This window comes from Calidris pugnax, unplaced genomic scaffold (assembly GCF_001431845.1).
Source record: "Calidris pugnax isolate Ruff unplaced genomic scaffold, ASM143184v1 scaffold127, whole genome shotgun sequence".
Taxonomy (NCBI): domain Eukaryota; kingdom Metazoa; phylum Chordata; class Aves; order Charadriiformes; family Scolopacidae; genus Calidris; species Calidris pugnax.
In genome coordinates this window covers 2,704,632-2,776,011 of record NW_015090883.1, presented here as the reverse complement: position 1 = coordinate 2,776,011, position 71,380 = coordinate 2,704,632, and the positions used below count along the sequence as shown (strand labels likewise).

At 39.7% G+C, this 71,380-nt stretch overlaps 1 protein-coding gene across 2 annotated transcripts; it reads left to right on the top strand.

The window, feature by feature from the left end:
* The first annotated feature begins 18,045 nt into the window (after nucleotides 1-18,045).
* On the top strand, nucleotides 18,046-50,328 carry TTC8 (tetratricopeptide repeat domain 8). 2 transcript variants are annotated; one of them, XM_014947061.1, is made up of 14 exons: nucleotides 18,046-18,075; nucleotides 22,290-22,410; nucleotides 24,458-24,521; nucleotides 24,677-24,836; nucleotides 25,698-25,787; nucleotides 29,483-29,527; nucleotides 35,165-35,250; nucleotides 37,227-37,314; nucleotides 39,994-40,104; nucleotides 42,064-42,203; nucleotides 43,435-43,609; nucleotides 44,928-45,050; nucleotides 47,660-47,743; nucleotides 49,288-50,328. In XM_014947061.1, the coding sequence occupies exons 2-14, from the start codon at nucleotides 22,326-22,328 to the stop codon at nucleotides 49,402-49,404; spliced, it is 1,368 nt and encodes a 455-aa protein (XP_014802547.1). In that variant the 5' UTR covers nucleotides 18,046-18,075; nucleotides 22,290-22,325; the 3' UTR covers nucleotides 49,405-50,328. The 2 variants fall into 2 exon arrangements, with proteins under 2 accessions (XP_014802547.1, XP_014802548.1); XM_014947062.1 differs by lacking the exons at nucleotides 18,046-18,075; nucleotides 22,290-22,410; nucleotides 24,458-24,521; nucleotides 24,677-24,836 and having other exon boundaries at nucleotides 35,125-35,250.
* Nucleotides 50,329-71,380: the final 21,052 nt, after the last annotated feature.

The window sequence follows — 71,380 nt, the reverse complement described above, 5'->3', positions numbered from 1 at the left end:
CCAACGCCAGCCCCGCCGCTTTCCCTGCCCGCGCCGCGCCCCGGGTTGCGCCTGCGCGGAGGGCAGCGCCGTCAGGCGGCCGGGCGGGCCTCGCGCGGCGGGAAGGGCGCGCGCAGCGGTGAGGAGATGGCGGCGCGAGGAAGGGGCGGGAGGGAGCGGGCTTCGCCGTCGCGCCTTCTCGGGGTTCTTTTTTTGAGGGAGAGGGCTTTTTTCTGTGTCTTCTCCCCCCCATCCCACCCAGCGTAATTTTATATTTTTACTGCCCCTTCGGGGAATACGCCGGTTCCTCGCCTTTCCGTCGACTCCCGGACACCGCCGGGGCTGGGGGAGTCCCCTCCTCAGCCCTGTGTGGAAAGCCCTGTCATCCCACAAGAAGGTGTCAACGGCGGTTCTCAACGGCTCGGGTTTAACGCTTTAACCCCACCGCTTGCCTCAGGGGCGGCACGAGAGTCACTTCCCCATCCGTGCCTTAATTTCCCCACCACACAACCTTTCATCCTTGGGTCTCAAGGCGTTTCACACGGGAAAGTTACTGTTTTCCAGCCTCACAGGTCCCAGCTGGCTAAATCAACGGACATTACGTGATCACGCAAACAGCTTTGCCCTATAAACTTGAATGCTTGCTCTGAAAGCTCCTGGTTTGACAACTGAAAATCAACCCAATCATTTTCCTGTTACTCTCAGTACAGGTTTGGCTTCCCAAGGGGATGTATTTTGTCAGGTTTTGTTTATAAATCTCCATTTATTTAACTTCTCTTTCTCTTCTAATTTTTCATTATCATATTAACATTTTCTTCCACAAAACATCTGCTGCTGACTCGTTACTTCATGTTGGAGACATTTTTCTGTGCTATTTTATTTACATTTTAATTAGTGGGAGTTTTTCCTCTTAAATCTTTCTTGAGTAAACGTAAGATCGCGTTATTCCTTTCACTGTTTTCGAAGAAGAATTCTTTTGTGAAAACATGCATTTAAGCATTCAAGTCAATTAGCTTGATATTAATGTATTTTCACGGTCTAGATCACCAAGAGACTATATTTTTCTCGAGCTCTGGCTGTAAGTGTTTTCCTGAGACAAGGACAAGATGCAGGACTCAACTCTACACCTTTACTGGCAACAAGGCAAGGCACGTGAGAGAAGGCTGCAAAGAGATTCACGCAGCCTGAAACTTGACTCAAATACACAGCCACGGAAACTTCCCCTTTCTGTGGAAAATTCAAATTTTCTGAAAGAAAGAAGAGGGCTTTTATCCCTAATCAGGACAAAAAGTAGTAAAAAAATCACCAACAGGTAAAACAAGTGTTACTCCCACAAAAATCATAAGCAGGCTTTTTTTGTTCTGTTTGCTTCCTAAACAGCCAGAGCACCTTGTGGAACTTGGGGAAGCCACAGTTTCCCAGAGTCCCCAAGATGGAGACAAGGCAGGGAAGCAGATCGGAAAATACATTTAATCGAACTGCTCATAAGATTTTGTGCATTTCCATCAACTTACAAATATATTGAGGCTAAAAAGGAGATTACAGCTACCAGGACTGTTCCCTTCAGAAGCCAAAGCTTATGAGAAAGGAGGTTTGAAAAATATTGAATGTACACGATGACTGAAATAACTTGTTTCAAGCTTTTAAATGTTAATTGGATTGATTATCAGCAGACATAGGCATTTGATACGTACTTGACTTCTACTGTTGTAAAAGCTCGTTTGAAAGTGGGAGTAGTTTTGTGGCATAAGTAAGAATACACTAATTTTCTCTCTACGGCACATTTATTGCGTATTTAAACACAAATGTACAAAAGTACATAATTGTGGTGTCTCTACTTTCTTCTACGCTATATAAATATATACTTTTGTCACGTTCCCACTCAGCTCTGACACATATAGTTCCTTTGGCCTCTACCAGCCCCAACGCCTCCACCCAGAATGGCTGGTACCGGGCCGGCATCACCTCAGGAACCCCCAGGACCTGTGACATCCCTTCCCTCGGTGTTACATTCTTGTGTTCATGTACACTAGGACCCTGACACCGGTCTCCTCTCCGTTCTTTTTGTTGGCAGATGCACAGACAGGAGGTCTCCTGCCCTTCCCCAGCTCGTCTCGGAGCCGTGACCCCCCCCCACCCCGGGCGGGGCGCGGGCTGGCGCTGTCCGCGGTGCTGACCCCGGCCGGCGGGATGCGTGAGGCCGGGCCCTATTCCCCGGGCGAGGAAAGGTATGTTTTATTAGTCATAGTGGGAAACAAACGAGCTTTTAGCCAAATAGGCCATTTTATGCGCTTCCAGTAAAGTATTTTACAAGTGAAACGTGGTGTTTACCGATTTTGGCCCAGCTGGGTTTCCTGTCTTTCCTGTGATGTCAGATTCATCACTGCAAATTATGTTTCATTAGTGTACAGTGACACAAGTACATTGCTTTTCTAAATAAAATCAAATAAGTGGCGTTTTAATGTCTCACAACACGTACTTATAAGAAGACATACTGTCTAGCATGTTGTAAATATATTTACAATGTATCTCATGTTCTGCTAAATGGAACAAGGCTTAAAGAAGTGATTTCTTAAACAAATGCTCTTGGAACAGCTAATTCCAGAGCACACAAGATGAGGGATTATTCTCTGTTAAGTCCTAAGTAATACAGAGTAGCTGGTTCAAGTAGTAATTATGTAATATGAAACAGATGAGCAACAGTGACAACATTCATTTCAACATCCTTGGGGATAAAAAGGTCTCAGTGTATTATGGGAACACAATGTCTGAAAACATTTTGCAAAACGAAGAAACCTATTCAAGAGAGAAAGTGATGACAATTACCTGCTACCATTTAATAGCACTGAGGCAAACACTAAGGATTACAAAGGCCTGTTTACTACTGAATAAAAATAAGAAGTCAAGGGAAAAAAACAGCATAGCAAACTCAAATATTATTTTACCTAATCCTCCTTCAGAAAATGGAAAATTTAACAAGAGGTTTTATACTATATGAGCCAACATATAAGATGCAAGTTATTAAGAAATTTGAAAGGACTAAGACATATTATGAAATTAACAGTAGAGAGATAATTATTTTTTAAAGTAACATTAGAAGTAGGAAGCCTTGAAAATTATCAGTAGGTTCACTGCTTCATCAAGAAGCAAAGAAACCAAGGTTAAGAAAACAACACTGAAAAATAGTTACTGATTTCTTCACATCTCAACACAGAAGAGTCTGGGAAACCCAAGATAGGAGCAAGTACAGAGCATGGTCACAGAAGGAGATATCTTTATAACAAGGTGCTAGAAAAAGATGAGATAAGGGGCAACAAGCCCCAAGTACATTATACTGTACCTCCAAAAATTCCAACAATTTCAAAATGTTGTAGCTGACATGCTCTGAAGAGAAAAATGCAATTGCTCTTTAAAATCATGTCCTATGTTGAAGCATCATCCAATACTGTAACCATTTTAAAAGCAAGTTCTATTATAAACTTGGTAACTACAAATTCATATATTTTCTTTTGGTACTGACTGATAAACTACATGCAATGGTTGAAATGAAAATAAAACAATTATATGTGTATGAAATTAAATATTACAGATATTAATTTGTCTTGCTTCTGCAAGATAAATTACACCTTAAAAATCATAGGAATTGTATTCAATTTGGTAAACACTCATTCTCAGAACTCGAAGAAATAGGCATCCTATTGAAAAGAAAATAAACATGTAATTTTCACAATGCAGACAGCAACTAGGGCTGCAATACATTAATTTACGGAAATTTGATTTAGAAATGTCCTCACATAATGGTTTCCTAACAGAGGGCTGTTAAAGGGATGGACAAGATAAAAATGTTATTGAAATTAAATTCATCCATCATTAGTACAAAAAGCAACAACTTCTTCTGGACATTCTAGAGCAGAAATAAATCTGTTTAGGACAAGAAGTGATGCAAGTACCTCAGTAAACAATACCAGCTGAAACCGGTGAGGGAACACAATTACTGAAAATCATATACTGGCTTCCTTAGCCATGACATTTTTACCAGAAGGATTTTGGTTTAAGTCTCTCCTGTAATCCAAAGTTCAAATCCTCTCTCTTTTGAAACTGAGAGAAGGATTTTGGCCATGATTTCAATGGCAAAAATCTCAGTCTAAGAATTTCTGCCACAGCACATTTTTTCCAAATAAATGCAAAAGAACTCCTACATTTAGTTCCAGATTTGAAGTTGCTGCAGTAAAATGATGTTTCGTATTAGTCTCAGAAGTTAAGCGCTAACATTTGTATTCTTTCTTAAAATGTCTATCACAAACTTTAAAAATTGGCCCTAAAATCTGTGTCAGCACATGAGAACAATTCACTAAAAAAAATTCTTTTTAGTCTATGAAAAATGCAAAAACTACTGTGTTTCAGACTGCCAACAGTTTGACACTGGAATGAGTTTTGAAGCCACTCCATGGAGTGCTCTGTTTCTTTCAGCAGTGACATTGCGTGTACACAACATGGCTCCAGTCCTCACACGCACACACTTGGATCTAAACAGCTTTTTTTTTCAGCTTGCATTTTATGCACAATCATATGTGTACTGAAGTCATTTATCTAGGTGATTTGAAGAACTTGTATCAAGTACCAGCACTTGATACAACATACGACAACCTAAACGGGCTTAAATGAGGTGCATAAAGAGATGCTGATTAAATCGCAACGCATTTTCTATCAATAGACTTATGATAAAAATCGGACTCTGAACTCTCAAAATCAATTGATTTCAATTGTTGACTAAACTAAATATAGAACACAATTTATTTGAAATTCTGTTTATGTTACAGCTGTCTCTGGCCCCACCTTATGATAAGATCAAAACCAACGTTAAGCAACACCTTGTTTGATTCCAGTGGTAATTTTTCTACCTGTTTTCGATTTTTTCTTTACAACTAGGATAGCATAGGATGATCAACACCAAAACATGTCATTAATATTTTTTGGGGGGACAAATTAATATTTCTGTGGGCTGATGCTAATTAAGAGATTAAAAATTGTCAAGTCAAGATGACCTCTTTTTACACAGTAGTTGACAAGGTTTTCAAAATATGCACAGTACTGACTTTGCAAAAGCTCTCAAAAAGCTTAGCTGTCAAAAGGAATCATGAAAGAGCTTAATAATGCAGGTTTATCAAATTTGACATCATTTTCCAGTGATAATATAAATATTCAGAAAACCTGAAAGAAATAAAATATTTAAACTTTTTTAAAAGTAACAGTATTAACTCTCACAATGCTGATAAAATTAAAAAATAGCATAGCACTATTAATCCAGCAGCGGAATGCAAACCTAGAATTAATTAATTTCATTGTATGGCTCCATACTATCAGATTTGACTAAGCACTGCAACAGATTGGTCAGGGACTGGAACAGGTGGCCCAAAGAGGTTGTGGATTCCCCGTCCTCAGAGATTCTCTAATCTCAGCTGGACAAGGCCCTGAGCAAACCTCATCCAACTTTGAATTTAACCCTGTCTTGAGCAGCAGGTTGCATTAGACAGCTTCCAGAGATCCCTTCCAATTTAAATCATTCTCTGATTTAGATACTCTGTTCTGCAAGCTCATTGCCTACAGTCATACTGCAGTTAAGACAGTCTGTAGACTGAAGTACAGTAAGCCTACTTTAAGGACAGCAAATAGTTCATTTTAAGTGACTCTAATTTTAAAAGCAAATATGGGCAAGAGACTGCTACATGATATAACTTTTTAGTGTCACTTACTGTGCACAAGCGTCTATAAAATAACCACTCTTCACAGCAGGAAAACAGATTCTTTTCCCACATTTTTGCTCAAAAAATGTTAAATTAATAACAAAACAGACTAACACTCCTAAAAGCAAGAAAGTAGATTTGTAGGGCACCTACATAATTTTTTTCTGGGAACTAACAGGTATATAACAAATGATGCTGCTGGAATGGCTTTGTAATTAATACGGTAGACTGAGTACGCGAAGATCTATATTCTCTCTCCACTGCTTTCATATATAGAATGTGTGTGTGTGTATATATATATACAAACCTATCAAGCTTTTCAGATATGACTGATAATGCCCAGGGTATTATTACCCTGGTATTATTACCAGGGTTCCTGCTTCAATATGGAGGATCCATTGCAAATAAGTGTGCTGGTCCAGCTGATGTAAACTTGAATAGAAAGAGTCAAGCCCAGTTTTTTTAAGCTGAGCATCCAGTCATCAGTGGATTCTTTGCAATTTTTTGCAACCTATCTTTAAATGGAAATAATATACTTGCCTTTTTCATAGTCCACTGTTGGTTTTTTTATAGCCTCATTGATTCCTGCTAGTGTGATGAACACCAATCTATATTCAGCGCAGCACACAGAGCATCTGCATCAAATAAGAAATAGTACCTCATATGAAACACCAGAAGATAAAAGAAGGAAGGTAATAATCTCACTTGAAAAACATCCCGTTCATCCTGTACACTGAAGGAGGTGTGGATCTGACCACAAAGATTGTATTCAATCCATGCGTAAATAGAACAGGGCAAACCTAAATTGATTTGAAGGTTAATGGCTTGGGACCTGAACAGTATGGCCACCTAAATTCTGTTATCAACTGCTGGATGATCCCTTTTCAGCTCCACCATGGTAACCATGGTTAAGATATCACGTATGATCAGCAAGAAGCAGCAGCATATTCTTATTTACGATAGCAATAGTTCCTGTTGATGCGTATTGTTGTCTTGGCTGGTCACAGAATGAAACCTGCAGCTGTTATACAAATTACTTTCCCCAATGCTGAATCTAAGCCTCAGCACAAAACTCTGCTCTTAATGCAATTTCATTTGCATGACCTCTCCTAATTTTCTACAGTCAGTAAGAAATGGGTTCTACAAGCAAATATTATGTGGACTCAACATCAGATGGCAGGGTCCCTTGCTGAAAACAATATATGAAGAGGGATCTTCCTCTTTGTGCTCTTCTGTCACAACTGTGTGCCTTCCAAAAAAACAGGCACTTGGAATGGCCTAATCTGTAGTCCTGTTTGGGTTCATTCAAAGCACACAAAACAAAACTCGCTCTATGCTCTGCTGCTCTCAATTCTCCCAACATCAAATGTATCTGAATCATTACAATGAGCCCTTTTTGCATGTCATCTTTCATAATGCCAACTGTTGTTCAAAGGCAAGCCAGACGTCTCTAGCTGAGGCAATCTGCAGGTAGATGTGTGGTAACATCAACGTTCATTTGAAAATTCCTCTATAGTCTCTTCCCATTACTCATGTCAATATTAGTCTGGGAAGACTGAAACTCAGAGTCCAGGAAAGGACAGCCAGAGCTATAGCAGCTCTGTTTGTCAGCTCCTGTTTTACTTCCTCTATCAATCCAATTCCCCCTCTTTTTCCCATATGTCACAGGATAATTAAGCAGTGCTATCAACCAGTCCTATGGTTAGTCCAGGGATCTGTGATCAGGATTTGTTTATATCCCAAGTCAGCCAGGGAGTTTACATATGCTTTCAAGGATTTCTGTATTCCTGCAAGTACAGTTCTCCTATGTAGTGTTATTTGACATATTCCTTAATGTACAAGTTGCCATGTACTGGATTCCAAAATCCCATTGCCACTTTCCCAGAAAGTGGGTAGCGAGTATTAGAAATACTTACTGAACTACCCACCTGGCCTCTGTGCTGTCTTTGAGAATTACACACGTGTGCAAGGGTGCCTCTACACACACCAGAAATAAGTATTCAGATCCAGATTTATTTGGAAATAAATATCATAGGCAGAGGGATAGGATGAGTTGCTCAGTTGAACAGGTATGAAACTTCTCCCAATTTTGTAGTCACCTAAATTCAGCTGCAATGGATTATGCTTTTTCTTTCCCTGAAGGCAGTCTGCTCCTGAATCTAATTCCTGGCTGTTTAGCTTTCATGCTGGAGGGGGTCTGCCATGCAGGGCTCTATAAAGCACACAAAGAAAGACACAAGGACTTTTTGTATCTTATTCCAGGATTTTAATAAGTTAGAGAAGTGGAATGTGGCCACCCACAGAGGTTATTATTTGGTGGAAGTACTAGACTGGCTAAAAGGTTCAAATTTGTAGATTTCATTAAGCAGGATAAATAAAAGTCCCCATATTAGAAAGCTCAGAACACTCCCCTACAGGAAGGGAAAGCCAGCATCACCAGTGGAAAAGACTTCAAAAATGCTACGCGTCGGATGATCTCTGTGCCAATACCAGAGACAGGCCAGGATATAAACTTGCCAAAAAAGCACACCAGCAGCACACTTGGGGATTTGGCCTCACCTAGTAGCAGCAGCAGGCTGTGAGAGATAGAATGCATTTTTATACCTACTACTGAGGTAGGACTGGACTCCAGGGATGCAAATAGCATCTGTACCAGGGGACTGCCTTTACCTGAAAGGTGGGACATGTAATTTTATGTCTAAGTGCTCTGGTCATACAGAAATCTGTCAATATTGGATTAAGTGTTCTTTGCAATGTAGCTCCGGGATCAGGACATACTTTTAGACAGCTGTTTCCAACACTAAAACAGTGCCACAGTTCAGAAACGTAGCTTCTGGAACACAGACAAAACCATGATGTGATCTGGAAGCAGAAGAAGACTGACAGTGTATTTCTATTCTACATGCTGGCAGGTAGACCATGAAAGTAAATGGCCTGATAAAAGCTAAATTTCCAGAATCACAGTTGCTTTACATTTGGAGCTATATAAAAGAAATAATCAAAGGCTCTCCCTCATATAAGTATTGCTGACAAATTATTAGATTCATCTTTCTTTGAACTTTGATCTAAGGTACAGGGTTTTGCTTTTTGGTTTTAGTTTTAAGTGTTCACATTGTCATGGGTGGATGAATTAGGCTGACCAGGACAACGCTTTCAGCCTTCATACATTTGAATTAGATGCATACCATCATGTAGAAACTGAAAAATACTCCTTCTCATATCCGCAGCCAAACAGACAGCAAAATTTCCTTGCACATTACAGCTTGAAAAGAAGGAAAAAGAATTTCCCATTATTCTTAACACTGTAAAATCTCCTCATTGTAAAAAAGCTGAAGATCCATCTTCATCTAATTGCTGCCATAGGACAACATTACTTCAGCCTGATCACTAAGTGCAATAAACACCTTTCCCAACAGCGTAACAACTAAAAATTGCTCCGGGACCATCTTCCCCTTTCTTTTGCTGAGAAGCTGTACGGCAGTATCTCACAGGCTAACTCTGGGAGACTGGGACCTTTCTTGTTGTAGACAGAACCTTGGTGCAATAAAACTATGGCTGAAGTCCAGTAATATGTGTATTACTGATTAAATATACAGCAATTCTTTTGTATGAAAAGCATTCGTTTTCCACCTCTCCTCCCAAGAGAGCTATTTGAAGTGGTTACTGTTTTTCCTGCTTTCATGACCAGGGAGCAAATACTGGCAGCTCACATGGCTCACGTTTTATTCCCATTGGTTTCTACTCACACAGCCTCATCTTATTTTTTTTCTTCTGAAAAGTCATCAGCTTTCATCAGAGGAACTCCAAGTTTGGCATTTTAACCTAACAACTTTGGAACAAACGTACTCGCCTGACAATGTATCTCTACAAACTGGCAGTGCCATTCACATTACCTTCTATAAAAAAGCAGCAGCCCAGATGTGCTGAATTACCTAACACGGTAACAGCAAGCATTTCAATAATTTAAAACCAGTTCATCTTATAAACGAAAGTGGAGGAACACAGGCTGTATCAGACACGGGGGTAGCTTCTAGCAGCTTCTCACAGAAGCCAGCCCTGTAGCCCCTGGATCTTGGACAAACTGATAGTTGAGACAGAAGCAGGAAAACCAGAATGATGTTAAAATGCCAGTGGTGTGATTTAAGCTGTCTTGTTAGTGCTCACCCAACAGAGATTTTCACATCACAAACTTCACTTATTTCTCCAAGCATCCCTAGAGATTTTTTCTCACTTGGGCTATTGGTTGCAATCAGCATCTTGCAATATGTACAATGTAAGAGTAGTTGTATTCCAGCTTTTTTTTTATTTCTAAGTATGTTGGTCTTGCTGTTTCTCTGCAAGAACTAATGAGCTCAAGGAACTAATGTAAGTCTGCAAGACTGAAAACAGTGCCGTTCACAGCAACCTGTACTTTGGTCAACCAGGACTCCCATGGCTCTAAAGGACATTTTACCCAAATAAAGCTTAAAGGACTGTACTCCTCATGGTCAGGCGTATATTCCAATCCGGAATGGCTCTTGAGAATAGGACAGCAAGCGACAGGACGTGGTTAAAAACCGTGGGGTTAATTGAAATATTACAGACCACACTCCGCTTTCAGTCAGCGAGGCACCAGCCCACGGGAGGCTCCTGCAGGGCGGGCTGACCCAGCAGCGGGACCGCCGATGGCAGGGACCGGCCTCAGGACGCCCCAGAGCCGCCGCCCGCCTCCCCGGGGCCCTCCCGGCGCCCAACCACTTCTGTGGCTGCCGCAGCAGCTCGGCCGACCCCCCACTCGTCCCCTTGCCCGACGCCTCCTGGGGCTTGGAGGGGGTGAAGGGGGTGGCCGGGCCAGGGAGCTTGTCCGGCGCGGGGTGAACACCGGCCTCGGTGGTGGCGGCGGTGGTGGTGGTGGTGGTGGTGGTGGTGGTGGTGGTGGTGTCGGGTCGGTAGCGGCCCGTGTCTCCGCTCCCTCAGCGGCCCGGCCGCCCGAGCGGGGCTCCCTCGCTACCTGTTGCAGCCGCTGGAGAGGCCCGGTGTGACCCCCCGTTAGCCGGCCGGGATGGGCCGCGCCGTGCGAAGGAGGAGGAGAAGGGCCCGGCAGCTCCTTCTCACCGAAAGTGCAGGCGGGGAGTGTGGGGCTGCCGGCTCCTCCTGGGGGTCGCCCTGGTGGTTCCCCTGGCGGCCCAGCCCCGGCCCGGAGGAGGGAGGGGAGTGCACCGGGCAGGGGGTGCTGCTGGGGGGGAACCCTGACTCGGGTGGGGTCCCAGGGCTCCCCACAGCAAGATTGTTAACTCAAGACTTTGCGGAGTTGAAGGAAGAAAAGCCAAGATTAAAAATCAATTGTGCTTAAGGATGTTGATTTTACACAGATGTTCAGGAATCTGCTCTATGGACTAAATCTCATAAGGCTAAGAGATACCCGTTTTAGCTCACTTCATGTAGGAGCGTTACCATGGGACAGACCACGTTTCTGTTCCTCTCTCTTTGCTCTTTCTCCAGCTGCAAAGTCTCTGTGTGTGTTGGGCGTGTGGTGTTCAATACCTCGGTATTTCCCCACCCTTTTGTAAGAAGGAAGGATTTGAAAATATTATTTCTGGATTAATAGTTGTATGCAAGTAAACGTTTTTACTGCCATATTTGGAAAACAGTAACTGAACAGGCTTTATCTTCATCACAAATACAGTAAATAAGGTTCTCAAAGTATTCTATAGCTGTGTATTTTAAGAATCTTGAAGGCAGTTCTTTTCATCACAAAGGAAAAGTCTTTAAAGAAAGCTGCACAGTCATACAATCGTGTAAACGTAAAGCGCAGTAATTGTTTAAACTGGTTTAGGATAGGTATTTAAAATATGCTTTTATTTATGTTACATACTGTAAGGCACTAACAAGGAACCATCAGAAGAAAAATTTTTATTGGAGAAGGTATTCCAAGAAAATTGGTCTGGAGCACTAAATGGGTTTGAGTATTCTGTGCAAGTCCTGCAGCATTTACTGGTATTTACATTACTGGGTCTTGATACATGTAGTCTTTGCATATAGAAGTTTGATTTCTGAGAGAAGCTGTTGAGCCAGTGCAGATAATAACAGTAAAAGTCATAAAGATCATAGTGCTTCTGTTGCTAGTAACTTATATTTTTTTTAATTAGTAAAATGTTTTCCAATCTATGATCCCAACGTGGAAGTATAAAGACAATTGCATTTCTACTGCGTGCTGAAGCTCAAGTGTCAAATTGTTTTGTTACACCTGGCAACTCCAAACTTGTTCTGGGCAGTTTCCAGTAGCACTGGGGAACTTGTTGAAGACATCTGCAACTGACACAAGCTTTACAAGGCTGGGAAAATGTTTAGGTGGAAAATAACAAAACAGTGATGAGAGGATGCAGATCCCATTTAGTTTTCCTTCTTTCTTCTAAATATTGATCACATATGCTGCAAACATTTAAGCAGATGAATTAAATCATTTTCTTAGATAAAGTTGCACATTCCTAGAGAACCAGGATCTTGCACACCAGCAATATGAGAGGTTTTCCAAATGCTAGATAAAGTTGATGGCTTAGTTTAATCTATGAGATGTTCACACCACCCTATAAGGTTCATCTTCTACAGGAATGAAAGAATGAGAATGTTGAAGATAATTATGCTTTGAGAAACAGTGGAGGATGGGAATATGAATGGTGTCTATACTACATCAAATCATAAGCTCTTAGAAGAGGTCCTATATGAAGTCTCTGAGTTTTAAGATTAAGTTTCATCAGTGTTTTGACTTCCAGGTCATGGTTGCCTTCAAAGGACTGGACTTTATAACTTCAGTCAGTTCGTTTCAGAACTATATTCCTGTTCACAGTTTTATGTGAAAAAGGTACTCTTCAGCAGCAGCACATTTCAAACCTACCTGAAAGTTTAGATGGAAGAGAAACATCTTGGCTTTCTGTAGAGGCAAACTTGAAATATAAAGTTTGGCTCTTGCTCCGTATAACCTTTTTGAGGAATCCTTATTAAGAGCTCTTTTTAAGCAGTAATTAATGACTTCTAAAAATATTTTAAAATATATCTACTTTAGCTGGGAAAATATCAGTCTTCCTCTTTAACATTTTAAAAGTGCATGGAATGATGTTTCAGTCTTTCGTAGAGATAGAAGATATTTCGTAGAGCAGTGTTTGAGTAAAGCACATCACAAGTTTGCAAACACCAGCAAGTGAATTTTACTCTATGTAAGTACTTTATGTGAGTTTAGTAACAGTTTGGAGACTTTTTAAAAGAGAAAATAACTGGAGAAGTGGTTATTAAGTGACAATTCAGCATGTTTCTTCAGAATCATGGAGTATGCTGTACTACATCATGTATAATATAATGGCTGCAGAGCTTTCTTCCATCATTCCTCTTGATTACTCCAGACAGAGAGCACAGTTCCTGATGGGAGAAGGTGCAGCTTTATTTGTATCACCGGTTTATTTCGGTACAGCAGGGTGAAGAAACCAGGTTAAATAACTTGAACCAAACTCAGAGCAATTCAACATACAAAATCTTACATTACTTTCTAACACTTGCTGCTTTCAGGTACCAATCTATGACATTTGTCCTGCTGGATGTCAAGGTATAGAGTAAAGGGAACAGTAATGTGCCTCAAGAATGTGTTTTGTATGTAGTTGAAACCTTACAAACTATTTTGAACCTACTTAATACAACAGAATGAAAAAACAAATCATGTTTATGTGTTGCAGTATGTATACTTTGCATTTAAAAGAACATTTATTTTTATAAAACCTTTGACAGATACTAAACTCCAAGGCTGAGGTAATTAGAACTCAAATAAGTGATGTGTATGATTTCATTCTCCTGACTTGCCTAGTCTAATGCTGCTTTACATTATTCTGTATTTATTCCACTGGGAGCGTATCATTGAAGTTGCTGTAGTTCTAAATACTAGAAAAGTGATCTAAGATAACTTTTATTTTTTAAGTTAATTAAGGATCCAAGACCCTTCTCACACAGATTGGCTGTTAATTTCTGAAATCTGTGTTACTTTTGAAGGTGGCGTGTTACTGAAATCAGTAGTTCCTAAATATTTTGGTCCAACTTTATTTCTATTTTCTTCATCCACGTACCAGGAAATGGTGCTGTCTTCCATCTGTGTGAATTGCATTAGTTGTATTTTAGTATAACCTGGAGAAATATCTAAAATTAAGTATGTACCATTTTTGGTACTTAACCCAATATGTGGGGTTTATTACGCTTAAAAACCACGTAGCAATCCTAAAACATTTAATGGTCAAACCCTTAATGGGAGCACTTCTGCAGATCAGGCCCGAGATGTGTCATGCTGGGCACCAGGAAAGCAAAGGGACAGATGACAACACTCGTGGAAAGTTTGCATTAAGTGAGCTGCTGTGCAGCACGAGGGACTACTCAGCTGCTGTAATCACCGTGCCATCTGTTCTCATCCTCTTGTCCCACATCCTGCTCAGCATGTGCCTCACAACCTCTGCAGCCGGGGAAAGAAGGATCTTGTAAGAACAGCAGCCTTGGTCACCGGTCAGGGATTCACTTCTGCGTTAGGAGATGATATAAACTGAGCCACAGGAGATAGTGTCCTTTAAAGAGATGCTCAGGAATGGTTGAGTTAAACCGTGACTGTTACAGGTCAGAACCTTTTCATGCTCAGGCAACTTGCCTTCTCCCTTCTAAGACATGTAACCTAACAATAAATAAGTAAAGGAGGAGACTAACAGTGCATAATAGAATGTTTTCATGCCTGAAAGAGACAACCTTGCTTGTCTGAAGGCCTGGCCATTTTTTCCCAGCTGTGAGCTGGTCTGCTAAATGCTAGCACCACTCCTGCTCCATTGCATCCACAGCGCCGTCGCAAAACTGTGGGCAGCTGAAATCAGCTTTCTACAATAGCCTTGGAAGTAGGCATTTTTGCCAGTCATGCTTATAAATGTAGTAAGAAATTTTGCTGCCTAGTGCTCTTGATGTATCTCTTAATTTGCCATTCCCCGTACATATAGTTTAGTATTTAGAATGTTTTCATTACAAGTATAATGATTTTTAAGAATTTCTTCTTCAAGAACATGGTGAAAGATTATTTGAAGGTCTCAAAAGTAAAGTTATTGATGATCTCATTAATAGTTACATTAGTAACTATTATTATTAGTAACTAATAATACACACATTTAGTACATTTAGAAGCTATCTTATTTGGTGTAGAACTCTCTTTGAACCCTGTCACTGCATGTGGAAAGCCCTAAGAGGTTTATAAGGTGTGGTGTTGACCTTTTAGGCTACTGTGCATGCATCAGGATTTTTCTTATGTACCAGTATCAATTTCTATGTCATTATTAAAACTCAAATTCTGAAAGAACACATCAATGAAATCAAAACATTTTAAAATCAATTATGTTTTCCTGAAGAGTTCTTAGTGAATAAAACATGCTGAACTCTTTGATAGAAGAATAATTAGCTACTATTGTGTTAGATTTTGTGGAAGACTGAAATATTTGCTTCTATAAAATGTTCTGTGCATTTCTTCAATTAGGAATTAGATATATAAATTCTATTGATGGAGTTTACTTCTGTGCTGACAATCTTATCTCAGGATAGATAAAAGCTATGTTGCCTATGACTAGCATTTGGGCATACAAACACATAAAGCACTGATGTTCAGTTTAGTTATTTCCTATTGTAAGCAAACAGGCGTTGTCTTCTGTGTTTATAGTAATAGCATGACCTAGAGGGAATACAATCCAGGGCTGTCTCTGTTGATCATCCTGATTAGTTACCTAATCTGATTACTCTTCTTTGTGTTCCATATGTCAGATTCAAGGCAATAACCGGCACCGAGGTATGAGGCCTGCTGTAGTTTTACAATACCAAAAAAAAAATAAAAATACCGCCTAATGTAATTAATAGACAAACAGTGGATGTCCTGCCTTTAACTTGATTAATGGTCTGCTATGAGGATTTGCTTTTGTTATTCGTCCTTTTTTTCTCCTACAGTGGACTTTCAGCTACTGTTACTTGCGTCCTGGTTTTTGTGAGGTCATAATAAAGTTACCACAGATATGTTCATGTACATGGAACTTGATTTGAAAAAGTGTCTTCAACTGAAATCAGTTATTGGTTCAATAGATTGTAATTAATAAGTTTATGCGTAAAAATTAGTGATACGTACAGTGAAGCCATAGTTCCTGGGCAATGTTTTTTCTGTGTTTCTGCTCTTAATCATTGGAAGAGCATTTTCAGAATATACTAATTTTAATATTCTACATGTATTAAATCATATTCGCCTGGAATTCAATGTAGAATGAAGCTTTATTAAAATACAAGGTATGTAATCTTGGTTCATTCCCTCTTCAAGGCAGTAAGCATCAGAAGACTTAATTTTTCTAAATATTTTTGTTCTTCAAATAAACTGACTTTACACATTAACTTTAATTTTAAAATGCCCTCAGTGGATTTAGAGATCTGGGTTAAGTCCTTCCTTCACTGCTTTTACAATCTTATTAATTTCAAAGGAGCTTTATATGTGTAAATGAAGAATAAATTTGACCTTTTGTTTTGAGATACAAGCTTATGGGGCAACACTACTTGTTAATCCTCTCAAAGAAATCTTTATTCGGAATCTAGTTCCAGTGGATTACTTGCATGAATAGCAACTGCTGGATCCACTTGTGTTAAAAAGTATTATATTTTAAGGTTAATTTTTGCTGTTCCAGACTTGTATTTACAGAGGGGGTTCTGTCACCTGCTTGAGGGTTATTTAAAATCTTAAGTTACTGCTTGTCAAAAGCTGAAACAATATATGAGGGTGTATGAACAACGCGTACTGTCACCTACCATTATGAGAGAGCGATGTTTTTAGTAACTATTACTGCTCAACTCTACTTTTTTCCAAAGGGATGAGGGATGCCATTTCTAATTTTTTTTAGTAATAATAATGCTCCTACTTAAAGAAATTTGTTTTATTTTTAAATTCTTTTTTTAAACTAATGAACAGTGCCTAAAGAAAGATACATATCTGTAACATCAAGGCATTTTGGAGTTCAGTGTTGATGTAATGTTCCTAACCTTGTCCTCATTAGCTCCTGTAGCACATATGGTATGAAGGATCACCTACTGCTCTTAAACCATTTTCTAGTACGCCATACGTGCTGTAACACTCGGACACAATGGGGTGAATAAAAAACAAGCTGGAATATCTCAATGTCCTTTTCTTTATTACTTAGAAAGCTAGAACTGTTTATTTTTTGGAAGATGAATACTACAAATTAAATGAAATGCAGTTCCTTTTAATATGTTCTTTTATCATACATCTAAAATATAAAGGCAGTTTTAGTGCCTTAGTCAAGTCCAGGTACATCAGAGACAGCTGAGATTAATCCCTCAATTAACGTTTAGTTCCATAGAATACTCAATTTATAAGCTGTGTTATGCATTCTAACACTGGGGAACAAGTTTGTGTTTCCAAATGTGATGCTTAAAAGGCCCCAGAAATTCTATTACACTATGGGAGGAAGATGTGAGGGCATCACCAGTCTTCCAAGTCCCTACTGTCATGGAATGTACTGAGTAAAAATGCTCAAATTGAAACAAGTAGACCATGTCTCATGTCAAGGCCCAACTGGGCAAAGCTCTGAGCAACCTCAGCTGACCTTGCTTTGAGCAGGCTGTTAGACTAGAGGCATCCTGAAGTTCCTTTCTAGTCAGAATTACTCTAAGGTTCTATATTCAATCTAATAGAGCTGGCTGAACAGTGATAGATTTACACAGGGCGAAATATGTTAAGAAATTTTCCACTGCCTGTAGAAGCAGAAGTGATCTGACTCTAAAGAAGACTACCAGTGATTTAGAGAAAGTAACATCCATCTCCCATCTTCCTTGTCTGTCCCCCTAAAGCTAAGTTATACGCTGGAGAGAAAAAAAGGTGGAGAGAAATGTTGGTGTTCTAAAGCCAATGACCTCATAATCTGGTTATTTTTTGAGAGATTTTCTTACATCTTCCAAGTTTTTCTTTTATTTTTTTCTTTAAATACGCCATTTTTCAGTTTAATGCTTCTGTAATGTTATTCTAAGATTTGACCAATGTGATCTGGCAGAAGCAAGAAAGCAAAAGGTATCTGAAAAGGTACCTACTGCAAATCTGCTTTCATTGTGTAAAACACTGATTCGCTCCATCATGTGTGTCAGTTGAGGTAATGTAATAAAATGGAAATTTGTATACATGTGTCAGAGAGAAAATGTTTGTGCAAAATGAGTGCTTATAGGGTATAATTCCATTTTTTGTTGTTCTTTTTATTGTTTGGCATTTTCATTACTCAGTTTCTGTTTCCTCTCTTTTCAGGAGCCTGATTCTGAATACAGCGTGTTTCAGGTAAAATTGTTTTCATAAATACAATTACTAGATAAAATCATGAGGAAGAATTTCTGATGCACTGAATAATAGTTGTTTTGTATCCTTAATGGCATAAAAATGTTTTTCATCATTGGTGAGGCAGTACATTTGATGAGGGGTATTTTAAATAGGTAGCTTTTATATTTGATAAAGTTCATTTCTCTCGTATATTTCTTATAAGTTTATTCCTATAGGTTTATTCAGCAGTTCAGTAGCTTAGTACCTTCTAAAAGTTAAACTGCATTTTATCTGGAAGTGAATGACCTTCAGATGCTGATGAGATTAGGGAAAGGCCAGTGTGTATTTCACAGACAGGACAGTTTATGCTCTTAGGGATCCCTTTCATGTTTCATTTACTGTAAAGGTGGGCTGTTTCCCGTGCCCTTCCTGCTCCTACAGCTCATTCCCAACACCTACCTTGTGTAGAGTCTGCTAGTCTTGATGATGCTTTGCATAAGTGGTGGAAGACTGAGAGTAAGGAAGAATAGCAATGTGCAGGTGATGGCATCTTTTGGCTGTAGCCCACAGTCAGAAGAGATTAAATGCAACGTGAAATTGCGTCTTTGAATACAGCTCACTAACGTATTTTACAAGTCTCCGATTACATTCCAATGAAGTCACGCACGTTGTTTGCCTGCAAACTGGATTCAGTGAAATACTGCCAGGTATCTGCTTGATTTTGAAGATTGCGCTTCATAAGGTAGTTGTTGCCTTCTGGGGTTTTCACTGTGTATGGAACAAAATTTATGATAATGGAAAAGATTGTTGGAGAATGAAACTCCAACATTTCTTAGGAATGTGGGTTACCAGATTCAGAAAATACGTATAGATTTAGATTTTGAGGTTTTTATTATTATTATTATTATTATTATTATTTGGTTTTTGGACTTAGACACAAGAGGAAGATACTCAATTCAGTGACAAACTAGTTCTCAGGAACTAAGTGAAAAACACTTTGTCACTTTTCTTTCTGGAGTTTAGTCTTCTTAAAAAAATACTATGTCACATGTCTGTATTTATAGTATCTAAGATATTCTTTCCCTCTTTAATTACTGTTAGTTATTATAAAATGCTGGTCTGGTTTTGAGTTAAGCAAGCTAAACCTGTTATTATCTTGTGAATATGTGGCTTGTCTGAAATGAGCTGTCCCTTTCTTGTTCATACTTTTTAAGTGCCCTTTATATAAAAATGCAAGTCATCTTCATAAACGCCAGACATGTTGTTTGTCACAAAATAAAATTATTGATCCTGCAAATTGAGAGCAGATAATATAAATGGGATCTGAGGCAACAATTTAAGTGGACAAAGTTGTGCTAAGTCGAAGTGTAAGTAATATTGTCATGTGGTTGCTCAGAAATGTGTGCATTTATTTTTATGGCTTTTTGTTATTATAAATGAGCCTTCCTCTCGCTATCGTCAGTGCGGTTCTTCCAGTTTTTATTCCAGTGGCTTTTATTCATTTTAATTGACGTTTTTCAGCTGAAGTTCTTGTGCATTAGTTTCAGATTAAACCCTTACAAGTTTTCACTGAGTGAACAGGGTACTTTCTTATGAACAGGATTGTTAAAATTTGTCTGGATAACTAAAGCTGCAACACAGAAACTAGGCTTCGTATGAGGATAAAGTAGCTCTAGAAAATACCAGGACTACTGGTCCAAATTCTTTATAGGAAGTTGAAATTACGGAGCTGTTAAGGAAGTCTTTGAACCTTGCATGAGTGTTAAGCCAGTCCGATTGTGATAAAAGCCACATTTACTTTATGAAAAAAATCAAAATTTGTTGGGAAGGGTCTGTTTTAACACAGAACTGTAAATCTCTCAAGTTTTCTTTTGAAAAGTAAGACAATAGCCATGTGCTGTAGTTCTAATAAAGTCTTACATGATTTATTTATGAATAAGTAGAAATATTTTAATGAACAAAAAGGTGTCAGAAATTTCATTTAATTCTTTTGGAAAAAAAGGTCTTTTTCCTACATCTCTCTTTGTATTTGTATGTCAGTATTCATTTCTAATTCCTTTTCCCACACCTTGATTTTTCACATATTCAGCATAACGGTGTGCATGCATAGAAATGGTACTTTTGTTTCATATGGAGCTCGTAACTAGTAGTTAGGAATTTTGAATTGTCTTCTTGTCTCCCAAGGTAAAGGTCATCTTTCTGTAGTTCAAGTCACAAATTTGACATTTTTCTCAATCTTGCTGTTTTGATTAGAAGCACTGTAACAAGCTTTGCTGCAGGCAGTACTCTAATCTACGGACTGATGTTTAATTAAGGAATAATATGAGATTTTTATTTTTTTTTTTTGGCTTTGAAGCCTCAGATTAGAAACTTAAGACTGGAAGAGCAGCCTAAGGAATCTATTTTTCATGACGGATATTTGTACAATAATGACAGAGAGACATGTTGCTTTTAAAACACATTATCTCATGTATGTTACTGGAAAAATCGAAAAATCACGATGATACATTTATGTCTATGTTAAGAACTGGCCCCAGTTTGGGCAATTGGCATAGAGAATTTGCTGCTTTCAATTTGCAGGCAAATATCATTACTATGGGCAGCTTTTCTTATCTCTATAGGAAATTAGCCTGTGTTTGGTTATACTAAGAGCTCTAATTTCAGCATATTCCCAATATAGACATGGTTATGTCGACTTCAGACATAGATGTCTTTGAAAAAAGCACTGTACAATCAAGGTATTAAAAATTCATCAAACTACATGCTTCTGTAGAATAATGAAAAAGTTACGGGTGTTGAACATCTAACTGCAAATCTCAATGCTAATTAAAGGTTGTCACCCTACTACATAAGAAGAAACTAAAAGATAATAAAGCAGATCTGGATTATGTCTGTCTGGCCTAGATTTAGATCATCCTGCCCTGTTCCTTTCTTTTCATACTTGAGCAAAGGTTTCTAATCATGGTTGAACTGGCTGCCTGAATTCCTCCTTTACTTCTGCTGGGAAGAAAGCTCTTTGAAAAAGGAGAGCTAAATATTTCAACATTTTTAGATATACTTGCTTTTTGAGAGACAGTTATAAAGTTGGATAGAAATATGAAGGAAGTGTAGAGGAAGGGATGGTCTGAGACAATATGAACGAGAAGTGTCCCATTAAATGATTACTTAAATTTTTAAATAAGCCTTAGATCCAGATCTTCTGCTACCTCTTATTTAAAGAACAAATGTTTCCATGTGTTTGACCTTTAGTTCTATTATGGTAGCATCAGTCTGTTTCTAATTTGAAATGTCTCCTCAGGAAATATTAAACATGCTTTTCCACCAGACTGCTATACCCCCTGTCAGAAAAGAAACAAATCTAATTGTTTTGGCAGTGATTTTTACTGTGGAAAATTTATGGTGATCTGTTCAATATCTGAAGGAAGATCAGGAATTGATCTTGTGGCTCCCTTTATCGTGGCAGCTCTACGAGTACATTACAGGCATATTAAGTTATCAAAGTGGTTGGACCTGCACATATTTAGTTGATACTTCTGTGTGGCTGCCATAATTTTTAATTTTCCCCATTGGTTTGCTGTCTCTACAGTCTACACAAAGCTTCTCACATAGGCTAGAGTTATGCTTGCCTTTCCACATTGCTGATATAGTCCTCCGAGACATTTAATGTAGTTATTTGTCTGTTCTGTTCACTAACAAGTACCCCAATAATCTTATAATCTGAGATGCTTAATCTATACATTTATGCATTTTTACAGCTGATGCTTTGAACAAAGGAGTTTTAGACTATCTGTATCTGTACTGTATCTTTAGCTGCTGGTTAAAAGATTTTCCTTCTTTCTCTGCAGATTGCTTCGCATTACAGTGGTTTATTTACCTTCCTCTCCCATCCCAATTTAAATAAGGCGTCGGTCAGTAGTGGGTTTTGAACAGCACTGGTGGCTGGGGATTTTTTCAAAAGCACAAGATCTCAGAGAGTAGCCTGAGACCTAAATTAATCATGACTTTTTATGAGATGTGAAGTTCTGTACTCCAAATTCAATAACTATAGCTGTTCCTCTCTGAAAGAGTTGTCTAAAATGTTGGTCCTCTTTCCACCTCCATTAGGAAATGGATGAATATAGCAAGCTGTTTAACTCAGTACCTTACTCAAGCGTATTAAAACTGTGAAGTGGAAAAATTGCTGATTAGATTATTTACTTGGTGTCTTGAAGATTTTTTACTTTATCCTCATTCAGGCTGCCTGGAGCCTGAAAACACGAGCTTTGACAGAAATGGTGTATGTGGATGAAATCGATCTGGATGAAGAAGGAATCGCAGAGATGATCCTCGATGAAAATGCCATTGCTCAAGTTGCACGTAAGAACGACTTTCACTTAAATACATTGAAGCATCAAGAGTTCTTTTAGTTGGGATTGTCATTTAGCATAAAACAGTAGATACTGATGTTACCTGATGTGGCTTTTAGTTATTGCTACAAGAAGAGTTTTAGATTGTTTTATGGTTGCATGGTGATGTTGAGATACATCACATGATCCTGATGTAGTGCTTAGGCCTGTCAGATGGGCATTCAGACAAATAGTGTTTTGGCAGCTTTTCCTTTAGATCTCTGCACTCGCTCCTTTCCATCACTGCATTGATTTATTTTACTCCCTTCTGGCTTTTTTAGGCACTGTGGGAAACTAGAGAATAATATACGCCCTTGATGTACTGTGAGTCTCATCCACATGTCTGTACTGTAGGCAACAGTCCAGCCAAATCTGACATCACCTTTTTGTATCATTTCCTGCAAACATTTTCTGAAGTAATTTTCTCTCTTCTGCTTTTCTCTTTTTCCTGTCTTCCTTCACAGGGAAGTTCTTTAGCCCTGTCATTGTTTCTTGTTTGCAGCTCTATTCTTGTTTGCTCTCTTTGTCGATTCCCTTCTAAGAGGGCAGTATTAGTAGTCTTCCACTACTTTTTGGCATTATTTCTATTTTTCTCTGTTTCTTTAGTACAATCCACATGGGAATTTTTATGGAAGTTATTAGATGTGGCTCTCAACCACCCACCATGTCAAGGAGTTCAAGGGAAGAACTGGACGTAGGCCAGAACTAGTATTTGAAGCATTAAAAGCTTTTCTCATCTGGATAGAAATAGGCAATTGCATATCTATCTGATTACATTTGTAAAATTTGTCATTACATGCTTGGTCACATACAAACAGTCAAGCAGTACTCAAGTTGTGTTTATACATTGCGATAATCTAATTACCTTATCTGTCTTAAAACAGCATAATAATATAATTTGGGTTTTTATTTGGTTTTACACCCCCTGCAGTAGAGACCATCTGCTAAGAAAAACCATCTGATGAATGCTATTGAGAAATAAGGCATTCTGGAAAAGTACGTTCACACTATATTTAAACTGAAAAATGGTGACTTTCTGGGTAGCGTGTCACAGATTTCAAAGCCAAAGAAAACCATCATGATAGTGTAGCCTGCACTCCTGAATCGTTGAGATAAGACTTAGCTATTCGTGCTTCAAATCCACTAGATGTGCCTGAGCTAGTATGTATTTTTTCAGAAAGCATAAGAACTTTCCAGAGAGAAAGAACCCCCTGGGGTCTTTAGTAAATTATTAAATTTGCTAGCTTTTATCAGTGTATGCCATATCTTCAGTGGGAATTATCAACTATAGCTCCAGCTGTTCCTTCTTTGTGTACATTTTTTGCCTGATATAAAGTCTTTATTTTCAAAGGTGTATTTCCAAAGTAAATAGTTAAAACCCTCATTAAGTCATCCAGTGATCTTTTCTTTGATAACCTAAGCAGTCTTCTCAATAACCTAAGCAGTCTTCTCATTCTGAGGTATATCTTTTATTTTTTGAGTTGAGTCTTGAAACTCTTCTTAACCCTTTCCAATTAATCTGCATGCTTTTTCAGCTGTAGTCACCAAACCAGACAGCAGTCCACCGACACATAGAAAATACATTTTTCTTCTACAGCTTGGTTTTACTTTCTTTATACACACAAAGTGTTTTTCTGTTACACAAAAGATAAGCACGGATGTTGCTGGGAAGGGTGCAAAGAGGATGGAGCCAGTCTTTGCAGTGGTGCCCAGTGACAGGACCAGAGGCAGTGGGCACAAACTGAAGACACTGGAGGCTCTGTCTGAACATCAGGAAACACTTTTTTTTTTACTGTGAGGGTGATGGAGCGCTGGCACAGGTTACCCAGGGGGGTTGTGGTGTCTCCCACCTTAAAGATATTCAGAAACCATCTAGACAGGGTCCTGGGAAACTGCGTTTAGGTGACTCTGCTTGAGCCTGGTTGGACCAAATGACCTCCAGAGGTCCCTTCCAACCTCTCAACCTGGACAAGGGTGTAATATCTCAATGTGAAGTGAGAAATGCTGTTATTTTACAGGACCAGGAACATCTTTGAAACTCCCTGGAACGAGCCAAGGTGGAGGCCCCAGCCCAGCTGTTAGGTATGTGATTTTTTTTATTTTTTAAAAATGTGACTAGTTACAAATGAGCAAACCCTAAATTATCTTCTGAAAATGAAATGCTTCAGATATAAGTGTTTAAATTCTCTATCAATAAATACCACTCAACATAAGGATAATGTGCTTAACATCTTCAGGCCAGTAACTCAATCAGGAAGACCCATTACAGGATTTGTGAGACCCAGCACGCAAAGCGGACGGCCAAGTACTATGGAACAGGCTATAAAAACACCTCGAACGGGTCTCACGGCTCGCCCAATCACTAGTGCTTCTGGGAGATACGGCCGGCTGGGAACGGTACGTTGGTTGTTCGCAGAACGATGGCTCTCATGGTCACAGTTTCTGGTACAGTGGCATTGTAGTTGACTTAAAAGCTGCATATAAACTCAAGTTTGAAGGATGTGAGCATTTTTAATTTTTTTACTTCTCAAAGTAGAGTTTGTAAATGTTAGTTGTTAGTTTGCTAGTCTGTTTATATAAAAAATGTATATAAATTCACAAGTTCTGTGAGACTCATTTTTATTCACTGCAGGCCATGAAAAGACTATGACACGATTTCACCATAAGTATGTTGAAACCTTCTCCGGGCTTTCCAGTTTACTACAAAACAATTGCTAATCTCTCAGCTTCTGTCACTTCATAAGATAAGGAAAATAAACTATAGTAGGTTTATCCTGTTCTAGTGGCAAAATTAATAAATTGCAACTGGCACGAATATGTGATACAAATTAACATGCCATTAATGGCATAACGTGATATCTTTTCACTATCCTCACTATTGCACATATGAACTGATCTTTGTAATTCTTTCTTGAATATTTTTTTGTTATGTATCCCAAGTGCCTTCAGTCCATCTAAGAGTTAGTCCAAGCTACACACTTAGGCACATTGCAGAAATAGTGGGGAGAGGGAAGAAAAAGGCAGTTCCAGAAGGTAATTCATGCAACCCCTTTCAGAAACTGTGTGGGAGTGGGGCAAATTCCTGGCTTCCAGAAGAGATGAAATTCAGTAAGAGGAATCTGTACTGCACAGTAGAGCATTGCATCTACAAATGCTTTGTTTGGTTGTGGGTTTTTTATGTATACTACTAATATTTTGAAATTTTTGAGGAAAATTGTAGAGGATCTTCCCACTTAAAAACTTCATTCTCCCCTTCAGGCTTCAATGATAACTAATCCAGATGGCCCTTTCATAAATCTGTCTCGACTGAATTTAGCAAGATATGCTCAAAAACCCAAACTGGCAAAGGTATGTAACTATTTTGATTAATGTTGTGATATCTTTTTCTTATCTTCTGGCATCATTCTAATGTAACTGAACATGGGATTTGGGATACAAACAATGATGAACTGCTTTGTAGATGTTAATTTCAGAAAAATGCTGTGTTACTTATCTGTTGACAGCTGTTACCAGACTTGAAATTGAACGTATGTCTGAACAGGTTATGCTAAAAGTATAACCTACAAAAACCATTTGTATAGAGTAAAATATTCCATTGGTAAATAATTTTGAACCGTGCCTATCGGAGTGGTGAAGGGCAACTGAAAAAAGAAAAAGCCAGGTGGAAAAAAACCAGCAGAAGCCTGCTTAGTGTCTAGAAATGCAGTTCCGTGTACAAATAGATGGGACTCCTTGCCTAAAAATGTTCAGATTTTTCCTTTTGATGTTATGGCATGAGTTAACACTTTTTATATAAAAAGATTTCATCTTTTTGATCAGAATTCTTCATTTTAAGTTAAGGTCTTTTGATTGACAGCCATTGAAATGGAGACTATCTGCCAATGGAATAGCTTTTTCCAGGTTACCTGTACAACTTCTGGGTTTCAGCTCTGAGTGGAAGGCACCTTAAAGTTGTGTCATGATTTATGACTCCATGGCCTTTCAGTTGAATCTTTCCACAACACAACCAGTTGGTTGTATAGAAGAAGATGTTTTCTCTGCATACTTTGTTGACAAAAAAAACTTGAACTGTTGGGCTGAGACCAACAACTCATTTTGCACAAGGTATCAAATGACTATCAGACACACTCTCAGAAGCTGTATATAGGTGTAGAAAACTCGAGTTGAAAGAACCCATGTGCATTCAGTCTATTTTGAGAAATGTGGTGGTGAACACTGTTAGAAGAGTTGCAGTACCTAATAATCTGCCAGTGGAAATTGACTCCTCCAGTCCAAAATTTTAGTTGTTAATTTTTCTTAAATGATTAGCAAATTCCTTTGCTTTTTAAAACCTGATCTCGACTGATGTAGGGCATTGCTCTTCAATGTGGTTTTCAAAGGAAATAGATTTTGGGTGATTGCACTGTGTTCTTCACCCTCTCCTTACATCTCTGTCCTCTGGTCTCTTAACCAAACTAAGGCAGAGGAACAGATATCAAATATAGTAAATTTATCTGGAGAGATAATGAAAGACTTTCTGACTCATCACTGAGGGCAGTTACAAGTCAGTTCTTTATCAGTTCTGAAAAAACTGCAGGCCTTTCGTCCAATTATGTCCTTGCCAGCTCTCAGCCAGTACAGACATTACTGTAAATCCATCAGTGTCTGTAAAGTAGGGAGAATATAAGAATCCTGGGAATGATTAAGAAACACAAGCCATATCCATAAGAAACTAGGCTTAGTTGTTCTCCTTGAAGACAGCTAGCTTTTAATTGTGTTTGGTTAGTTTTCAGATGAGATACTTATTTTCAGCTACAGCTCTCTGGAAAGAGAAACATATATATTTTTAACAATTTTTTTTTTTTTTTAACTAGCATTTTCTGGGACAGTGGGATAGCTCTGTCTTCCTTCAGTTTTGTATGAAAAGAGGCTTAAGCCAAAAAATGTAAAGCAACAGTCACAGAAACATCCATAGGCAGCAAGTGTACTTGTCAGCATTATGAAGCTAATACATTATGACATTAACATTTCACACAGAATGTAAGATCTAAGTTTAAATTTGGAGCTATGTGGATTTATAACTTTTTTTTTTTAAACAGACAGCATTAAGGCTAAAGCCAAACAAAGCAGGAGGTGAGACTGCAGACTGCACTCTGTGTTAAGAGTCACTGATTAATGTTTTAAAACTCTTTGAGCTGTCACCTCTTCCAGGTGCAAAAAGATGATAAATCTTGCAACTACTAAATTCACATAATTAGCCTATGTTGGAATGTACTCCTTCTGGGTACTTCTTCCTTCTGTGTTTGCGAAGTATGCTTATCATATCTTTTTTTTATGTTAGATTATCTCTCTTTTCGTGGAATGACTAGGTCTTTTAATGTTTGGAAGTGTAGAGGAATGTGGTTTCTCTTTGACTGGCACTGGCCACGTTGTGCACTATTGCAGGAAACCACATAGTAGACATATGAGGTATCACCTGTCGCCAGAGAGAGCCTCTGGTAAATCTCAGTTAGCAACTGGTTTAGGGCATGAAAGAAGAAGTTTTATCTTTTTTAGCTTTTGGATTTTTAATAGAGTTATTAAGATAACTCTAGAGGTTTTTATCCAAGTGAATGTTCAGTCGTTTAAATCCTTATGAAGGTCAGGGCCTATAGAAATTCCTCGTGCCAGCCATGCAAGAAAACATCTTTTTCATCGCTTTAGATGTACTCACTTTTACTTAATGCTTCCCTGTTATTGAACTAGAGGAGGAAATGTTCCACTACTACTTTATTTTCTATTATTTTGTCATTCGCCAGTTCTAACCTCCCTGTCAATGTGTTTTTATTTGTAATTATTTAATGTCTTTTAATCATCTGTTCTGAGCGTTTTCTGACCAAAAGTAGGAGAAGAGTGGGTTGTGGTTTAGTTTCCTCACCAGATATGACAATTCATTGGTAATTCTCTAGTTTCCTTAAGGTAGATCCTTTCAGAATTTTGTCTAAGAAAAACTGGCAGAAGAGTCATGGGAGCCCTTAGAAGACTGCTGGCTCATTCTTTATTTCTTTCTTCATGGGACAATATTTTCTTTTATTTTTTTTGTAATGAATAGTAAGAAATTAGAAAAAACATTCTGTTCTTTTTAAGCAATTAAGACTTGGAATGTGGATGCAGAAAAAGATCAAGGTTCAACATAATTGAACTTTGTGTTATAGCACCCATACTACAGTTCTGGGAATAGAGGCTTCTACTCTCCATTTACTTATCTAGTATCTTTCAACCAAATTTTATTCTCTTAAAAAATTCCACCCCCATATTACATACACTGTTCTATATTCTAGTGCAGAACAGCTACAGGGTAGTATGACTTGCTTAGCTTTATGCAGGAGTAAATAAACATGCATTTATATTGCCGTGCAATTGTGGGCTTATGAGCAGTTCCCACAGCAGAGCTGATGCATGTAACTTCTTTAAGCTTTGGAATTACGATGGTGTCTTAGAGTTTCAGAAGCACAATATTGTTAGCATTTCCAAATAAAAAATAAGTTTTTCTTGTACAGATCCCAGAATTCTGTAGGGTTTCGAATTCTTTTTTTCCCTAAGGCAAAATTTGTTCAACTTACATTCTTAATAAACCTATGTTTAATTTAAGTAGATTTTGCACTACATAAACACCTAACTATACATTCAAAAAGTCTGTTAGGTCACTTGTTGATTTTACAGTTGAAAAGTCATGATAGTGGTATCAGGTTTTCAAATCTATATTTACTTTCAAATTAGAGCTGCCTTTTTTTTTTTATTTAAAGTGACTTTGAGAATCAAAGGTAAGAGAGAAAATCCACTAATCTTTTGCAGCAAATTAAGAATTAAAATGCTTTCCTGTAATGACAATGTAGCACATCTATAGGTTTTGTCTATTCAAGTCTTAATTAACTGTAAATGTCAGCAATTTTGATATATGAATGTGATTGCTTTCACAAAGAATTAATTTTTGCCTAACACAATCAAGATTCCATATTCCTCTAAAATAATATTATCAATTTTCATCTTCAAATATGACAATGGTTTAAATATTCTTCTGACAGGCATTGTTCGAATATATTTTTCACCATGAAAATGACGTAAAAAATGTAAGTAATTAACATGTTCCATTTTCAGTTTTTATTGCATATCATTTGGTTATTTCTGTCAGTATTTCTGCTAAACTAAGGATCCAGGCAGTATTTCACATCCGAGTATGGATTAGTGAAGCACTAAAAGTTGCTGAAGAGAGAGAAATCCTTCCTTAAAGGTGTGGTAATCAGGGATGATAATTTGCAAATACCAAGGTAGGGATTGCTTTCTTTTTTGAGAAGCAAAACATTCTAATGCTTAAAACTAGGTCCCTCATCTATCAAAATGATAAGATCCCTGGATCTCATGATTTTATGTTAACAGGATGTACTGGAGCCTGAGCAGTAGCTGAAACTGTATGTCAGGTAGTTGAGCTGCCTGGAGAGGTCCGAGTTCCTGAGGCCTGAGTGTAAGCAATAAGTTAGGGAAGACTGTCTGTTAACAGAAGGGGGTAAAGATACCTGACAAAATAGTTAGCGACTGAATTGAACATCACTTGGCATTTTTAACTACTCAAAAGATTGTTTATTCATTTGGATGAATAGGAAGGAAAGGTATTTGGTGAAACTGCAAAAAAAAGAATCAGTAGGACTTTGGACACTTTTTCTAGAAATTTAATTGTGGAGTGTTGAGGTGGTTTGTGGCCTCAAGAGAAAGATTATATTATCCGTATGATTAAGTATAAATGATTTTCTATTGCATTTATTCTCCAAAAGTTTTCCTAATTATACTGTTTCCCTTTTACCCCATTAAAAATTGTTCTTCTGTGGTTCTTCATACATTACTGCACTGAATGGGTAAGATCAAGTTTGGGTACATACTGTTTAATATTTCAGAAATAATAAAGGTTGCAGAACTTTTTCAGTAGTTCACCCAGAGAAATAATTAGTTAATTCAATGAATAAAGTGTTAAAATATTTCACAACTGTGTTAGGTATATGCACTCAGTTGAAATGGAGTCAAAATTTCTGCTTGAAGTTTGCATAAAGAACTTTTTGTATCCATAATGCAGAGCTGTCTAAACAGTTACTGAATTTCCTGCAATACTATTAACTGCTGTGTGATTAGATCTGAAGTTAAACTCTCCAGTTAATCAATTGTGTTAATCAATTAACTCAATCCAGTTAAACAACAAAAATATTTTGTTGTTGTTGACATAGATCAGAAGCATTTCCAAATGTACTGCTATGTGAAGCTTTTTAATCTAGTATCAAATGATTATAGTTGTACCCTGTCAATTTATTGCATAGCATTCTTTTAAGAGGATTGAATTGCAGTGCACTATTAATCCAAAATACGGTTGAAACAGTAAATGCAAGTGTCAGAAATGTCAGAGAGAAATAGAAATAAACATTTACGTTTTTTGATACTGAATGTGAAGAAAATACCTCGGTTTTATGCCTCTAATAATTAAAATTTATGTTATTTGTTACTGAGAACTCTGATGACTAAGAGTAAAAGGGTAACTTGGTAAGATGCCACACGTGCCTGTGACCTACGCTTTAAGGACATGCAGGATCTGTAGGCTAGACAGATCATTTCATATGATGCAAGGAATTTTCCAAGCACTCCAGAAAAAAATCGTAAGGTGTTTTTGCACTGTGCTGCGTGTAGTTTGAAATCCTTGCTAAGAATCCTGAATCACTGTCTTGCAGGAAGAGTTTTGCCTATGGATTTTTATGTACCCTAGCTATTTGAATAAATATCCATAAGCAAAGAAGTGTCAGCTTAGTCACCACTGTTCATTGTGTAATGAGAGGGGAGATCAACATGTTTGGTTAATGATGGCATCTTCTAAGGGAAAAATAAATAAATGTTTCACACGTTCACAGTATGGGGTGCCTTTATAATGTAATGTGTGTCTCTGAAGAGATATTTTTTTTTTTCTGACCTTTTAGTTTGCTTTCTCTTGTTTGTTTTCTTTCCTCTTTTCTTCTGCGCTTCCTACACCATTTTTGATATAATTCCATTCTCCATTCTCCTTTCCTGTTGAACCTCATCTGCATGATTTTTTCTTAAACAAACAAAAAAAAGAAATACTGTAACTTTTGTTTAAACTTGACTGCATCATTGTTTATTCACTAATTGCTTCGTCCTGGAAAGAATTAGGTCGCTTAGGATTCAGCAGAGAAACAACACGTATGTGAACTGTTTAAAAGTTGATGTGGATCTTTCTTGATCACCCATTAGAACATTAACTGACATCTTTGTATTACCTGCTACTGCATGATGTTCACATTCTTAAAAAAGACCACAAAACTAATCACTTTTCTGCATGAGATGAAATGAAAGAGCTTGGAAGCCTGGGAAATTGGCTGAAGTTTATTACTGTATAGACTGAAAAGCCTCTTCTGGTGGACTTTGTGCACAGGTAGAATTGGAAGACTGCAGTTCCTGCAGTTTTGCAAATAAAACACCAAAGTAGTAGTGACAATGTCCTTCCTTTGTCACTGTGCTGATCTGGAACACTCTGTCCTATTCTCAACTGCATTATTATTTAAGAAGCAAAGGCAGTTTTATTATTTGTCTTCTGTTTAGTATTCAGCCAGTAGATAGAAAGAAAGAGAAAAAAAAAAGGCTCAGCAATTTCAGTTGAGAAAAATCATTAATCAGTGTGCATTCAACTGGACAAATAATGCCAGGAACTTGGTTCAAATTAAAAGTAAATACATCTGTAATCTATCAATTATCAGAAACGTGGGGATGCAAAGAGAGAAGCGCTGAGCTTTTTCAGCAGTTGAAAATGTATTCAGAAGTCTTTCATCTTATTTAATGAAACATTAGACACTTTTCTGAAAAAATTACTGTTACCCTACACGTTATTGTTCTTAACTTATTTTTAACACATATACTTAATTACTAACCTTAGGTACCCCTTGAGCTATTTCTAAAAGCCATTTTATGGGCTAAATGCTCTAAAAAGACTTGTCCAGAAGGAGTTCAGTTGCTGCTTTTTTTCAGCAACAGACCGTGACTTCATATTCTGCCATTATTCACAGGTGGGTAATGATGACAAGACACTTTGTACCAAGAAAGAAAAATGAATGTGCAATGTATACTTGAGGCCAGAAGTTATGACCTCTGATATTTCCTTAGTTCTTTCTAGTGCTCTGACATTTATACTCTCTGATAGAAATCTATTTATAATGGAATTATGTTAGATTTACAAACTATAGAAATCCAGAAGGCACTCACCAAAAGCAATTGTGCTAAATTCACTATGGCTAATGTCATTTACTCAGCTATCTTCTAGACTATCCTGTGTTGATTTGGCTACAAATATGACTTTAGTCAATAACTTTTGCTGGGAGAATTACTGCCATTCAACAGCACATGAAAGCAGCAGCAGACACTTGCTGTTGTTTCCACCTGTCACGTTTCTTGGTGCATATAATACTGTGTATGAAATTACTAAGGTTCAAACAAATATACATTTACCAGTGTAATTTTGCAATGCAATAGTAAATTACCACAACCTAACAAGCTGTTTTGGACTGAGTTACAGCTGATAGACAATTTGGAAGTCTTAGTTATAATACAGTTTAGCTAAGGAAAGTAATGGTAAAAAATGAATCTCAGAATCATGCTAAATAGAGTTAAGTTAAAGAATCTACATTCTTTTTCATTTAAAAAGAGCTCTAATGCATTTTTTACAAACAACTTTTTTTATTTTCCTTAAACAGGAAACTGAGTAAGTATTAGGGAGTCTTATTCTTTTTATTTACACAAATATAAGAACTGAAAGTAAAATAAATTTGTTCTGAAAGGCTTCCCAGGGCTAATACTGTAATTGAAATGGACTCCTGCATATGTGAGTAACTATGCTGAGTGCTCCATGGAGTAGCAATTTCAGCTGACCAGCATTTCCAGATGATGAATTATATCCTGAAGTTTATTAAACTTTTAATCAGTGGGGGTTATTTTTCTGATACATACATTAGAAGCAAAAATCCTTAAAAGGACATCCCAGTATCTGCCAGTCCACAATCCATGCTGGTTTTCCCTTCTAGTTATTAATATAGAGTGTACTAGCACTCAGCAATGCACAGGAGTGCAAGACATAACACTTCACTACTGCTATTATAGATTGGTTTTAAATTAACATGCTGGGCAGACTGAATATTGATTTGCACCTAAACGATGCAATAAAAAAAAAAAAATTTCAAGCAAACTGGAATTGAAATATGCCAGCAGTTGGTATAAACATGGCAAGGTGAAGGCTTGGACATCAATGAATTTGCTAACATTTCAAAGGCCACGTTGTCAAAAGATTTGGTTGTCGTACCAGCAGAAGGTTGACATTGATATGCACAAAGCCTTTTCAGGCAAACACTTTCTAGAAAATGTCGGTAACGTTTGTAGTATTTTTGGATTAAAGTTTTTTGTGATCACTTGTAAAGTGTCAGAAACAGGATTATCTGATTCTTTTCTTACTTCCTTAATTGGGAAGTATAAAAACATGACTTAATTTCAGAAACTAACTTCAAAATGGAGTCGTGCTTTGTTTCTTGATGTTGGTGATAAGATCCCAGTAAGAGTTGAGGATCTGCACTGAGAGATAAACTGCTGATGTTAGTGTCAACTAAGCCTGAAGCAGTCTTAGTTCCTTCTTTCCAATAGCAGCCAGAAGTGTTGGCCTTGCATAAAATAGTTATCAGAATTAATTAGGGTACTGCAAAGAAAGATGAATGTGTAGCTACAGAAGGGATCGTTTCTTGAAATTCACTCCTTCTTCTTGAATACTTGTCATCACTCCAGGGAAAGCTCTCTGAAGCAGGTTATTTGCGGTATGAACCTTACTCACTTTAAGTGGCTGCTCATGCTGCGTTGAAAGCTTTGATAGGTTCTGGGCCAAAATGGAATTTTAAAAAAAAGGAACGCTAACAATTGCTTCTTTGGTAGGTTTCGGTAAAGAACACACATCTATTTGTTTTAACAGAAATGTTGAAATTAGAGCTAAAACATGAAAAGCCATAGATTCTGTCTGTGGTGGCACGTTGATTAGGATACTGACTTTTTCAATATACCAGATAAAAGAGATTTTAGACCTTCATCCTCTTCAATAGCTATCTATTTCTTAGAATATTTATCTATTTTTCCTGTCTATCTCTCATAAAATAATGATTTACCTCACAGACTTTTTAAAGGAAGAAGCATTTCTTACTGTACATGTTTAGGAGTTTCCAGAAGTGGAGGCAGCCTGATACTGGCAATGAGATGACCATTTCTACAATATTTCAAACTGGCTGAACTGATTTCTTTATTTTAGTATGTATTTACCTGTTTTTTAAAAGCTTATATTGCATAAGGATGAGAAGCTTGGAAAAAGTATGTCAGCTTACACAAACACTCTGTATGTTCTGAAGCCGCACTTCAGGAGTCTCATCAAATTAATTTTATACTTTCTCCTTTGAATTACTAGAAGCTGTTTGGATGACATGTTCATATAGAGATAGATTATCCTTTCGGCTACTTAGTGCACAAAGATATAAAAATAGTTAAACATAAAGCAGTGTCCCCACCTGAAGTTTACCAGGACTTTTTGTTCCAAAATTTTCTCTTTACAAAAATCTTTATGTTGTTCACTTCATGTTCTTTTTCTTTGTATAAACAGTGAAGGTATTAATGTTAAGATGATGGGTTTGTTTTGGAAGGCTCTGGATTTGGCAGCCCTTGCCACCGAACATGCACAATTCAAGGACTGGTGGTGGAAAGTCCAGATTGGGAAGTGCTACTATAGGTAAGCTGCTGTTGATTTTTTGTGTGATCAGTGAGTCCGGGTGCTGGACCTGAACTGCTGGGTGTATTGTGCGATGCTGAATGCTGAGAAACAGTTCAGTATGTATTTAGTTGGAGAGAGCTGTGCTTACACTTAAATCTCCTTTAATATACAAAGAGATTATGTTCAACTGCTTGAGGTAAAGGCATCAACATTGAGTACCTTTAAGTACGTGAATTAGTTGCATCTTCACCTTTGTTGATGTGTTTTAAAGTTATTGTTTGAAAGGTCTGTAAATAAATGCCAAGAACTGTTGTGAAAACACAAAATGAATATTACAATATTAGCTTTAGAAATTAGCTGTCAATGAGGGCTTCAGAGTGATGAAATAATAAAAATTGAAATATACATGTTAGATGCTTTCTGCCAGAGATGCATTGCCCCAGAAGTACCAGTTCCAAAGGTGCCAAGGCCTCAGGGCTGGCACCCCGTATCTGAGCATCTGACACCAATGACTTTGGGGTACCCTGACCCTGCAGCGCTGTGTCTCTGAGGGAAGAGGGGTGACAGCAGGGAGGAGAGCTGCTTGCAAGCAGTTTAAAGTGGTTGCAGCCACTAGTGCCTTAAGTGGTTGAGGACCCAGCTGTGATTGTAACAGCCAGTTCTACCAAATCAGGTGAAAATCCTCCTGATACAGCCCTGCTTCCCACAAATCAAACAAGTACGGAGACAGCTCCCCCTTTCATTCTCTATAGCGTGATTGTCCCATGAATGTAAAACATATGGATACTGTAATGGTTGTTAAAAAACTGAAGCATCATCCGCAGTCCTTACAGTTCTATAAGCAGTTCTTATATGAATGGGCTGATAATACAAAGCAGTTAGCCATTTAAAATGCTATGTTGTAACTTGGCTTGAAACTATTGCTTCTTTTTAGATGTCCAAACTGATGAAATTTTTCTCTATCCTTATCCTTTATTTGTCATTCTTTAGAAGATTAGACTGGTTTTGGTTGGGTTTTTTTGGGGTTAGAAGGCATTCATCACTTTCAGGATTTTTATGAATAGTGTTACAGAGACTAAAGTATCCAAGCCAGTACATGTACCTCTGGGATCCAAAACTCCCTTATGTCCCCATTGTCTGTGTTTCTGTGTTTTGGCTGACTTGTTCTGCTTGTGTTTTGAGTTTCTTCACCAAGTATATGTGTTCTTTGACTGAAGAAAACAAAAGGCAATTTGCATACGATAAACTGTACCTTTTTGTTGTTGTTGAAATGGTACAATCCACTTAATTTTGTAGTCTATGTAGCATGACTGCAATATATTCTACAGTAGTACTGCAAAAGAAATGCTTTTGAGATGAAGTAGAGTTCTGTGAGGTTCATGTGCCATGTGCTGCCCCCTCCCAAGTGATCTGCTTGGATGGTCTTAAGCTGTGGCGCTGTTTATGATACAGCGTGGTTTCAACACTCTGTTAAAGATTTTTAACATCAGCAACAGAAGTTTCACCATTTCCCATATGAGGCTAGGAGAAAGTGTTTCATAGATGATTAAGCATTCCCTAAACTTTACAGTGGAAAGTAACTACCTGATCTTTGTCATGAGTGAGGAAATTCCTCTCCAAAACCACATGGGGAGAGGTTGAAGCATGACTTTAATTGCTCATTTTTTTACTGTGCAGTCAGTATGAAGGGCAGGAAGTGTCCTGTGACTACAAGTACATCATTATTCACGTAGCACCAAAAAGCTACATGTACAAAAGGGGACCAAATTTCATGAATTTTCCTTTTTCATAGTTTTGAATGGTTGTCTTTGTAACCTTAATGTATTTAACAGCATTGGTTTTGCTAACGTGCTCACAACTACATGACCTTAAACTATGCTTTTGGACAGTTCATGTTTGGCTTAGCATGTGTACTGCTTCATTATTTTAATAAGCTTTTGTAAAAAAAAAAACAAACCACAAACAAATACTTTCTCTATCTGTTGTCTCTTTAGGTTAGGATTATATCGTGAAGCCGAAAAGCAATTTAAGTCAGCTCTCAAGCAACAGGACATGGTTGATACAATCTTGTATTTGGCAAAAGTAAGTCGTAGGTCTGCTTGTTTAAGAATGAAGTGAAATTCCAGACTCTCCCTGAGAAGTTCGTACACCAGAATAGCTGAGTATTGAGCTTGATACACCATTAAGTGTAATAGCGTGTGATCTCCATACAGGCCTGAGGCAACACATGCCAACAGTTGAAGTTTACAAAAAGACTTTGGACCTTCCAGATTTTACAGAAATTAAAACAAAAATCTCCTACGTTACTGTATTCTTTGCTCTAAACTGCACTGAGGATTATATAGCTAAAGAGGTGCTGGAGTTCCAGTATGAAGAACAGTGTAGCCATATATGGTCTCCTAGGAAACTAATGCAATAAGTCAGTAAGTGAAGAGTGAAGCACAAAATCCTCGTTTCACAAGCAAAATCAAAACAAAGTGAGCTTAAAGGGAACAGTCAGAGACCTTGAAACAGAGACTGTTCTGTCAAAATAAAGGCATTAAAAACTTTAAAGGAACAAGTGCCACAACTAAGCCTAAGAATGACGTGTTTACCGGGGTACACATCAGATTCTAGGCATTTCCTGAGACATTCAAGAAAATGTGGCCTGTGAGAAATGAAAACTACATTTTTCTTCCTCTTGTCCTAGAAGGAAATACAATCAGTTGCTCTTTATCAGCTCCCTTTAAGCCAGCTGTCGCAGGCCTATCCAAAAGTCATCACTACTAGTGGATTTTTCAGATATTTTTATTGTGATACTTGCTTTACCTTTATATTTCTTCAGCAATTACATTTTGTATTTAAGTGATGAGCATTGCCATCTGGAGACTTGTCTTTAATACAGCAGTTGGGGTTAGTTTACTCAACTGAGCTTAGTAATTCTGGATTTCTGTCATTACCGGGAGTCATTCTGTAAAACACATGAGCTACACAAAGTGATTAAATTGGCAGAGTAATTGGATTAACAAACAGTGATTCGTTGATTCTCGATATTATAGGAGATATGCATCCCCCTGACATCATTACTAGCTCAAGTAGGAGTTGCATTTGAACTTCCACCTCCCACTCCATAGACCAGCTCGGTCGAGTATAAAGCATCGCACAACATGAGTGAGTGTCTGTGGGTGGACAGGCAATAGAGTAGGGCACTGAGATACAGCTCAGTTTGACAGCACTGAAAAGATAAGACTTGAGTTAAGCAGCCATTAAAATAGAAATGGGATTGTGTCAAGTTCTGTGCAAACAGACCGATGCTACAGTACCAGTTAGCTGTTGTAATAATGGATACAAACACAAAACTATCTTGGTTTTTTAAAATATTTTCCTTACAGCTAACTCTTCCTGGAAATGTAATTCATGAAAGATAAAAGACCAAAAGAAAACTGAAAAAGTAAAGATTCTTTAAAGGAGTCGGGGCTGCTGAGAACTTACAAAGTATTTAATGATCCAGAAGAACTGGAAATGGGATATTTTTACCAGAGATAAGAGAGATACCAAAAAGAAAATGGAGCCATTCTGCCTTAAGCATCTAAAACTTAATGGCTATAGCTGTCGTACTCTTAAAGAGCAGGTCTCCCTAAAGCAGCTGTTAGCATACGGAAATTGTTTCACCTGTCTTAATTTCTTTTGCCACTTATCTGGACATCAGCTCTCCAGTCTGCAGAGATGTTGGACGGTGTGATAACCCCTGGGTATGGGACTTAGGTAGTAGGGTACTGTGGCTGTGCTGCCTTAGCATAGTACTCACACTGAGGATCTGTAGCGAGCACATCTTTGGAGTGCACCTCCAGATGAAGCAACAGAGCAGACTTGAGTCATAATGCTCAGAAATAATACTTCATAAGCAAACGTAAAAAGATAAAAAAGGAGCAGTTCTAGTGGAGTTTCCTCTCCTCCATTTTCCACATTTTTTGCCCTAAGAATATGAAGAGAGCTGTGCTTCCTAGCTAGATCAGGTCAAAAAGCAAGCAAACAACAAACCAACAACTAATTAAAATCTTCATAAAATCTTTTTCCTTTGCTGTAGCTGTGGTTACCATACCCCCCAGCAGGAGGGCTTTACAGCTCCAGAGGTGGTCTCCATCGACATGTGGATGTCCTCCATCCAATTCTCACACGTTATCCACGTCACACATTGTCATAATCAACAGGGAAGCCAAAATCACAGAGACCAAACTGCCCTCTTTCTGCTACGGGATTTTTATTGTTTGTGACAGGGGAGGTTGGCAGAGCAGGAAGGAAATTGGAAAGTGTCACTGCTCTGTGCGGTGCGGTCTTACTTGACTAAGTAAAATATTTTGGTATTCCAGCACTATCAACCTGAAGATCCAATTATTTCAAGCCTAAACATAAGTTTTTAAAAATATAATAAACAGGAAAGTATTCAAGGTGATACCTTCACCTCAGCGTCAAAGTATATTATTTTGGTACGATAATAAATAACAAGATACTTTTTTGGTTCATTAGTAATGTCCAGATGAATTAATAATGTCTAGATTATATGCATGCAAATTTAATTACTTTAATTAGTCTATTTTGTCTTCATTACAGAGATTTATTCAATATGCACTCCATTATTTTCCAAGTATTCTTCACTATATCACCTTATGGTTTACTGTATGAAGTGAGGTGTAATTCCTTTTATTTATCTCCCTTGTTAAGCAGCAGTACAAGTATAAAAGTCAGACATTTGACATTTATATACACTTTTTATTTGCTTAGGTGTATGTGCGCTTGGATCAGCCTGTAACAGCTTTGAACATTTTCAAGCAAGGTTTAGAGCGATTTCGTGGAGAAGTGACTCTTATTTGTGGAATTGCCAGAATCTATGAGGTATGGACAAACTGTGCAGTTATTATGGTGGCCAAGGTTAGCTGCCCGAGTGAAAAAAAAAAAAAAGAGCCAGTAGTTGAATATAACTGTAGGGTCATCAAAAATTAACTGTGCTGATTTTCAGTGTCACTAATGCAAAACAGGTGACATTGCACAAAGATACAAAAGTAGTGTTAGGGGATGGTTAATCATTCAAGTGAGATTCTGTGGACCCTTTAAGAAAGTCCACATTAAGTCAGGTGGTCCAGATATATTCTGTGTAGCTCAGTCTAGTTTATGTTTCATCGTACTTAAACTGCTGGAGTCCTTGGCAGCCTGCTAGCAGGATTCAACAGCAAAACAGTCTCTTCATCAGTGTTGTCCTTATTACCACTGTGTCTTACTCTTAGTTTCTTAAGCCAGTGAGAACAGTGGAATGTGAATGTTTCTTAGTTTTGGAAGTAGATGTTATTTTAACTAGGATTAGTTTTAAAGTAGTTTCCCATTAGCTTGGTAAACATATATTTTGTATTTTGAAAGTGTGTATTTTCATGTCAGACAGTGCACTTAATACTGTTTTTCACTGAAAGTTGGTAGTGACGCTATTCCAGAAAAAATGTTTTAAAGTCATGAATTTATTTTTTTTGATTTACATTCATACTTGGCATTCTTTCCTGTTCTCATCATTCTCATCTAACCCCGAAGCATTAATCCATTTTCATATTAAATCCTTTTTGTCCTTCAGCAAGGAAGAAAACAGCTGCATAATTTTTGGAGGCTTTTCTTTCTGAATTGTTAAACAGTTTTTAATATGGATATTTTGCAGAACCATACATAGCATTGCATAACCCTTTAAGGAATTATTAAAGAGCAGCATATAGTTGACAGAGTCTAGTTTTGCACTGACACCTGAGTGCAGGATTATAGCTTCATTAGCAAAGATTTGTACTGCAGCATAGTGCTGTCCTCATTACAGGGCTTCACAGGTGGAATATATGCATCAGGCACCTTAATCAGAGCTTGTCTTCTCTGACGCTACCTTTTGACAGTAGAAGAGTTGTAGATCTTTTTTGGTTTAAAAAAACCCCATTATTTTTAAAGGGACTGTTTAAGTACTATTTCTTTTAATCACAGGAAATATGTTTTTTCATAGCTAAATGTGCTGCTGGGGTGAAATAAAAGCTTATTCTGTAGTCATGTTGAGAGCACAGTGTACCTACAGGTACAGGTAGAGGTAGAAATCACTCCTCTCCAAACACAGAAATGTGTTTTGGTCTTTTATTTTCTTGTGATACAGGGTAGTCCTCTGGTGACTTGCAGTCCTCAGAAGGAGTGTGGTGATGTTCACAGCAATGAGTTCACCCTAATTCACCTCCCAAGTAGCAAACATCCAAGCATATATTTTTATACAATATAGTTCTCTTAACTGGCATATCCTAGCTAGTACAAGTTTTGCTAATAAATCCATGATTCCTGTTTTCAAAGATGTGTAAGTTATATTCTCATTTGAGTTCAGAGCAATTAATGAATTCACGTAAAAAGCATTGAAAGTAATTGAGGTATTGACTGGGGAAATAAATGTACTGTATGTTACTATACTGGGAAAGCAGCTTCACAGTACTGTGTATCACAAGCAAATGCTTATTCCACATGCTAAACTTCTGACCTGTCTCTTTTTCCAAAAAAAAACCACCCAAATCTCTTTTTATAGCTATGGCATAGAGTTAATGACAGGTATAGCTAGCACTGATAAATTAATATGCATTCTTCCTGTGCATGTGTGTGCCGCTTGTGAAGATGCCAATCAGTGATGTTGCATTGTACGATCAGAGAACTGTAAGAGCATACATAATTAATCTCAGTTAAGTACTGTACAGGGCATAGATAAAGCACTCAGTAGATCGACATTTTAATAAGTCTTATGATAAAAATCAGTAAGAAAAAAAGTAGAATTAATCTGAATTTTTTCCAATTGCATAGGAAATGAACAATATCTCCTTGGCTGCAGAGTACTATAAAGATGTCTTAAAACAAGATAATACTCATGTGGAAGCCATTGCCTGCATTGGCAGCAACCATTTCTATTCAGACCAGCCCGAGATAGCTCTGCGGTTCTATAGGTACCAACACTTGTGGGGAGGGAGGGGGAACAGAAATGTGTGGGAGGGTAATATAAAGGGTTTATTTTTGTAATGCTTGTAGCAAAAAAAGAACATGAGGAGATTGGCATGGGAGGATGATTGAGCATTTCGACAAGTATCAGCATAAAATCAGCATTCCAACTTCTGTATCTTCTCAGCTAGTGATAATTACAGCTCTCTTAAAACCTTGTCATCATTACATGTGGAGTATGTAGTAGTGTCAGAACAGATTATCAAAGCAGCCATTTTTTGATTAATAAGCAAGAAATGATCTTTTACAGCATGAGACAGTTTGAGAACACTGGACCTTAGTCTCAACTTCAGTTGCATTCAGAGGGCATGTGGACGTCCTATTTAGAGCAGTCTTTGAAAAACTCCACCTGAAGTCACGAGCAATTGTGACCACAAAATCTCTTACTTGAACATGGGCTGGGGTTTCCCTATCTTTAGCTGAAAGCAATAAAAAGATTTAAACGCTGCTACTTGCTTTTTATTTCAATACAGTCAGAGCGCAAAGGAGCCTGAGTCGTGTTTTTAAGTCTAAGAGCAGATTAAGTCCATATAAGCACCGCCATCTCCTTTCTGTCAGACCTGAGCTATTTTATGCTTTAGGTTCAGAAACTCACAGTCACACTGCAGGCACCATCCCTCTTTTTTCCCTGGCCCTCTTAGCATATGTTATTCCTATAAATATTAATCAACAGAATTTTTATGAAATATCTCCACTCTAATAGACACATTAAACAACATCCATTTGAATCAAGTCTTAGTTATGCTTCAAATGTAAGCTTGATGTAGATTCATATACTAGATGTACTGATTGGAGATTGGAATCAAGCAAAAAATTGAAGTCTGAAGAGTTATAAACAGTAACAGCAACAAATTACAGCTTGATTGAGGTTGAGGGATTGGAAAAAGAATATAGAGAAAGTGTGTACGGGTCTGTCTTAAAGTCAGATCATGTGGGACAGTTGAAAAAGACAGAAGTTATCTCATTTACATCAAGGCTGTTTTGCAGAGCTTTGATTCTGCTAATCAAAATCAAAAATGCCCTGCACTGCCCTTTATGAAACCTTTACCAAGTGTAAGACTAACACTTGGTTATTGCACCCTCTCAGAACAGAGAGAAAGAAGGAGAGAACTTTGTCATTTAGAACAGAAGTCCTCTTTGAAATTAATCTAAAAAAATAAATATTTTATTTCATTCTAGACGGCTCCTGCAGATGGGTGTTTATAACTGCCAACTTTTTAACAATCTGGGCCTCTGTTGCTTCTATGCCCAGCAATATGATATGACACTCTCTTCATTTGAACGTGCCCTGTTTTTGGCTGAAAATGAGGAGGAGACAGCAGATGTGTGGTACAACTTGGGACACGTGGCTGTGGTATGAAAAATATTAACAACATTTCTGAGTAAATGCAATTTTACAGAAACTGGAGAAAGAGGACCTAGGAAGGATGCATTGCCCTGCTTTGAAATATGAAACCTAATAGTGTACAGCATGTAGTGCAGTACAGATGAAGGGTTTATTTGAACTTCAGTAGAGAGGAAAAGGCAAAATAAAAAGGTTCTGTGCATCTTCAGAGAATGTGGCTTCCTCCTGCTAAAAGATGTTTCCTCCCCATTGTCTTTAACTGTCCCTTCTTTCTAAAAAAATTGCTACAAGTACCGGCCCTTGAAGGCTTTTGCTGCAATACAAACTAATTTGACAAAAAGTTTAATTAAAGGTGTTTTTCTCTGAGCTGTTACTTATGTTACATGGAGCATTAGATCAATTTTGTTGTCATAAAAATATGTATTGAGCAGCATGTAGAAGAGACTAAAGCACTATGTATGTCATAGTTGAGAAGGCATGTTCTTCTCTCTTATAGGCAGCTATAGAAATATTGTGTATTTGTGTGATAACATTTGTTTAATTTCTACACTAATTTGTATCATTGCCGATTTTTGCAGATGTTCTTCCAGAAGTTGTGTTAGATTTCTGTGTAGCTGCTCAGAATAAGGTTACTGAATAAAGTTCTTGATAGCTTTCTAATATGATTTGTCTTCAAATGCTGGTTATGATTTTACTCTTCATCTTGATTGTATTGCAGTTAAGATAAGCTCAATGATTTACATTTGCTAAAGCATTGACATTTGAGCTGATGTGCTTATATTTTTCAGCATTTGTCACTTTTAATATTTAACTTGTATCAGTGTTGGTCATAACACTAGAGCATTAAAGAGTAGTCAGCTACTCCATGGAGAAGAAATTCCAAATTTCCAAAATTTCAAAGAAATTAATCTCCCTTAATTTTTATCCTCTAAAAACTAGGCTTATATGTAGTTTTTTAAAAAATCTGTGTAGAGACAGAGAAGCAAGATGACTTCCCCTTTGGAGACATCTCTTGTTTTTCTTACCCTACTATAGACGGTAGCAGATAGTGTAGTCTTTAGATGATATTTAAGTCATCTAAAAGTTAAATTAGATGAAGTGATTATCACTTGGAGCATGGAAGTTTGTGCTGGAGAGAAAAGATTCTGTCTGGAGGAATAATAAGAACCAAATGTGAGGGTCTGGGAAGAAAGCTCATATGGTTTTGATCAGTGTGTTTTTATTGTAATTTGTATTCAATGGTAGTACATATGGGTGAAAACAGACAACAACCCAAATGCATTTTTTTCCAATCTTTTCCCAAATTAAAATACAATCTTACTTTTAGGGAATAGGAGACCTGAATCTGGCTTACCAGTGTTTCAAACTAACGTTAGTCAACAATAACGACTACGCGGAAGCTTACAACAACTTGGCTGTGCTGGAAATGCAAAAAGGTCACACTGAGCAGGTTGGTGGCTTCCTTTGGCCCTTTTGTACCTAAGAAACATGTCATTTCCCTGAGGTGGAGGCATCATATGAACATCTAGCTTACTACTACAGGCAGAAAACATGGATAACTTTTATGCGTGTTTCAGTGTAACCTCTACGTTGTTATGCTGTCTCCCATTAAACTGCTCATTTTGGTATATCCAAATGGTTCATCAAAGACAAAAACAAGGTTTACAGTGGCTCTGCAGTCGTTGAGATCATTTTTCTAAATTGATACCCAAAAGAAAACACATTACTCTGTCGCTTAAATTACATCTTTGACTATATATTCAGTTTATAAATGTAGATAATAAACTTTTGTTGGGTGGCAGAAGACAGCAATCAGGTCAGCTCTTAAAAGATTTTTTTCAACTAGGAGATTGCTTTAGAGTTTTGTCCCAAGGCAGCAGGTTCTTGATAAATACTTTTGCATCAGGAAGCTTGGTGGTTCATCTTATCTAGTGTGAGTACCTTAGCTCAGTTTGTACTGAGCTAAGATGTATAATTGACATGCACAGTGGATTAAATGTACTCATTTTTATACATATGCTAATAATCAACATTGCAGAGCCTTTCCATTATAATCAATTGTTTCCTGTCCGTTTTAGCCTTTAGTTTAAAACGTTCTATTTCCTTCTTGTATCACATGTACAATTAAAAACTGGGATCATCATGGCAATAAAATTATGGACAGAAGAATAAAAAATGTGAAGTTATTTTGCTTATCTTGGATTTTATTGTATTTCACAATGTTCTTTCATAAGTCCTGTTGCATGTACCCAGAGTTGTCAGATTTAGTTTTATTAAGTTCTTGACTCTGCCTTCCCAAACAGTTTACAAATACTTTTGTTTTTAAACAATCAGGGTTTTTTGCCCAAAGTTCTCCATTTTTTAGTAAAAGCATTCACAAGTTAATTTTGTATTGGATTTATAGCATGAAAGTGCATGCTCTGTTACTTAGCTTTCCATTGGTTTTTAATGCTATTATTTTGCGAGTCAGGAAAAAAAGAGTTAATTTTATTAACATTTTTGGGTGTTAAAACTAATTTTTATGATAGGATTTAGGTTTTCAGGGATGCTTAAGACAGCACTGTCAGAGACGAGATAAATACAGTGGGATGGGACTTAAATCCTTTTTTAAAAAAAAATAATATATTCTGTTCAGTATTTAGACATGAATTGTCTAATTGAATAAGTCCCAAAATGTTTTTTCAGACTTAACCAAGAGTCTTATTAATTTCAATGCTATTTAACTGTATTATGCCTAAATATGCTATTGGTGTAACTCGTATACAGTTGAATATGGCTTTCTTAGTAAAGGCCTAGTAAAGAAAACACAGGACAGTTTCTTTTAAGAATGATGAAAATTGCATTCGATTCTTGTTGTCCTCCCTCCCTCACAGATTTCACTATGGTTTTGTTTTTTTTCTTTCTCTATGTAGGCAAGAGCTTTGCTGCAAACTGCTTCAGGGCAGAAGACAGCAATCAGGTCAGCTCTTAAAAGATTTTTTTCAACTAGGAGATTGCTTTAGAGTTTTGTCCCAAGGCAGCAGGTTCTTGATAAATACTTTTGCATCAGGAAGCTTGGTGGTTCATCTTATCTAGTGTGAGTACCTTAGCTCAGTTTGTACTGAGCTAAGATGTATAATTGACATGCACAGTGGATTAAATGTACTCATTTTTATACATATGCTAATAATCAACATTGCAGAGCCTTTCCATTATAATCAATTGTTTCCTGTCCGTTTTAGCCTTTAGCTTAAAACGTTCTATTTCCTTCTTGTATCACATGTACAATTAAAAACTGGGATCATCATGGCAATAAAATTATGGACAGAAGAATAAAAAATGTGAAGATATTTTGCTTATCTTGGATTTTATTGTATTTCACAATGTTCTTTCATAAGTACTGTTGCATGTACCCAGAGTTGTCAGATTTAGGGAGTTTTATTAAGTTCTTGACTCTGCCTTCCCAAACAGTTTACAAATACTTTTGTTTTTAAACAATCAGGGTTTTTTGCCCAAAGTTCTCCATTTTTTAGTAAAAGCATTCACAAGTTAATTTTGTATTGGATTTATAGCATGAAAGTGCATGCTCTGTTACTTAGCTTTCCATTGGTTTTTAATGCTATTATTTTGCGAGTCAGGAAAAAAAGAGTTAATTTTATTAACATTTTTGGGTGTTAAAACTAATTTTTATGATAGGATTTAGGTTTTCAGGGATGCTTAAGACAGCACTGTCAGAGACGAGATAAATACAGTGGGATGGGACTTAAATCCTTTTTTAAAAAAAAATAATATATTCTGTTCAGTATTTAGACATGAATTGTCTAATTGAATAAGTCCCAAAATGTTTTTTCAGACTTAACCAAGAGTCTTATTAATTTCAATGCTATTTAACTGTATTATGCCTAAATATGCTATTGGTGTAACTCGTACACAGTTGAATATGGCTTTCTTAGTAAAGGCCTAGTAAAGAAAACACAGGACAGTTTCTTTTAAGAATGATGAAAATTGCATTCGATTCTTGTTGTCCTCCCTCCCTCACAGATTTCACTATGGTTTTGTTTTTTTTCTTTCTCTATGTAGGCAAGAGCTTTGCTGCAAACTGCTTCAGCTTTAGCACCTCATATGTATGAGCCCCATTTCAATTTTGCAATACTCTCAGAGAAGGTAATGCACCATCCTATTCTTGTAACCTAAAAATTGAGCCTTGGTGGGGCAGTTGGTTTTTTACTGTTATCACCAAGAATACAAAATGGGTAAGATAAAAGAATACAGAGTACATAAACTCAAGGAAAACTGAGGTTATATTTTTGTTTTAATACCCAGAAGCTTTTTATGCAGAAGTAGCCATTCAAATGTTTGCTTTTGAGAATAAGTGAGGCCAAGTACTTATAAAGGAACTTTATAATTTTCCAAATGCCCAGAAGATGAACAATGTGTTAACAATTCCATCTACCGTCATTGGCTTCTTCAGAATGTGAAGTGAAAGAGTATCATATGGTTTATCAGTAATTATAGAAAGAATATAATTTATTCATCCCATGATCTCAGTGATCTCAAAAGGAAAGTCTGTGCTTTAGCTTTACAGCCTTTCAATTTTGTGTGTTAATTTCTTTCATACAGAGTGTCTCAGCCACTGAATTAACAGTGTGTCCGACATTCCTGTTAATGAGGAGAAACTTGTACACGTCCTTTTATTTTTCACAAGAAAAAATTGCTCCTTTGCTTGTGCCTACACCTTCAAGATTCTGTTATGAGTCTGTGTTGTGTGGGCAGCCCGACTCCTACGGATACTGAAGTACATTGCGTCAAGGAGAGAGCAACCCATTAATTTGTAAGCGTATCCTCTCCATTGTGAAACATAAGATGGTTTTGAATAATTGCATTCTGTACTTACCGATTAAGGAGTAAATCCTGGTCTGCAAATGTCTTGTTACGTGGCATTTGCACAAAGAACCTGCGTAGGCTGTGGGAGAAGACAAATGGCCAGATCAGTAGCTGCTGCTGTAATGGGTAACGCAATCTTTAGATCCGGTGTAAGGCCATGGTTTACAAACCTAACTTCTCTGGCCAGGACCCTGCTTTCCTCCCCTTCAGAGAATTTTTGCTAGACTGAAGCTCAATGTTGACAGATGTGCAGGAAAGTGTCCTACTGACACTTTCCATGGCTTCTTTCTTTCCACCCAGGAGCTTTATGTACACTTCCTCCTTTCCAAAAGTGATGGCTATTTAGGAAAAAATAAGGTCGGGAACAATGTGGAAACACACTGGCACACTTTAGCAGCACTTTCAACACTGCTGTGCCTCTCTGCGAGGAAGCAGGAAATCTCATGGAGTTGTGGCTTTTACATATGCCTGATTGGTTGTTTTGACTGTATGGAGTTTTAAAGCAAATCATCCATTTTTTGATTCCTCCTTACTTCAAGCACTGAGCATTGTCCATTCTCCAAGAAATCAGGTGGAATGGGATATAAAGTTATTGTCTTGAAGCATCCCTTCCATTTCTGTCTTTTTCTTCTCGTCCCTTGTTGTATGTAAGGGGGAAATAACCTTGACTTCAAAAGCCTCCACACTGACTCTGGTTTATTTGTTCATTCTCGGTACCAGCGATGTTTAAACATCCGTGAGCATCAGAAACATCCTGCACAGAATACACAATGCAAACACTGCAGTGCTTGGATTTACAATATTAGTTTGTGTGTTTCTTACAGATTGGAGATCTTCAGAGGAGTTACACAGCCGCTAAGAAGTCCGAGGAAGCATTTCCAGGCCATGTTGATACACAGCAGCTCATCAAACAGTTAAAACAGCACTTTGCCATGCTCTGATCAGCATATTTCTTCTTATGTAAAAACACCCAGAGCGAATGTCCCAGGCATCTTTTGAAAATGCTAGCTCAAAGTAGATAAACTGTACTTAATGCATTCCTGTGGCAAAGCCTGTGTTACTTGGAGTAGCAGGAAAGGTTTAAGAGTCCCAATTAGTTTCTGTCATCTTAAAACACATCGCTTATTAAAATGCAGCCAGAACAGGTTGCAGCTACATACAGGAGAGATTACAGGAGTGGCAGGATGCTGCCAGTGTGACAGCTTTGAAATAGTCGTCTAGTATATGAGCAAGTAAGTCTCCATATAATATTAATGAATATTTTTAAAGATTTTTTTCTTACTTTTTTGCAGGAAAAAAGTGTTTTTAAATATTCCTATCTGACAAACAAAGTAACTGATCTTCAAACTTGGCTTTTGATTGTATACTTTCTTACTGAATGTTAAGTTTTAAAACTAAAATACCTAAAAAGAGTTTACAATACATAGATAAAGCAGAACGTCTTACATTCCTTGTTGTACTGTATGAATTAAATGAATTCCAGTTTGTATGGTTTGTCGTGTTCGTTTCTGTAAGTTAAAATTACATCCTTATTGCCATGAAAATTAGAGTCGGTGATCTTAACGTATTTTGAAAGACTCCACAGAACTGGTACAAAACAGCATCAATACGTGTGTTCCTCTCTTCCCAGGAGAGAGTTTATTCTTGGCCTCAGTGAGAGAAAAGGCTATTTAGAAGCTTGCAGAGTTAAGTACTAATAATTGAGAACAAGGCATTGATTGGGTTGTTACCTGTGCTGCCACATAAGCTCTGTTGCTAAATAAATATTTGGATCACCCTAACTACAAGAATACTATGAATAGCAACAAACAAAGACTTCTCTCTGTCATATGTCTTTGTGTTCTAAATAAAAAGGGATAAATTTGCATGATTTCCCAACGTGACCTTTTTAAAAGACCTTTTAGAAATGTGGGATGTTAAGGAGTTCTGAAATGGCAAATCCTGAAACAGGCCTTAAAATTCTTTTCACATTTCTCTGATATATTAAAGGATTATCTCGCTTTAGGGAGCAATCCTAAACATGCTGATGGATATTATGTCTTCTTTTGTACTATTTGTTACTTCCCCACCCTAATATTTGTGTGGCTGTTGCAGCTGGTGAAGGTGGATGCTGGGGAGCTTGGAGAAGTACACCCACTTTTTATTTTTTCCACATTGATCTTTATGTTGTTGGAAATTATCACAAACTAATTAAGAGAGCACCATAGTTATCAGTAATTTTCCTTAGCTAAATAAGATTTTACTTTCTGCTAAAAATGAAGAATTTATAGGGAAGTTCCATCCTTTGGTTTACTGTACTTGTATCTTTCCAGTTGACAGGGCTAAACTTAGGAAGATGCCAGAAAAGAAAATGTTTGTCTTAGCAGTTTAAACGCAACTGTTGAGAATTTTTGAATGTCATATTATTAACTCAAAAGTATTTTTAAAATTGCATAGTAAATAAGATTATTTCTACATGAACAGGGACAGAAACTAGTAATGCAACTTCAGTTTTTACGCCAGTGTAGCTGCTCCATGGTTTCTCATACATCCTTGTAAGATCCCTCTTACTGAGATCACTGCTCAAGTTAATGATCTGAGTAACCCTTTAGCAAAGAGTGTTCCTTAGAACGTGGGTCTGATGTGATTATTCTTTTAATATTGGGGGATGTCTGGAGATTGAAAGGGAAGAGGAATTATTTACACAAGATGCTTGTGCAAATATATCACAAAAAAACCAACCATCCCCCACACAAACATACAAAGTTCTAAATAAGGATTAAAACCTTTTTAGCTCCCTAGTGTGCAGCATCTGCAAGCCATTCCAAATTTATCTTACAGGGTATATTTTGATTGCCCCAAAAGGCAGCGGCTCTTTGCTGTGTTGACCTTTCATGCCCCAAAGCAAGGGTACGCTGGTGTTGTTTTCACGACTGGCGCATGTACAAATTAAATCAAACGTGGTGATGAGAACAGCACCGCAGTGAAACAACAGATGAATGAGCAGGCTGTTTGTCGTGGAGGAATCTTTCGATTTTGCTGTCTGTTAACGCGGGGCGAGCTCCAGCGAACAGATGAATCGGCAGGCCCTGGGGCAAACCGCCCTCAGTTAATTGAGGCCGACGCGGCACAACACGATGCATCAGAATCTGTAGTCATCTCTGGGGCAGGATCACGTTAGGACGGTGTGACCTTAATATTGCAGGCAGCATTTCGATAACAGAGAAATCATTTCCCCCTCTAACCTCTAGCACAGCCCCAGCTGTGTCCAGCCAGCATTTATCATAGAATGGTTCGGGTTGGAAGGGGCCTTAAAGATCATTGAGTTCCAACCCCCTGCCAAGGACAGGGACACCTCCCACTAGAGCAGGTTGCCCCTTGGGAGTAGAAACACAATGGAAAAATAACACAAACCATGTTTTAATCTCCAGGGGAGAAGGTGTCCCCAGTAATGCTGCCAGGAAGGAAGCTCAGCGAGGTCTGGAAGTTCCTCCGTCTCTGCAGGAGAGGTCTGTCCAGTTTATGTCTGTTACCACCAACTCCAGCCCATCTTTTGACTAGCTCTCTTGCTGGGGTCTTCTTGGTGGGTGAATCCATTTAAAAATTGATAACGAAGGGTTAGGTTATTAATCGATTTTGATTGTTTTGCAAGATGTTGTAGCCACAGCACCAGCCACAAAACTGTGGCTGAAATGAATCAGAATTCACAGTTAAAGGCTGTGGATCATTTTGGCTGCAAAAAGCACCCTCTGAGGTTGTTGGGGAGAACGGGAGCAGTTTGCCATTAGGTACCAGTTCAGTCACTGTGAGGCTTTGGATAATGAGCCCGTTTCGTTGTTGCTGCTGCTGCTGGTTTTTTCTCTGTGATTGCTTCCTGTCTTTGTAGGCTTTTGGGGTCATTTAGTGTAAATGGCCAAACATTTTAAACAAGGAGCTCTTTTTAATGAACCCAGTTTGTGCTTAACTAGTAATCACCTGCCGGAGCAGCAGCAAGTTTTGGTACCAAAAAGCTCCAGCATCTTCTGCAAAAAGATTTTGTATTTATAGTCACTCTCACTACCGTAAGTTTGATGTCTTTCTGACAGATGATTTCAAGTTCATTCATGTCCCCCTCCTTTACCTGCCCCCCGACCAGTGGGTACTCTTGATACCCCAGCACCAGCAGCTGAACCACCATGAGGAGCAGGACCATGGCCACTTTACCTCCTTTAGGCAATATCTGCCTTGCCTCTGTCACCAGAGCTACCACTGGCATCTGTGATGGTTATTTTTGACCAAATACACTGTTTCCCCACCATAGAGAGTGTAACAGAGAGAGCTTAGAAGAAGCCTTTGCACCAACCCACTTGTCTAAATGAGGACATGCTATTTTACTCCAAACAGCAAGAAGCAACTGCTGTGAAAACTTAGGGGCAGGTCTCATCTCTGCCCCTTCAGCGAGGACGGAGCTGGGCAGCCCCGAATGCAGGTCAAAAACCAGCTCAAGGTGAGTGCAGGGGAAAAGCAGCTGCCTACCAGGAAACCAAAATAAACTGAAGAAGTTTAGGATGTGGAATGCAAAATGCCCCTTTCTTTATAGGTGAAACCCAAACTTTCTCTTTGTGCCTTCAAAGCTGAATGAAGTAAAAGCCAAGAAACCCGGATATTCAAGTCATAGAGAGACATCTCCAATCACTCACCCGTAGCATTTCAGTTCCTCTGCTGGTAAGACAGTCATGTTACTAACTTTCCTGTTCACGTTTCCAGAGCTTAGGAGTGCTCAGAAGCATCTGTAAGAAGGTTAAATCTGGGTAGGGGGGTGTCACCAGAGGAAGCAGCTTTTATTGCAAAGCTCTCAAGTAACCATACCCTGCGTTACACTAAATGATCATATACAGGCACTGTGTTTACCTTCTCCTTCCTGGTGGTCAGTCACAGCAATTGTTTAGTGCACAACCTCCTCCCTTCTCATGTTTGAGTTTACCAAAGGGTCATAAAGGTTTAGCTGAAACAGACTCCCTAGTTAGATCCGTATAGAATATGTAAAAAAAAAACCAACCTCAAAGCAATGAGTTTGTAGTAAACAGCTCTCTTCCCAACACGAAATGCATTATGCTTCCTTGTGTATGTGAATGTATCAGCACATAAAATTGTGGGGTTTTTTTCCCCTATTTCCTGTTTGCTTTTTGTCAGGTGTTGCCAGTGAAACCAATTCTGTTTCTTCAAAGTCTTGAAGCCACTGGAAATGAGATTCACGAAGAAACAGCAGGATGCAAACCTTGCTCAGTGCTGTGGAAAGGGCAAACTCATTAAGAGCCAGGAAACTTGGTTCCAGCAAGTAGGCCAGCAATTTCATCTCATATTCAACTTGTTCAGTTTACATAGCCATAAAGTAACTACCAAGATTTTATATTTTAGCTTTGGTATTATTTTATACTACATCAGTTCCATGTTTTGCCAAGTCTATATCCTGTAAGAATGCCAAGCACCTTTATAGTTGTTATGCATATTAATTGATTAATCCTTACATACAATACATTTAGATCATCGTAACCAAGGGTCATGAAACCATCGATCAAGACACTCTGGTCTATTTGTATACGAGACACCACACAAAAGCTAATTTAGGAACATTGACTATTTTTATTCCTGTGAATTACCGTAAGCCAACAGTTCAGGATTCAGATAAAACCACGATCTAAAATATGTAGTCATTGATTTTTTGTTTTTAATTGGTAGAACAAAACCAGATGCATGTATGTGTCCTAGCTTTTAAGGATGTAATTATTGGTTCTTTCAGAGATGCTGGTGTGGGAGGCCCAGTAGAAAAACTTGAAGAGCTTCTGACTTCTGCCTGCAATCCTGCAATGTCTAAGAGTCTTAAAATCCTGTGTCATTACCAAGCATTTATTTATTATGATATTAAATGGTAACTATTTGGATGAACACAAGATTTGAAATTTAACGTAAAGCCTGAGAAGGCAGGCTAATAAGTAGAGCACCACAAGCCATGCCAAGGTCATATACCAACATCTCTGCAGTTTAATACAGCGATATCATCACTGAGCGAGGCATCCACAGATAGCCTGTATCTTCAAATCAAGCCTCAGCCATAGACAGTGATGGAAATAACACTCCAAGAGGTCCATAGACCCCGGTCTAACTGAACACTGGGAAAGGTGGGTGAAATGAGAGATCCTATTTTGCAGGGGTATATGTATATTTGCAAAGTATAGAAAATGAATGGTAAATGAACATAATGTGGCTATGTATAAATGACTGAGCTAATTTATATTTTACAGCCACACCTATGGTAATTTTATTATCTTTATTAGCAGATGTGTATATGTGTGTCAAACAGATGCATTTTTAAGCCATTGCAAGCAAAGCTCAGGAACTTTCAAACCTCTGGCATTATGTAACAAGTCTCATACTGTCTACCTGAATATATCATCTTTAAAGAATAAGTTAGACATGCTCAGCAAACTCAGAAAATGGTTCCAATTCAGCTGAAGCTTCAGATGCTCTGATGCCTTTAAAAAAAAAAAAAAAAAGACCCACCACCAGAACAGATCTCTTTCCTGTTAGATCAAAACTTAAAAAAAACTTGAAAAAAGACCCTGTGTAATGACAGATACTTGATTTTGAAGAGGAAGGAGAGTTGTTTCTTGGGGTAGCCCATGAATCATGTCCTCTCATCACCTGTAACTTCATATTTTGTTATGTTTGTGGACCTTTCTGTGCTGTAACACAAGCCAATGACTTTGGGGCTCTTTTTCCCACACGTGTCAGCAGCAGGCAGTTGCTGGTGGGCTTCCCACCACTTGATGATACCTATAGCAGAACAACTTTTGTCATCAATCCTGATTTCAGGGTTTTGTACCAATGTTTTCATCTCTACTTAGGTGATGAAACTGCTCACAGGAGAGAAACGGGACATACGGTAGCCCCTCATAGCTGCTGAGAAATGAGAGAACTCTCAGGCTGAGCACATCCCACCAGGCAAGAAGAAACCAAGCACCTTGTGGTGCTCCCAACCACAGCCAGAGCTGCTCTCCTACACGGATAAGCTTCAGTATGAATACAGCATCTCCAGTCAGGTTTTGATTAAGCTTTTAAGCAGCTAAAGATACATTTGATGAAAACCTCAACAGACAGCCCAGGACGTGGTTTTAAGGCTTGTCTTACCTTTAAAAGAAAGTTGCTGAGAAGATGTGGGTGCCCCAGGGCTCCCAAAGGCTCAGGAGGCTGTTGCCACTTCCCTTGGCTGGCACAGTGCTGCCAGTGAGAGAAGGAAAAGGAGCTGTAACCCTTTCCTGGGAGTTACACCCCGGCTGTGTGGTTGGGGCAGGCTGGCATGTGACAGCTGGTGTAAGAAATACCTTTAGTTTCTGGAATAAGACTTGCAAAATCTAAGGTTTTTTTTCTTAAGTGAGCTGAAAAAAGGAGTCGTTCTGATCACTGTGAAATCCATCTCTGCATCAGTCACTTGATCTGAGCTACCAAGCAACCTAGGAATCACTAACGAGTAAGAAGTGTTTCTCCTTTTTTCTCAGCTTTTATGACCTAGTTTCATCTTTTCTCTGAGGATATGCTCATCCTGCCACGCTGCACTTGCACTCTCTGTGACTTTATGTTCTGTTTCCAGGCAGTTTGGTCTGTATGACCCCAAAAGCATTCCTTTCCTCCTCCAGCTGCCCACAGCATGAGCCCAGCTTTTCCCAAAGAAATGGATTCCTCGGACAAGCTCCAGCTCCATCCGCTGGAGCTGTCACCAGGTCAGGCCAGCTTTGCCACCAACAATTCTGGAAGTGGTTCAGATTTGCCATTTGCTTGAAGGGAAACACAGAACAGTCCGTTTTGGCTGGGCTTGTCAGCTGGATCCTTGGGGTTTGTCCTGTGAGCACATTTGGAAAGCAAAATAAATTTCATTTAGTTGATCATGCTGACTAACAGGAATTTCATCGTTTTCCAGCCTGCATTTAATCTGATGTCCTCTTCCTGAGCTCTGGTGGTGTAGGAGAAGATCGCAACAGTAGACATGAGCAGTATTTACTTTTATTTACCTCCACCGCCTCCTGCTCTAACACACTGGAGACTCCAGAACATTTTAAATCTCTGCAATTTCTAAAATGTATGCTGACAATAGGGATTGCTTAGAATAATCTCCCCTGAGATGTTCCCAGCAGCCCTGTTGAATCGCCCCTGTGAAGCATGAGACATGCTGTTTGGACACCTTCCAGCCCCATCTCCAGCAGCGCTCCTTCACTCTGCATTTACAGCACCCGACCAGCGCTTTCCACTTTGTGGCCCTGCGTGTCACAAACAGAAAGCTGGACCCGTTGGTGGCCAGCCCACCAGCTTCAGATGGCATGGCTGGTCCATGGCCTAGCACAAGGTTGTGTATCTGTACTGTACAGGGTATCTTGTGCTCCTACACATGAGCTCACATCACCATCATGGCCCTGCCGTGCTGGACCTGGCACAAAGGGACCCAGATAAGGCAAAAGGTCTGCACCAGGAGCAAGAACTTTGCTTATGTAGCCCTGCGTGACAGCAGACGGTCAAACACAAGCCAGTGGCAGCCAGGGAACGTGTCACACCAACAAGCAGCTAAGAACCATGGAGGAAGTGATGCTGGGGAGAAAGGATCTTAACATGGCACCATGCTGTAGGGGTGCTGGGGGAAAAAAGATCATAAATGGTATTGGAAAGGACTGAGAGAATAAAGGAAGAAAAGGATTTTACTGAAAATAGGGCATAGGACTGCCAAGTTCACGGATTGTGTCTTGATCACCATGTTAGGTGTCATCCCCATGAGTCGTTTCCATATTCTATCAAATATTCACTTGACTAAGGGAAGTTGCAGACACATAGGTACATTGGGCTCCTGCTGGAACAATGAGAATTTCTGGAGGCACCATGTGGCAGGAGATGGCAGGATGGAGCATGTAAGGAATGGACCGTGAAAGGGGTGGAGCGTGCTTTGAGCAGTTACACATGGGCCATGTTCTCATTCTAGGATCAGCACAGGGCAGGTGAGTAGAAACTGTGTTGACTAAACTCCTGGATGGTGTTGGAGGAAGGTAAAGCAGCAGGTGGGTCTGAACAGAAGTCAGCTGATAACAACACTACTCCACCAAATATCTCCTGGATCAGAGAGAGGACCTGAAAGTTTCTTTCTGATTTCAACTATTGAAGAATATGCAAAGGGGAATAGGAAGCCGTAAAGAGATTATTGAAAACAAATTGTCACAGTGAAGATTCCTGATGTACCCATTTGCTCTCCTGCCGCAGATACACTCCCTCTGGCTGCTGCAGTGAGCCCTTTCCCCATCAGCAGCAGCTTCTCTGGTGGCTGTCCCCCAGCATGGGGCAAGGAGGGGGGACTGATGGAGCATCTGCCCTGCCAAGGAGCCCCCACAACCCACATAAGCCCTGGAGAGTGGAGCTTCAACACATCATTCAGCTTTTATAGCCATGGAGTACTGTTTTTCAGCAAGCATATTTGTATGTATGATTTAAATAAAAACATAGTGTTTCCCAGGCACCTTCCACAGCTGGTGAAGCCACTGTGTCCATTCCACTTGCTGTTCAGCAGCTCTCACCTCTCCTTGCCCTGTGCCAACCAAGGAGCATGGATTTGTCTGAGCTCATTAACGGGGTGATCCTGGTGAGTGCTTAGTGTCAGCTGAGAGAAGCTGAGATCCTCTGCTCCTGCTGAGGGCAACAGATGCTGAAGATGCTCAGCACTTTTTCTGATACTCTTAGCACCTTCAGCCTTAAAATAAGCAGCATCTTTTGGTCTCCAACATTTCCTATCATTACAGAGTGGAGTGGCATATTGTCTCTACGATTTTGTCCTTTTCCCCTCCTTCCTCTCCAGACTTGGATTGTCCAAACGGGAGCTGAAACATTGGTACAAGGTGCAGGTAGGCATGGTAGCCTTCAAATGTGTTAATGGGATGTGAAAAACGGCTTGGGTGGGCTCGGTTGTACAAACACAGCCACTGAGCTGCCAGTTGAGGAACGTTCATCCAAACTGCCTGGTGCTCCTCAAGAGGCAGTGCAAATACAACTGAGGGTCAGTGAAGGTACCTGAACCTCAAAGAGCTGTGTGAGGCTCTCTTGACACATTACAGTCACACTTAATAAAGAATATCACGTAGCAATCGTATGTTGGGATCATGCAATTTGGTCTAGTCATTAAAAGAGAGACCTGGAAAGGGGACCCTGCAAGTCCCAGGCCCAGCTGGTGCTCCCAGCTTCAACACACTGTGATTTTCCATGCCTCTATATGCGTAAAATAAGGCTAATGGGATTCTTGTTGGTATTATTATTATAAGTTAATGCATTTTCTGTCAGCTGACCCCCTTTTTCAATGCTTACACCCGGTGAGCACTGGCTTTTTTTTGCATGAATAGTCCTCCTTAAGCGATGATGAGAGGCAGCGTGCAGGGGGGGTGACAGGACTGAACTCTTAAAGGATTTTGTCTTTGATTTCCCCCAGTAACACTCGCAAGCTCTGGGAGAAGAAAAGCCGTGCAGGAAGCCGGAGCGCTGCGGGCGCGCTGGGCTCCCAGCGCTTCTCCTCCTCTTGGACAAAGGCAGCATCTTCCCTCGCCCGCCGTCGCCTCCCATTAATGTCAGAAAAGTTCACTTGCTGCAGCTTTTGCAAGTGGAAAGCTAATATGCTCGTGAGGAGGGACAAGAGGCCATTTGTTTGTCTAAGAAAGATAATGCCAACACCGCAAAATGGCAAGTCGGGGATCAGAAAATAGCGTTTCTTTGTCAGTCGTGCAGGAGGTCCTCTTCATTTTATTTATTCACAGGGCCTGAATCAACAGCTGCCCAGACAAAGATATTTAGAGAGAGCAAACAAAAAGGAGGCTGTTCACCCTGGGCTCCAGACACAAATAGAGAAGAAAGAAGAAAATGTCAAATCTGCATAAACCCTGGATGGCTCCCTAATGGGTATAAAAATACCTCTTTTGAATACCATCTTGTAACTACAAAAAAAGTTGAGGTAACCTTTTCTCATTTTCAGTAAATGTTTCCCTTCTAATCCTAATGTCATTTTTCACTTGGCAAAGATGCAATCAAATCCCAAATCTGTACGTCATTCTGCTGTTCAGATCTTACATCCATTCTGCTTATTCACAAAAACATAAATGTTTTCTTGCCATATCTTTTTTAAAAAATATAGAATATGTAGTCTGTTCTTCACTCTGGAAATGTGTAATGCAGAATGGCAAAATAATTACTGGCAGAGTCAGAACCCTCCTGACAAGTGATTATTAATGATGAATTCTGATAGAGTAAATAAGATTGTTGCTAGAAAATGAGAAGTGACGATAAGAAAAAAAGCATATTGCCCTAGAGGCAAACTACACTGCCTGAGGAGCTTCTGCTTTCATAGGGATACAAGATTTTTGTCAAGATACAAAATAGTTTTGTGTCAAATAAATTATTCATACGGCCATTACTCGTCACAGATTTCCTCTCTTCATGATCTTCCCCATACACACAGAGATTGGAGTCAACTGTTCACCAGATTATTAAGACTATCACAATATTAATTAAATCTTCACACAGTCCTTTAAATGGACAGTTTTTGTAGCATATTTAACCCCTAAATCAGTAGAAGGCTGCAGGAGAAGAGCCAACAAAATATTTCCTATGACAAGGATGGTGCTTTGAGGAAGGAAACGGTCTATTGAGTGCAGCTAAAACTCACGGTCACGAAACACACAAACCCTCGTGAGAACTGGAGTTCATCCATCACCAGCTGGAGTCCTGGCAGCCTTTCTGCTGCTATCTGAATAGCAAATCACCTGTTTTTCACCATCTGGATCTCACCTCCTGGAGGAAGCCCCCTGGCCCTGGAAGGTGGCTGTTCATCACGAGCATCCTTTTGCCTGACACTCCCTGGACCCTTCACAGCCCAAAGCTAGAGGCAACTTCCACGCATCTCTTACCCAGCAAAGAGCCTCTGGGACAGCTTAAATAAAAGCAAAATGAGAAGGAAGCAGTGATAATTTGCCAGGATCTATATTTTCAGAGATTTGAAATGGAACAGTTCCTACCTGTCTCTTTACCAAGAAAGCCCACCGCTTTCTGGGCAAGCGTTTTAAATACAGAAATTCATTGCCTCTTTGAAACATGAAACACAATTTTAGGAAGAGGGAAAAAAAGATCCACAGTTAAAGTACCAAACCAAAAATAGCATCTTCTGCCTCCAGGAGCTCACTGCTGCTCCCGAGGCAATGCAGTGAGGAGGTGCAGAAGGTACCGACCTCAGCGTACCTTCATCTGGGCAAGGAGGATAATGTAAGGAAATATTTAGTTGTGTGGTGTCGATAAGGAACACGGTCACAGGATAGCACATGTACAGCACAATTTCACTCAGCTGACAAAGAGAAAGAAGATAAGGCTGAAAGCTGGGAAAAAGGAACATCTGCCATTTGCCAGCCCAAGCGGCGCAGGGGACAGGAGGGCAAGTCACGCTCTCCTGGGTTTGTGGGGCTCAGATTCTCTAACCATGCCATTTCCCAAAATACTGCTTCCCACAGCACTCTCTGCAACGCAGTCTACAAAAGTGGAAGTAATCTGGGCTGCACAGTTGACTTCAGCTCTGATGAAATACTCGGTTGTGTTATGTGTGACATTCCTGTTGTTGTCAGTGTGCCAGTAAATGTCATGGCGCTTTTTTTTTTTTCTTCTTCTTTGGAATATACCATGTTAGAAAATCATTTAGGGCAGGATTTGAATTTTCTCCTTGGGTTTCAGCAGCAGAGGAAGGCTTTCCTCGCTGTATGTCAGTGGATGGGACAAGTCCTGCCCCGCTGCCTCCCGTCCGCACGTGGCAGAGCAGCTCCCGGTCTCGGCAGTTGCAGCTCCTCCATCCATGAGTTAAATCAGCATTTGTGCAATGTGGCCTTTTTTGTTTTTTTTCCCCCTCTTCTGTGCAGCATTACAATTTTTCAGGCTTCAACAACAGTGACAGGAGCCCTCAGCGCCCTGTCACAGCCTTGCACTCTGAGACATCTTTTTGGCAACCTCCGTTTTCGGGATGACGATGAGTTGAGCAGCCCACGGAGCCGGGGATGCTGGGTCAGTGCTTCCGTGGGCAAACCTGAAGACCCTGTTGGGCCAGACTCCAGCCAAATCCAGGACAGACAGACGGCCCCAGTTCCAGGAGCTTAAAACCTGGACAACCAAGGGGGATGCCTGCCCACCTTACTTCCCTGGTGGAGTGCCCTTTGGGAAAAACTCCCTGGTGCTGGTCAAGGGAGGGATCTACATGACTTCAAACACTTCACTTCTCCGTGTCTCAGCTCTTTGCTGAAAAAAACAAGGTGGCACAGTTCCTTCACCTACACGGGGTTGTGAAATTAATTATAAATGGCTTTGAGTTCATTATCTGAGAGGAGCCATAGAAGTGTGACTGTTATTTTTAATAATAAATAAGTAATAATTTATTTAACATTTCTGCGTATTCCTCATCAGGTTCCTGAACCTGACTGCACTTTCCTGCTCTGTCTGCAAGTTCTTTCATGACAGTTGACAATAAGGTGCAAACTTTTTTGTTGGGCTTTTTTTTTTTATAGGCTAATGAGATACTGTGTCTCAGTCATTAAAGTTCTCTTAAAAAATAGGATATCAAGTTCAAACGAAATAGGATATGCCAAGAAATGAAAAGAATCAAACAGCTACTTTGTAAACATAATCTGTTAAATCCAGTAACTAGAATTGGTCTTATTTCTCTGCAGTGAGTTTATGCCGTGGTGTAACATCTTCATTTCAAGGCCAGGGTGCTTGGATGGAGCCAAACAGACAGTTTAAACATGGAATGCTGTGTGCTGCACTCTCTGCAGGGTCAACCTGCGTTTTAAAATGACCCCAAAAAACCAGGGACTGTTTTACTTCGATGACATTGAACTATAGAAAGGGAAATATTTTTCCAGGTGGAAAAGAAACAAATAACCGTGTGTCCTACCTATGATCTGCATTGCAGGGATGTATGTCTGGAGTGTCTGAAGCACACAAATATTCAGAGGCTGAGGCACAAGGCACAGCCCGACTGGAAAAAGCTGATGGACTTTGCCAAGTGAAGCACAGAAAGTCCTGAGTCAGCCTCACCTCCAAAATCAAGCAGCTGAGAACATAAAGCAGTTTGGATCTATGTTACTCTAGATATTCTGGAGCTTTCTGTCTTTTCTGTAACAGCAAGAAACATACTATGGATTTGGTTTCAAATTAAAACTGAGCTTGTTTTCTCATCGAGGCCAAAAGGCAGCCCCGGGGGAAAACCAGGATACCATGGGGCTTGTGAGCACTATGGCTTGCTGTGCCTGGCACAGGAACAGGAGAGGCTGGCAGCCAACTGGGCTTTAAACCTGGGAAAGGAGAAGCATGTGTCCTTCCTTAGGTTTAGCCTCCCTCACAAAGATGCAGTCACTCAGGGCACTCCTGGAATGAGGGACACTCACTGGGGAGGGGGCACATGAGGGACGTGAGCTGGCACGGTGATGGAGTCCTCACTGCGTCACGGCTGAGGCCAGCGCTTGGACAGCAGAGACCGGGGCCAAAGGAGCAGAGCTCATCTCAAAGACATCAGACAGGACATTTCTATAGAGAAGTGACCTCAAACTGAGGGCCTTGTTTCCTTCTAAAGAACCTTCCAGTGAAACCCAGCTTGTGACTGCTCTCAGACAAGTCCTGCCGATTACCAATTATCTTATGCATCTAAACGTATCTTCACTGGGTAATTTCCCTTGGAAGAATGATGCTATTGCCTTTTTGCTGTTTAACCAACCCTTCTGCACTGTGACTACACCCAGTGCGACATCTTTTAGAGCACACCATCCATTCCTTAACTACTTTTCACTTAAATAACGTGGGTCTTGTAAAAGGGCAGAAGAAACGGTGAAGCGTACAGTTGAGAGCTGGAATTGAGAAGGAAAGTTGAGGCTGAGGTAATGAGGTAGCAGGAGCTGAAAAGCAAACTATTGTATTACAAATACATTATGTGAAAAGATAACACTTTTGAAAATCTTTTCTAGGTAAGGCTTTTAAGTTTATAAATGATGTGCTGAAAACAAGAAGAGTGAAGCACTGATCACAGCACTGAAGGTTGTGCTGGATCTCGTTGTAAAGTCACTTCTATTTATTTACTAGTAAGAAAAAATGCAATGGATGGTATCCTATGGAGCTTCCAACTGGGCAGGGATTTTTCTTCTGCTGTCTGGAATCAGGGAAGGTATCGTTTCTTTCATTAAGTTTCCAGTTTAGACACATGGAATTGCTGCTTCTGCCTCCTCCCCACTCTCCCCAAAGGACTGCTGCCACCTCTCTCTGTTTCTCTGCTCTTCCTTGCCTTACCCCCAACAGGGACTCCTTATGCAGCTGCATTACTGCAAGGGATGTAGCCTTTCACTGCTGGCTCCTGAGCAGCAACCTCAAGACAAATAACAGAGAAGAAAAAAACCCTCACACATCAAATAAGAGGGAAAAAAAGCCTAGGAAAGAAACGTAAGCAAGAAGAAAATGGCAGCTGCTGCCTTAAGAGTATTTTTCTCCCATGTGAATGTAATCAGAGCTGCAACGCTGTGTTCCCTGGCAGTCTCCAGCCCCTGGTAACTAAACCCAGGCATATAACCCTGCCATTGTCTCTGCCAGGGGATGGCAGAGGGCTAAGCAAGGGTCAGAAGTTTATGAGCGGCTGCGGCTGTGCCGACACGTGGAGAGGAGCATGTCTCATGGCACACACGGCACCGCATGCGCCCGAAAGGTCAGGGCAGGCGGCAGGCTGAGCGCTGGTTCGGGTGGAAAAGGGGCTGAGCAGCAGCAGAAGAAGAAAAGGAGAGACAGAGCATGATGTGTGGAGAGACTGGTCAGGGCTTGTGTGGGGAAAGGAGCTGGTGGGAGAGGGGAGAGCGCAGAGGAGGGAAAGGGAGAGAAACGGAGGCGATACCGGCAGAGGAGCATCACGGGCTGAGGTGACAAGAGACCGACTGGTCTCACACAGGCAGATGTTGGGTTTGGCAAGGCTGAGCAGGAGACAAAAAGCCTGTTTGGTCTCCCAGGACTTGGAAAAGGTCAGTAGCACAGAGATTGACCTACCAACAATTGCTTAAGTAATTGCTTTCTGTCTATACTTATTCTGGAAAGGAAGAAAGAGCGTGATGCAGGGAAGCAAGCTGCACACTAGCTGCTGTGCCACGAGGAGGGAAGCAATGCACCCTGCTGTATTTGTGTCCAGAGAGAAACACCCCACACCAAACAGAGTGTCTGTTGAAAAGCTAAAAGGCTCTCCAGCAGCTGGTCCCAGGCTGTCCACAGCAGCCCACCGGTGGTGACCTCCAGGAGCATCCCCAGCCGTGCTGCCTGCCACAGCGGCCACCAATGCTGCTCCAGCAGCCAAACACTTTGTGTTTACACATAAAGCTTGACAACAAAAGCTTTTGATACCTGCAACCATGATGGTGGGATGAAGACAAGATGCATTTAAGACTGCATGCCTCTCTCCTGTAAAGAGAGAAAAGAGAAATGCCAGATTTTCTTCCACCCTTGGTTTTTATACTCCCTTTCCTCCAAGCAAATGCAGTGCAGCCCAGAACTGCCAGCCCAAGACACTGACTTCACTCTTACTCTGTGCATTAAGTCTCCAGTATGAGAGACTTGAAGATGAGTCAAAGCCTCCACTATGTTGGAATGAGTTTCAGTCTCATCTTGGGCTTTTTCATTTCCTACTGTAATAAATAATTCTTCTTACTAATACCAGAGGAGTAATGGAAGGCAGAATGTCCATTATTTGTGTCTAAGAGAAGAAAAGGAAGATTACTGATCGACCTGATTGATCTGAGTATTATTGTTTCATAGCAAGCAGGCTCCATCAGTGCATAATTGCCTTTGCCATGGAAGAGCCCTTGACTCAGCTGAGACTGGTACTCACTGTGCTAGGTACAGACATCTATTAAGAGACAGTCCTTTTCCCCATGAGTCATCTAAGTGGATAAAACATTGCAAAAAGGCAGGGAACAAGCAGATCCCTGAGCACCAGGACTAGGCAGATCTGATTTCCCAAGGATATTTTTCCTGTTTTTGTATAGAAGGCGTAAATTCTTGAGTTTTATCTATGATTGGCATATATGAAGGCTTTATCACTTAAATCCTCTGCTGTCTAATAGTGCCTGAGATTCCCGCCCTATCTCCTTCCCAGTCAATGTACTCACAGTTGGCCTCCTGCACAGAACCACCTGTGTTTATGAGAATTGTGAAAACATCGTCTCCTTCAGACCATTACCTCCCTGCCAAATGTCACTGAAATTGGAAGGCGTACCGAGAGACGTGGAGAGAGACAGCACAATCATGCCAAACCTCATTCCCACGGGAAAACTGTAATAAATTGCAGGTAGAACAGAAAGCAGGATGGCAGGAAATATCACAAGGTTTCCTTGATTTATTTATTTTTTTGCTTGCCTGTTTGTTTTCTTACCTACACCCTCCTGTGACTTGACATTGCATGGCTTGTTTTACTCTTGCTAGAAGCTGCGAGTCAAACTTCTGAAAGGCAGGACATCCAGTCTTTATATAAAGTCATTATGAGAAAAGCCCTTATAAAGCCTGACATCTTATTGCACAGATATCAAAGAAGTCTTTGCAGATCAGGGCTCCAGAAACAGAGGGCAGGGTACCAAGCTCTTTTGGGTACAAATCACTAAACCTGAAGGAAAAATTAAAAAAACCCCATACCTTCCTCAGCCCTGAAGGAAACTATCATCCACTGGGAAGTGCTCTTTTAATCTTTACTTTGTCCAAGTCCAGAAGAATAATTGTGGAGTTGCTGGAGGTGCAGAAAATACAATACCAGAGTAAGCCAGAAGCACTGGAAGTTGGCAGCTGATAACTAATTGCACACTTGGTCGTTTCTGTGGGCTTCATTTGCAGGAAGGATGTAGGTTGAACGTGGAAAACAGAATGACCTCCATGACGTATTTTGTAATTTGTTATAAATACTCCATACTAGGCTGTCTAGCATTTAGTAGCAAGCACCAGTCACTTTCGTACCACATAGTCTAATACTTGAAAACAGATTTCAAGTTTGTGTTATCACTAGATATCACTTTTAGGTGCTAGACATTTCAGTTTTGAGACCAAGTTTAGTATTTAAATGATTCTCCAGTACCACAGTGAGGACCACTGTACAAATGCTTAAAATAAATTCAGGGATCTAAATGAACGAAGAGTTTAACGAAGGTTTAATTACAGCGGCAATTAGCAGAGCCGCGGCGTTGGGAGTGCAAGGACAGGCTTTGGCACCCACCAGCAATGCTGCACAGTGTCTCCAGTGGCAAACTCAGCTGAGAGGAGAGATGAGAAAAAAAACTTAAGAAGCTTTGAGAAATTAATCGTGAAACCCCCAGAGACAGAAGCGTGGATCCCACAGAGCAGAGAGAGCCATCTGGGGTCTGCCACACATGAAGCATTCATGGTGGGACTTGAGGTAGAATATAAGATGTACCACAAATGAGCACAAGGTAAATTTTCTTGGCTGTTATTAAATACCTAAACCCAAAGGATATCTCCTCTCTGATGTTTTTTCACCAGGAATGTGCCTTTCTTTTTGTGAGACCATTTTGAGGTTTTTGCATGAGAAGAATGATTAAATATCTCTTCCTGTGGCTTTGTAATGACCAGAGGGGCAGCCTTTAGTTCCCAGATCCCGTGACATTGAAGCCTCAGTGATCTTTTGCACACCTCAACTTCTCTACCTGTGAAACACAACTGAAATATTTGTCTCTCTTTGGAGGTTTAATGTCTTAAAACTGAAAGCACTTGGAAATTTTTCAAGCAAGTCCGGTATGAAATTCAGTAAAATGAAATAATGAAATAAAATAAACCAAATCCTCAGCTTCTTGTTGTCAACATGTCAAGTGTAAGCATGAAGCATCAGAAGCATTTTACCATACTTAACGTAACAATGTGTTTATTAATTTATCCGGCGGGCTAGCTCATGTTCTCACTGAGGAATACATAATCCTTAGCTATTATTTAGAACCTTTCATCCACAGATGTCAAAATACATGACAAATGTTGCAGTGCCTTTTGTCAACGCAAAACTTTCATTAACATCAGTGGAAGAAGGATTAAGCCCGATACGTTTCCTTGAAATTAATATTTATTAAGGAATTACCTTGTTTGTTCCACCTCACTGTCTTTGGATGGTGAGTGTCATGGCATTCACTGTTTACCCGGGGGCAGTGACTCATCCTTGCTCTGAAGGAGACAACTCTGGGGGGCCAGCAGTCATCTCTGGCAGAGGACATCGGGCACCATAGGAGGGACCGACTGCCCTACGCTGCCCGTCCCCACCGAGCGCCGCCTGCAAAGCAAACAAAAGGCACAGACGTCAATTAATCACACAATTGCATTAGTGCCCTCTGAACCAGCACACTCAGCTAGTCCTCCTCTGAACCCGCCTGCACCCAGAGGACCTTCAGCTGGATTAGGCTGAACCCACAGCACCAGCAGCCAGCGCAGAGCGGTACCTGCTGCCCCCCACACCGCCGCTCCGCAACGCTCCGCTGCCCCAGAGCTTCTGCTGGGAGGACAGAATCCAGGAGTGCTTGGACATGAAATAGTGTGGGTTACGTATGTCTCCTTTCAGATCAGTCTGCAGTCACCAAACCAGCAGCCCAGCGTCCAGGCTGAGAGGACAGGTCAATGCCACCCAGCAGCACGAAGCCTTCCCTCCGGAGCATCACCGCTCTGCGGTCACCTGGTGCTGCTACGTCTGCCCAGCGGGTGAAAATACACCCCATCACCTCACCTGGCACTCAGGATTATCCTCCTGCCCTGCCTCAGTGTCAGCAGGAGGGCATCGGCCCTGCGGCACGCTGGTGGGGATTCCCACAGGGTATTTTTGCTGCCGTCTTCCCCATCCTCCGGATGCAGGACCTGCCTGGCTTTACATGGCTGGGCTCTGCTGAGGTGTGCTGGGGCTGTGAACCACCTCCACACGGGACTCCTGCCAGGCAGGGGGCTGAGGAGAGTGCTCTAAGGCAGAAATGCTGAGAAGAGGTGTCAGAAATCCTGTTTTCAGCCCTGGAGGCAGGCATTTCTCTGTCACTGGAGACTGGTGCCTGTGTGTGCAAAGCTCCATGTACCCACTGTGGACTTAAGCATCCGAGCCACCTTTTTCAGAACAGGCAGCTGACTTGCTCTTTGAAAGCGCAGACGATTCTACACTCATCCTTACAGTCTCTAGCAGGAGTGGATGGTGTCTCCCCATTCTGCCCTCAGCAGCGCTGTTAGTGATTTGAAATGAAATCACATTCAGCGTCATCCTGCCCCCAGCACGGCCCTTACCTGCCCTGGCTGTGCCAGGCTGTGCTTCCTTCCTGGTGCCTGGAGGATTAAGCTGAAGAGATTCTGATTTCTAATCAGAGCACAGAGGAGAGATAAGCGTGGAGACGTCCAGCCATGCAATAAGGAAGCTATTTCAGGCATGGGCAGGAGCAGAACACCAAGAACTTCAGCAGCAAGAGCTTAGGGGCTGGTGGCTTTGGAGCGTGTCGGGCAGAGGCAATGGTTGTGGAGCTGTGCTCTTGAAGTTGAATGGTGCCCTCATTCTTGCGAGAAGGTGGGCCTCGGGCTGTAGCTCAGCAATGCAGACTCCAGACATTCAGCTGGAGCACGGGGTTGCCTCTCTGAGCCAAGCTGAAGGCGCTCCATAGACTTGTTTGACGGAGTAAGAATTATGTTTAATGATAGATTTTATTTGCAACATCTCTAGTGTGAAAGAAAGACTAATCTCTTCAGTCCTCGTGTCACGGAGGTGTCTGGCATCAGCCACAGAAGAAGGAGTTTTCATTCAGTTCTGAAACTTTCTTTGCACTGCAGACGTTGAAGGTGCAATATAGGAATTGCAACACAAGTAGACGTCCCATCAGGCCATTTATTCAAATGCTATCAATCCCCATTTCCATGCTTAAATCGATATTGATCTAAGAAAGGTGGTTTATTTCTGCCGCAGGTTCATCTATTTAACAGATAAACCGACAACCGGGGCAAGCCAACCTAACTCCAGGGAGACCAGCACAGTGGATTCTACTCATGATAGTCAATGTGGCCTTTGAAAGGTTTTACAGCAATCAGTGTAACGGGGCCTCTGGAGCTTGCCAGCTCTTATTAACCTTGATCAGCAGGCAGGCAGGCAGGCAGAACTAAGAGGCCCTCATGATTCAACGTGGCAGAGTCTGACCTCTGCGTTTGCCTCCTGTGTAAATTCATGCAGAACAAATTAATGCTTAAACGCTGCGTCTCCACCAGAGACGTGGAAATCCATAAACAGACAATTCTCTCTGAGCTGTTCCCAGAGTCTGAAGCCTGGCCTGGGACTACGGACACCAAAAAATGCAAAGCCCACCTGAGCCAGAAGCCCTGGGTCTGGAGGAAACTTGAGGTCCATGGGCACGGATTGATCGCACCAGGAAAGCCTGAATGGCTCTGGAAGAGAGAGGAACTTCTCTGAAAAGCTGCTCCCCCTCCCCAGGCCAGCACGGGTGCTTGGCTATGGCTGCAAGACAGCAGAGATGGGTAGACGTGGGGTGTCAGAGGTTTTTTGCAGAGGGAGGGAGGGATGTGGAGAGACAGCAAGCGTCGCGGCAACCCCCAGCTCCTCACCTCCTCAATTTGGGGGGACGGGCGCGGGGCCATGGCCCACATCGACACCACCGAGGCAGGACACCCAGAGGAGTCGCTTGAAAGGGCTGATGTCTGGAACCGAGGACTGGTGGCATTTTAAGCACCATGAATTATTTAGAAGGTCCAGGGAGACCCCTCGCAGCGTGGGGCTGGAACGGGCCGTGCAGTGAGGGGACACCAGCAGCAAAGCAGCACCAGCCAGAAAAGGGGGAGTCCTGCAGGTCCTGGCGTCCCTCCGGAGAGAAGTGAAGTAAAATAAAATAAAATGTGACTCTCCGTGATTCAGCCCTTGACTTGTCCTAAAATAAACAGCTCTCCCAGGCTCCCAAACCATACTTTAGAAAAGCCTCCCATCCCATCCCCCCAACAAAAAAGCATGTATTTGTCTCCCTTGAATTCTCCATGGTGCTTTTAACAGTTAAAAGCCTGAATATATTCCCACAGCTTTTCTTTTGTAAACAATAATTCCCTCTCTAAAATATGTATAAAGATGGAATAGGCAGCACTTTCTAGAAAAGGATTTTCATTTTTTTATTATTGATGTTTTTCTGCATCGTATTTCATGATATTATCATATTAAATTCCACCCGGTATGATACTGTGGCATTTTGTAAATACCTCTAGGGTGTGCCTGCTTATTTTAAATCAACATACTGGTTTTTTGGTTTTAATGTTGGGCTGGAAGCTAAAGTTTGCTTTGATCAACTGAATTTTCTGACTGAGCCTATTAGTGCTCCAGATTGACCCAAAGATTAAGGAAGAATAAGCAATTGTAAGTTTATCTGGATCTGTGAAACATCTTTGCTCTTTGCACATTTTCTCATGTTTATACAGAATGTATACATGTTTATACATGTTTATACAGAAATGTATAAAAATGTATTTTTTTTTCAAATTAATCATTGTTTCTGCCAGATATATTTTAATTATCCAAAACGTCAGAGAGAAAATCTTGGGATGTAAATAGAGAGAGAGAATCTCGTTTCTCCTAAATCCAGAACATTTTTTTAAAGCATTTCTACAATGTCAATGCCAAGGGTTCCACCCTTGTATTTGATAATACCATATACTGTACAAATAATGAGGTAGAATCAGCTGCTGGAGAGGAAGAAAATAAAACAACAAAAAAAAAAAAGGAGGGCTTGTAAGCAGGAGGGACAGGGAGCTGGTTTTGAAACTGTGACCTTCCTGCTTTCTAACATGCTGCACTTTTTCCATCACTAACTGTGTGATTGTAGCTCCCAATCA

Bases quoted from the DNA above. Each gene is read 5' to 3' on its own strand.
- TTC8 (XM_014947061.1), top strand. From the start codon at position 22,326: ATGGTGTATGTGGATGAAATCGATCTGGATGAAGAAGGAATCGCAGAG. The intron at 29,528-35,164 runs GTAAGTAATTAA...TTGTTTTGGAAG, and splicing joins ATGAAAATGACGTAAAAAAT to GCTCTGGATTTGGCAGCCCT. The intron at 43,610-44,927 runs GTATGAAAAATA...TCTTACTTTTAG, and splicing joins ACTTGGGACACGTGGCTGTG to GGAATAGGAGACCTGAATCT.